The 72,089-nt window shown below is 27.8% G+C and overlaps 4 protein-coding genes across 4 annotated transcripts; 3 read left to right on the forward strand and 1 right to left on the reverse strand.

The window, feature by feature from the left end:
- Positions 1-13,911: 13,911 nt before the first annotated feature.
- Phum_PHUM206750 (transcriptional factor nfil3/e4bp4, putative) lies at positions 13,912-15,210 on the forward strand (the record flags this gene model as incomplete). Its single annotated transcript, XM_002425490.1, has 2 exons — positions 13,912-14,058; positions 14,146-15,210. 2 exons carry the CDS (start codon positions 13,912-13,914, stop codon positions 15,208-15,210), a joined length of 1,212 nt encoding a protein of 403 aa, XP_002425535.1.
- Positions 15,211-20,403: 5,193 nt separating this feature from the next.
- On the forward strand, positions 20,404-25,770 carry Phum_PHUM206760 (Contactin precursor, putative; the record flags this gene model as incomplete). Its single annotated transcript, XM_002425491.1, has 16 exons — positions 20,404-20,942; positions 21,031-21,273; positions 21,466-21,616; positions 21,756-21,933; positions 22,029-22,229; positions 22,316-22,418; positions 22,493-22,965; positions 23,043-23,321; positions 23,409-23,575; positions 23,670-23,949; positions 24,035-24,270; positions 24,357-24,719; positions 24,808-24,976; positions 25,080-25,213; positions 25,389-25,572; positions 25,670-25,770. The coding sequence occupies 16 exons, from the start codon at positions 20,404-20,406 to the stop codon at positions 25,768-25,770; spliced, it is 3,801 nt and encodes a 1,266-aa protein (XP_002425536.1).
- Positions 25,771-29,684: 3,914 nt separating this feature from the next.
- Phum_PHUM206770 (no-mechanoreceptor potential A, putative) lies at positions 29,685-37,451 on the forward strand (the record flags this gene model as incomplete). Its single annotated transcript, XM_002425492.1, has 15 exons — positions 29,685-29,760; positions 29,990-30,337; positions 30,407-30,688; positions 30,818-30,950; positions 31,666-31,808; positions 31,901-32,200; positions 32,278-33,526; positions 33,591-34,108; positions 34,189-34,480; positions 34,567-34,733; positions 34,814-35,132; positions 35,203-35,439; positions 35,526-36,111; positions 36,511-36,680; positions 36,803-37,451. The coding sequence occupies 15 exons, from the start codon at positions 29,685-29,687 to the stop codon at positions 37,449-37,451; spliced, it is 5,469 nt and encodes a 1,822-aa protein (XP_002425537.1).
- A 23,689-nt stretch (positions 37,452-61,140) lies between these two features.
- On the reverse strand, positions 61,141-62,436 carry Phum_PHUM206780 (uncharacterized protein; the record flags this gene model as incomplete). Its single annotated transcript, XM_002425493.1, has 2 exons — positions 61,141-62,340; positions 62,422-62,436. The coding sequence occupies 2 exons, from the start codon at positions 62,434-62,436 to the stop codon at positions 61,141-61,143; spliced, it is 1,215 nt and encodes a 404-aa protein (XP_002425538.1).
- Between the last annotated feature and the right edge of the window lie 9,653 nt (positions 62,437-72,089).

The raw sequence follows: 72,089 nt of genomic DNA on the forward strand, positions 1-72,089 counted from the left end.
CAACCGTCGCCGTTTGTTTGTTTGTTTGTTACGTTCACGTTTCGTTCGAATGTTTATAAAAAAAAAAATTTTACGTTTTTTTGTTTGTTTGCTTGTTTGTTTGTTTCGTGTAAGCAAGCTTTCTTTCCTATCGATAAATCTATATTTGATTTGTGAGTTTTATTTTATCAATAAATTTTCTTTCTTTTTTTGTTTTCTTGCGTCAATAATAATAATGATAATGATAATAATAATAAATCAAGATTTGAAACGTAAAAATAATTTGACGCAATTAAAAAAGAAAAAAAAAATTGTTAAATAATTATACAAACGGATAAAATGAACAAACAAACGAAATTCTGTAATTTTTTTTTTTTTTGCTCGCGTTTGCGTTTGCATGCGTTTGTAAATTTTTAATTAAATAGGACAAATTTTAAAAAAATTTCGCGGCGTTATTAGGATATAGCAAAAAAAATTACAATATTTTAAATTTGAATAAACGTCATTAAAAAAAAAAAAAAAAAAAAAAAAAAAACGCGCGTACTCGAAATGTTTCAATTTGTTCTAAAATAATGTTTTTATTGTTTTCCAATTTGTAATTAATTTAATATTAATGACATACCGGAAAAAAGTTTTTTTTTTTTTTTTTTTAAAAAACCCAAAAGAATCACGGAAATTGTATAAAGTAAAATATGACGACAAAGGATTAAAAAAAAAAAAAAATCCAACAAACAAACAAACAAACAAACAAACGTATGAAAAATCATTATTAAAAAAAAAAAAATTAACCGCGCGCGAATAATAAATAATTCGTGTTACTGACCTTTATCGATAAATTAAATTTTTGCTCCGGTTTAAAGAATTGCCATTTGCTTTTTTTTTTTTTTTGCATATTTTCACATAACCCAATCGCAATTTTTCGGACAAAGAAAAAGTTGTTTGTTTGTTTATTTTGTTAAAATGTTTGGCGTTGTCCGAATATAATTTTTTTTTCATATTTGCATAAGGAAATCACATCCGAATCTCTTTTCGTTTGTTCCCTCCTTTTTTTTTAACAATAAAAAACAATCGTTTGTTTTAAAATGATAATTTTTTATATATTTAATAAAAATTCTAGCAGAAAACTTTTTTGTTTGTTTGTTTGTTTGTTATCAATCCGAAAATATTAACAACTATCGACTTTTAGTAAAAAAAAAAAAATCTTTTTTTAAATTATTCGTTAATAACTGTAAATTAAAATATTTCAGGTTGTGATAATAATAATAATAATAACGACAACAACTACAACAACAACTCGATTCGTAGGTTTTTTTTTTAAAAAAAAAAAAAAACTTACATTTCTATTGCAATATTATTTTCTAAGTTTTTTTTTTTTTTGACAAAAAATTACACAATCAAAAATTTAAAAAAAAAAAAAAAAAAAATTTATGACCAGAAGAAAAAAAGAGAGAGAGAGGGGGGCCGAGGGGGGGGGGCAGAAAGAGAGAGAAAATTTAATATCATAACTAACACCTTTTAAAAAAATTTCTCCATCAATTTTTTTTTTTTTTTTTTAATGGATAAAGGTAAGAACTCAATTATAAAAAAAATTGAGATTAAATTAATGAAAACGTTGTTGTTTGTTGTTTGTTGCGTTGAGGATGTAGACCAACCAACGATTGGGGGCTATGAACTCTTGCGAAGATAATGGCCCTAAGGCAAAGGTGGAATCCGAGAATTGACCTTGTAACGTACTCTCAAACGCTCGCGAATAAGCAACAACAACAACAACCAAAGTTGCGCAACCATAATTAAGGCAGTATAGCCTCGGCAACGTGACTTCATCATGCGTTTATTGCACGTGACAAAATAATATTGCAATTATTATTATTATTATTATCATTATCATTATTATTATTAAATAAAAAAAAAAAAAGAAGTCAATCCGACGCGTTATGTAATCTTTATTTCAAGGATACCCAAACATTTATATATATTTTTATATATAAATATATAAAAACGTGCGTTCACGTTATAACTTAAACGCGTGTTTGTGTTAACAAACAACAACCACAACGACAACAACGACAACAACCGCGTGCGAAACAATCGAAGAATTTTTTTTTTTTTTTTGTTAAATAAAAACTAATGGCAATCAATGATTTAAAGAAAATTTTTAGTTAAAATATTGTAATAATAATGATGATTATTGCGGAATAAGGGGGTTGAAGGAATGCGGGTAAATTGAGGGGGGGGCGTGTGTAGGGGGGTAAATAAAAAAACAAACGCAATTTTCTTCCCAATTTTTCTCTCTCTTTTTCACGTTGATACTTTTTAATGACACCACAGAGTAAATAAATTTTTGCACGAGTTTTCCGGCTGACTTTTTTAAATAAAAAAAAAAAACGTTTGTTTCGTTTGTTGTCGGTTGTTCGGTTATTCGAAATCATTTTTTTTTTAACGCAATAATAATAATAATAATAATAATACGAAAATTGTGCAAGGACTATAGTCGATATAAATTTTTTTTTTTTTTTGAAGTTTTAATTTCGAAGGCAAACACGTATCATACGATATAAAACGATCATTTTGGGTGTTGGTTGTTGTTGTTGTTGTTGTGGTTGTTGTTCGTCCTAGGAAGTTAAAATAAGAGCTTCGTTAAAAATAAAAAAAAAAAATTTTCGTGTGAATTTATCGAACGAAAACGAACGAAAAAAAGAAACCTTGAAAAATAAAACGGCGTGATAGTTTTAATTTTACGTTTAGCCTAAAAATCAGGTACGACTAAAAAAAAAATGAATTGTTTGATTTATTATTATTATTATTATTATTACTATTATTATCATTATTATTATTATTATTTCTATTTGTGATTAATACGTACGTTCGAGATCATTTTAATTTGAGTAATAAATAAATGAATAGTATTAAGTATTATGAAATCGTGTTTATAAAATTAAAACAAACACAACCGATTGTTGTTTGTACGTTTGTCGTCGGTTCGAATTAAAAAAAAAAATTATATATAAAATAGTCGACGAACGTGCGTGCGTGCGTGTAAAAATAATAATAATAATAATTATTTAAGTTAAATGTTTTGATCTTTATAATACGTTTAAAATTTATTTTTAGTTTATTTTTTAAAAAAAAAATTATCTAAAAGGTTATTGATCGATAAAGGTGAGCAGAAAAAAAAAACTAATTACTAATAATAATAATAATGATAATAATAATAATTATAATTTTACCGTTTTTCTACGGGAAAAATTAATATTTTGTCACATTTTTCTAAATTGTTTGTTTGAAAAATCACGTTTTCCTTAAGAAAATTATTTTTATTTTTATTTTTTTTTACATCTAAATTTCGTTTTTCGTTTGTTTGTTTGTTTGTTGCGTATTTAATTAACGTGATTTGATCGAATGATATTTACCAAAAAATATATATATATTCGAAGGATTTGTTATTTCCTGTTGTTGTTGTTGTTTTTGTTGTTTTTGCGGTGTTGTTATTAATTAAATTTGATGATTGAAAATTACGATTTTTAACTATTTATCGATTTATCGATCGATCGATTCGATCAGTCAGGTAAAATAAATTCAATAACATTCGTACTGATATCAACAATAGATTTCGAGAGGGGTGTACTTTTAATAAAAACGACGAGCGAAATGAAAAAGAGGAAGGGGGAAGGTATAAGGGGAAAAGGTAAAAGGTCATCATGATACGTGGTGAGTAAAAATAGGAATAAAACGAATAGGAGGCGAATTTTCCAAATGATGATAACAACGATAACAACTTTCAGATTTTCAATTTGATTTTTTTTATTAATTAAATTTTTTTTATCTTTTGTCTTTATGAAATTATTATTATTATTATTATTATTATTATTATTACGCGCGTGTGACGTTAAAAATCATTATTATTATCATCAATCTCGTTGTAATTTGCGTTGCTTCTTTTAACGACGATGCTTGATTGAAAACTTTTTTTTTTTTTTTTTTTTGTTAAATGATAATTAAATTTAAATAAAAAAAAAGTTTCGGACGATGATGATGATAATGATGATGATGATAATGATGATGATGATGATGATAATTAGGGCGTAAAATTAAATACTACCTGTCAATAATAATTTTTTTTTAAAATGATTAAAATTAAAAAATTTCATCGATCGGTTTGCTTATAAATATATAAATACAAGGGGAGGGGAGAAATAAAATAATAATAATGATGATTATACGTGTTAAATAATAGAAATGGAAAATTCTAGAACGAGAGGAAAATTTGAAAAATAGAACCGTGGGTAGGTTTAGCTGAAAAGAGTATTCGAATTTCGATAGGGTAAAGGTAAATCAAAAGACAAAATGGTTGCCAGAAATTCTACGTAAAAAAAAAAAACAATTGGCATGTGTGACGTAATAGAGAGAGAGAGAGAGAGAGAGAGAGAGAAAGAGAGAAAACCACAGGATCCGATTAATAATTTAAAAATGTCGCGGTTGAAATTATCAGAATGCGTGACAAACAAAAGCAAAGCAAAAAAAAAAAAAAAAAAAAAGAAAAGAAAATTCTATATAAAGAATAAAAAAGGAACGTAAAACGTATAATACTATTATTAAACAAACAAACAAACAAACCAAACGAACGAACAAACAAGAAGGAAAATTCCGAATGAAAAATAAATCAACGATTAACAAAAATTATTTATTAAAATCTTATTTTTATCGAAAGAAACCAGACGACGACATTTTTTTTTTATTTTCGTAAATTAATATATAAAAAAAAAAATTGGAATGGGAAGGGAGTGAATGAATGATTGAATGAAAAAACGAATAATTACGAAAAAAAAATAATAATAATAATTTTCTTAGAAAATTATTAAAAAAAAAGAGGATGTTTGTTATAAAAGTAAAGAAAAAAAAGGAAAGTAAAAGGTAAAAAATAAAAAAAAAAAAAATGGGGGGTATTCAATGGAAAAATTTAATTACGGAACATTTTCCTTTTTTTCCTTTTTTATCTTGACGTAATCATTTTCCCCAATTATAATAATAATGATAAGAGTAGTAAAAATAAGACGTTTTTTAAAATAAAATGGCGGATACACAGGGGAGAAAAGTCTAAAAAAAAGAAAAAATTATTTTCGAATGACGTATGAAAATTAATAATAATAATAATAATCACATTTTACCGGAAAAAGGAATGAAAATTTTTTTTGCGTTTACATGCGGCAAAAGCATGTGACCTCTTACGTAAAGAAAAGATTTGCCAGGCACGTTGTCGCGGAGGTTCTTGCCTCTTATCACAAATGCCACGTGGATTATATCGTAATAATTTTAAAAGAGTTAAACAACCTCTGGAAAATCATATTCCAGTCCGCGTGTGTGTGCGTGTGCGCGTGCGTGTTACATTATTAGGATTTCAAATTAGATTCAATGCATATATATGATGATGATGATAATAATAATAATTTTATCATCGATTCGACATGTTTTTTTTTGTTTTTTTTTTTTCGTAAATTAATTTCCATTCGTGAAAAAGTGATTTTTAAACCGGAAATAAATTTATTTTTCGTTTGTTTTTCCCCTCCCCTCCCCCCTCAACCCCCTTTTTGATAATGTTATATTATATATTGTGTAAAATAATATTTTTGTGATAACGTTTTCACGTTGTTATCAAATAAAAATTAATTTTTTTTTTACGACATTATATAAACGGAATGTGCTTTATATATTATTATTATTATTATTTAGTTATCTTATTTTTTTATTATATAATTATCATTATTATTATTAAGGAGTGTTTTTTTATATATGTATTAATAATTCGGTTGGGGCCTTGCGTTGTTAAATTAATAAATAAAAAAAAATTTTTTTTAAAAGGTTATGAATAACGGTTTTTTTTGTGTTTTTGGTTAGTGGCAAGGTTGCATGATGAGATTTCCCGTTGTGCGTCATTTTTTCTTTTTTTTTGGGTTTTTCCAAATCGTCAGCAGCTGTCTCCCCCCCCCCCAAAAAAAAAACAAAGGAAATTTAAAAGATTTGCAAAGAAAAAATGACAAATAACCTTCAATTTTACCCTCATCCTTGTATAAATTTTCATCTTAGGAAATTTTATTTTTATTTTTATTTTTTTTTGTTTGTTTGTTTGTCGTCGTTTGTCTCGTTTGTCGTCGTCGTCGTCAGTTTTCTTTATAGTTAATAACGCATGTATATACGTATTTATTAACCGATAAAAAAAAAACCTAAAAAATTTATTGATAAATAAATAAATAAATAAAAATTTTTTAAAAACGGAAATAAGAGCAAACACTCCGCCCTCCTTTTCTCCTCCCCTCTGCCCTCCTCGCCGGATATACCAAATAAAATTTCAAATATTTTTTTTTATCGAATAAATATCGAGAACGAAAGAGAGAGAGAGAGAGAGAGAGAGAGGAAAAAACCGTTATTTCAACCGTTTTTTTTAAAATGGCGGCGTCAAACGTTTGAAATTTTTTTTCTTTTTTTTATATCAAATTTTCCACCCAATTTTTTTGTTTTTCCCCTTTCCACATTTTTTTCCCGGAGGAAGAGAGCATCGCGGACGAATTTCCTCATACCCCCCTTCCCCCCAATATCCTCTTTTTCTTAATAATAATACTTACACATCGTGACAAACCCGATGATTAAAATTTTAGTTGTTGTAGATTCCGTGAATGAACCCACTAACTGAGACCATCATCATCATCCGCGATCCGGTCATTGTCCCTGATTCTCTTTTTCATTACAATAAAAATTCTCATTATCAATATTTATCATTATCATTATTATTATTATTATTATTATTATTATTATTATTATTATTATTATTATTATTATTATTATCGGTCGCTCGTGATAGAAACTCGGTTAAACATTTAATTTAATTTTTTTTTTTTTTTTAAACAAATTTCGTCATATTCCTCCATATTGTTAAATAAATAAATTTTTTTTTTAAATTAATTGAAAATTAAAAATTGATTCGTTTTCTATTATCATCATTATCGGTATCAGGTTGGTAATTATTATTATAAAGGAAAAACGGGGGAAAAAAATGTTTGTTTGTGGCAGGTATCGGTTGGTATTAGATTGTTTTTTAAAGGTTAGTTGTAAACAAAGAGAGAAAGAGAGAGAGATGAAGGGTTAAAGGTGAAGTGGGGTGAGTAGGGGACTGGGGAGTAATGGGGGGGAGAGAGGGGAGAAGGAGGAGGAGAAAAGACGACGACGACCACGTCCTCGTTATTTTAATAAAAAACAATGTCCGAAATCTACTTATTTGTTGTAACTGGAACGGTATTTTGTACTCAAATGATTTGCAAAATGATTTTTTTCTTATGGAAAACCATTTTAAAAAAAAAGTGTGACGGTTTTGATTTTAAATGGAGGTTAATGGCACGCCGCTTTCACTCCGTTTGTTGACTTATAAGACTACTAAAAGGTTGTAGGACGATGTGAAAGAATAGAAACAACAACAACCGAATCCTCCCTTCGGTTGTTTTTTTTTTCCAAATTGCGATTAAACAAAAAAAAATATACACGTATTAATAGTCGATGATGATGATGATGATGATTATTGCCTTGGCATTGGCGAGTCACACACGAATATTGTGACTGACTCATTAAAAAAATCTTAAACGTTTGTTTGTTTGTTGCTTTGTGCTTAATCAAACGAAAGAAAGAAAGAAAGAAAATTTTTTTTATTATTGTTTGTTTTTTGTTGCGTGACTTTTGTGTTTTTACATCGGGGTGATTTTTTTTATTTTTACAACCCTCGTTCGATCACGTTTTTTTTTTTTTTTAAAACTTTATTATTATTATTATTATCGTTTCGATATAAATCGATAGAATATTAAGCTCGAATCGAAATAACGACAACTAATAAATTTTCTATGGAAAAATTTTTGTCGGTGAGAAGAAATTTTATCCATTTTTTTTTTATGCATTTCCGGTGTCGGTAAATAAAGTTTTTTAATTACGTTGTGATGATGACGTGAAAAAAAAAAATATTGTTTTACGATATTTCCGGAAAACCTCAAATTTATAAAAAAATTTCGTCTGCTTTTCATCGCGAGTGCGTGATTATTATTAAAAAAAAAAAAAATTTTTTTTTATTTTTATTTTTTTACCGTTTTGAATTTTTAAAATTATTTTTACGTGTCGTAATATTAAACAAACACAAACCGAAATAAATATGTGTGCGTGTTTGTATGTTTGTACGTTTGTTTGTCGAATTTTTAAAACAACACACATTCCGATTTGTTAAAACAAATTTTTTTTTTTTTGGTTGTTGTTTTATGTATCCCTGTATTACCTCCCTTTTTTTTATTGTTTTTTTTTTTCAAGTACACAAACACACAAAACAAACGGCGAATTTGATAATAAATAAAAAATAATAATAATAATAATAATAATAAGAAATATTTAACGAATATGTTTTTGTTATTTGTTTGTTCGGTTTGTATAAGAGTACGCGACACGTAATTAAGTTACTCGAAATTTTTAAGAGAGAGAGAGAGAGAGAAATTTATTAACGAATAAGATTTTTTTTTAAAATTAAACAGGGATGGAACGCATAGAAAAATCTAGAAGATAATAAAAAAAAAAGTAAAGAAGAATACAAAGTACGCGCGTGAATTCGTGCGTGAAAGAGTGAGTGACCGAATGAAGAAGAGAGAGAGAGAGAGAGAGATATGGTAAAAGAAAATAATACACGTCATCATTTGAAAAACGTATAAATGAAAAAAAAAAAAATTTTTTTATTTTATTATCCGATAAAATCGGTTTTTTACTGTTTTCAAATAATTTTTACTTGTTATGTTGGTAGTATTAAAAAATAGGAATGATGTCCCAATGTGGTTTATATTCGTTTTGAATAAGTACAAACGAGAGAAAGAGAGAGAGAGAGAGAGAGAGAGTAGAAAAATGTTCTTTATAAATTTCGATCGGTAAAAATAAAATGTGACCTCAAGGTGAGAATGACCGGTAAAGAACCAAACGTTAGAAAAAAAAAAATTGAGTCAATTTAATTTACGGTTGAGCAGAATTCGCATACCGGGGAGCACACCAGGTTAAAAAATTATCATCATCATTACTACTATTATTATTATTATTATTATGCCATATTTTTTTTAAAGGTTATTTAAAAGGCGAACACGTCACACACACTACTTTTAAATTGGTTGGCAGTGAGAGAGGGAGGGAGAAAGGAAGGGAGCGAGTAGGAGGTACACGAAATGGGGGGCAAAAAAAATGTCACGGAATGGCGTCGCGGTACGTCACGGCAAATGAAATGGGGGGAAAGAAAGCAACAAAAATTTATTGATACGATCGATGCCACATCTGCCACATCAATTCGATATATCGTTCGATACATCGATTGTTTCAATATACCGATTCAACGAGATATCGATCGATATATTGATTTATTATTTAAAAAATAACAAGAAAAACAATAACAAACGCGATTCGATCCATCGATCGAATTTTTCTAATAATAAATAAATAAATAATTTATTTTTTTTTGTTCACTCGTTTCCTATCGCGTTTGTTATTGTTAATAATAATAATAAGAAAAAGAAAAATTCGTCTGCTTTTAATTAATTAATAAATCGTCGACTTTAAAACGGCCATGTTTTTTTTTTTTTTTGTTTCGTAAAAACAATTTTTTCATTTTCATTTTGCTTGATAATAATAATAATTATTAAATTATGTTAATATTTAAGTAAGAAAAAAATTGCAAATAGTCACGATTTAAAAAAAAAAAAAAATCGATCGATATTTTCGATAGTTTTTTTTTCTTATCAGTGACTAAACCGCCATTTTTTTTTGTTTTCATTTCTCATGCTCGTGTTTTTTTTTTTTTTTTTTTTTTTTAATTTCCTAATATTTCTTTATTAATATTTGTTTTGTTTTGCGGTCGATAAAAATTTATACCGATTATTTAAACATAAATTAATTAAATATTTCTTTTTTTTTGACTTAATAATCTAATAATAATAATTTTTAAAAAGGATTATTTCAAAGGACGAAAAAGAAAATTGTTTTAATAACTTTTCATTCATTTTTTCTTTCTTGTTTATTACGTACAAAAAAAAAAAGAAAGTAATAAATAAATAATGTTTTTTTTTTTTTATTTTTGCGCTCGTTAACCGCAATTTTATTAAAAAAAAAAAAAATGAAATTTTCTATAATAATAATAATAATAACTTTTCCATGATTATTATTATTGTTATCATCATCATTAATTTTACCTTTTTTTTAAAAAGTTTTAATAATTTTTTTTTTATTTGTTTGTTTGTTTCCATCTCTCGGTTAGCCTCTTTTTGTTTCCTGTTGCGGTTAATAATCCGCCATTTTGTTTTTTTTTTTTTAAATAAGTAAAAGTTTTGTGCGAATTAAAAAAAAAATTTCGTTACGATAATTCGATAAATTCGTCGTCGTTTCGTGGATGATACCAATTTTTTTTGCTATAGTTTAACGCGCGTAAATACCCGCAAAAATGTTTTAAGTAATCGTTTTAATAATAAAATGTTAATAATAATGAAAAAATTGTCATTGAACTGACGGAATTTTTTTTTTTTCGTCGTGTACAACATGGACGTGTGAGTGATGACAATGGAACGTGTCAGGGACGTAGGAAGGAGGAGGATGAGTTTATTTTATTACGTAATTTCATCGTTTTTTACGAATATTAAATTAAGCACATGTTATTATTATTATTATTATTACTTTAGTTTTTGATTTTTTACTAGGGTAAAAAGAAAAACCGCACACACACACACACAAAACGATAATTTAATAGCTTTCTATTATTTTAATATTTGCCGTGGGTTGTACCACGTTAAAGACCACCCTGGTAATAATAATAATAATAATAATAATAATAATAATAAACTCGTTTTTTTATAAAAACTAACTTTTACATTTCACGGCCAAGGATCATTTTGCAATTTATGAAAAAAAAAATTTCATTAATGAATGATGCAAGTTTCGTTTTTTTAAAAAAAAAAAAAAAATGTCGAAGGGAAAACGATCCGTAAATCGATTAAAACGTTAAATAAAAACCGGAAATCTATTAATTAATTAATTAATTATTTAATTTTTTGATACATAAGTATTGAAATATGTTTTTTTTTAGTTTTTATTACTCTCTTTTTCCCGCTTATGCAACCTCTTATGACACCATTGAATAAAAACGTTAACATTTAACCGTTATTTATATTTGTTATTATTCCGACTTTTGTAATAATTAACTTTTTTTTTTTTTTTTTATGACTAAGAATTATATTATATCAATGATGACTAATGATAAAGGGGACAAATGTAAATTTACATTGTTTTATTTGTTTTTTCCACTTATTTTCTAAAAAATCTACAGTTAGTTTTTAGTTTTTTTTAAATGTAGATTTGAATCAAGTATAATAATAACCTAAATTAAATTATTATTAATTTTAAATAATTATCATTAAACGTATGTAATTTTACGTTAAAATGTTAAATAATTCAATTTTAATAAAATTTTTATTATTATTATTATTTTTCGATTGTTAAAAAGCATTTTTTTTGTATATTATGACATGGGGGGAAAAAACCGTTAAAAAAAAAAGAAACGATATCGCGTGAGTTCGTGTAGGGGTAAATAATGTATATTAGTTGAAATATTAGCCGCTTAATTTGTTTGGCGCTGTAGTCGGTAGTGTTGGCAACAATAAAAAAAATGTTGCGTTTCTTTTTTTCTACTTTAATTTAACCGCGTGTAAAAGCAATAAATAAATTAGAAAAAAAGGTAATATTAATTAATTTTTTTTTTATTTCCCACGTTTAAAATTATTTAAATCAATATTTAATTATCGATTTGATTTGATTTTTTTAAAATAATAACGTGTGAGGTTTAAAAAAACGACGACGACGATTCGAACGTGTCGCGTTTCTTTATTTTTGCTCTTTTCCTCATTAAAAAAAACGACGATTTCTGAACGTACCCGTAAAGACAATTAAAATGGTGAAGAATGGATGAAACGATTTAACGGTTTTTTTTAGATAAACGTAAGAACAAATTAAATTTTAATAATAAAAACGTTTTATAAAAATACGCGGTTTATTAATAATTTAAAATATTAAACAAAAAAAAAAGCTCTAGGAGGGGGGAAGGGGAAAGTTAAATACATTTTGTTTTTTTTTTTTGTGTAATATTGCGTAATAAAGTGCAATGCAATCATTTGTTACAAAATGACAGCTTTAAGGCCAAAGTCAAATAATTAATTTTTTTATTGCAGTTTTTATTTTTTTTAAGTGGAAGAATATTTATTATATAGAAAATTATTTACGGTTTATTTATATTTAAAAAAAACATTGTTTGTTATTTTTATTATTATTAAAAATAATAATAATAAAATGGGGGAATTTTTCTTTTACGCATTTAATAACCTTTGCCTAAACTTGACATGACATTATCCAAAAATAAAGATTTTTTTTTTTTTTTTCTCATGTTTTTACGAGATTTTTTATTTTTATTTTTTTTTATTCAAAAACATTTTTAAATTTTTTTTATTGCGTTGCATAATTTAAAATGATGTAATTGCCACGAGACAAGGTTTTTAATTCTTTCTTATAATTATTAACTATACTGAACGCGCTCTTCGTAAATTATTATTATAACGAAAATCTATGACGTCATATCGATTAATTTATTTTTACGTTAAACCTCTAAAAAATGACGTAAAATTAGAAAATTAGAGGGTAAAATAAAATTTTTTTTTGTAAATATTTAAAACGATCCGGAAATACTTTTAACTAAAAATAAATAGTAGTAGTAGATAATATGATGATGATGATAATAATAATAAATAAAGTTTTTTTTTTTTTTAATTAATTTGATTGGAAAACCTTGGGGAAAAAAAAGTCCTTTAAAAAAAAAAAAAAAAAAACACCAACGATATTTTATAAGAATCAAGGAAATTATTATTATTATCATTACGGTTACAAAATTTTTGTTTTTTTTTTTTTTTTTTTGGTATTCACTACCTGGTCCCAGTTTTTTTTTTTTTTTTGTTAACGATTTTTAAATATAACGTTTATGATAAAAAAAAAAAAAAAAAATGGCCAGTAGAAAGACATACGTGAAAGTTGATCTTATTGAAAAAAAAAAAAAAAAACTATTGGTATTATTATTATTATTGCTAAAGAGGTAAATTAAGGATATTGATCGACGACAACAACAACTTTCCCCAGAATAACAGGTGTTTAATTGATGTTTTTTTTTAATATTTTGATTAATTAAATTTATTATTAACTCGTTTAATAAATTTAATAAATAAGTTTTTCTTGATTATTTATTTATTTATTTTTTTCGTCAAATTTTGGCGGTCGTCCTACGAATTTTTTTTTATTTATTTCGCTTCCTGTTTTCAAAAAAATTTTTTTATTTAACTTCCTTTTCGTTACAGGGACAAAATGGCGGCCGCACGTTATTACCTCGTAAATATTAAATCATTATAGGAAAAAAAAAAGGATGAACCGCAGCAAATTTTTTTTTTTTTTTTTGCTGCTTTCGTTTCGAAAAACCATTATTCGAATTTTAAATGATGTTAATTAATTAATGGTTTTTTTTTTTTAAATGTGCGACAAAGTCGATACTTTAGCGAAAATAATTTATAATAATAATTTTATTATTATTATTAAAGACGAAGAAAAAAAAAAAAATTTTTAGTCGAGACGGAATTAATTACATGTTGCCTAATTTCATATAATAAGCAATCGATCGATCACATTAAAAAAAAATTTAATATTGAACTCGTTGGTAATTTTCCCCATTCGAAACCCAATAATTATCGATCGATCGATCGATTTATCGGTTTTATCGCCTTAAATGATTTGTCATAATGTTAATAATAATTTTTTTTTTTTTTAATAGGTGATTTATCACAAAATGGGGATAGAATAATGGTTGCAGAATTTGCCGTACGAGAAGTATGTTCGCCGGTGAACGGCGAAACAACCTGCATCACAATGCCTGGTAGCGAAGGACATAGTAACAGTAGCTTAGACAGTCATTATTCAAGAGAAGAATTTGCCCACAACGATCCGAGAGTTTCACCCTCGTCCGGAAACGCGGATTCATATGCCCAACAATGTGAAATATCAAATGGTATAAAACGAAAGGATTTTTTCTCGCAGAGAAAACAACGGGAATTCATACCCGATAATAAAAAAGATGACAGTTATTGGGATAGGAGACGTCGTAACAATGAAGCAGCGAAAAGATCTCGGGAAAAACGTCGGTTTAACGATATGATACTCGAAACTCGAGTCGTCGAACTATCGAAAGAAAATCACTTGTTGAAAGCTCAACTCGCTGCTATAAAAGAAAAATTTGGAATAAGCGGGGACAATATAATTAGTGTTGAGCAGGTAATGGCAGCTTTTCCGAGTAACGAACAAGTTATAAGTCAAACAAAACGAGTCAAATTAGTCGGATCATCCCCAATATATCCTCCTTCCTCTAGTACGAATCCATCTCCGTTGATGAGAGCTCCGCCTTCAAATCATCCGATTCATCTTTTCCCGATTCAACAGCCACCTGTCGTGAACGAAACAAACTATCCTCCAGCGGAACCGGAAACTTTCCCACAACCCTATTCGTATCCGCTACCATCACTTCTTCAACCCCAATTGGACGTCGCAAACAACAGCGTTTTGAATTTGAGCTGCGATAGATCGTCTCACAATCAGCCCTCGCCTCCTCCTTGTCCTTGCGACAACGGATGCGAAAGCGGCGATGAAAATTCTCAACCGTTGCCACTCACATTAACGAGTCCGGCACCGGGTCCGAGCAACAGCCTTCCACACAAACTCAGACACAAATCTCGAATCGGGGATAAAGATGTTGCATCGGCATTGCTTTCGTTGCAAACTATCAAACAAGAGCCCGGACCCTTGTCGAGTCCGCCATGGGATGGAGAAGGAAGCAGCGACGAACGCGATTCGGGAATATCTCTCGGAGCCGAATGGGCAGGACATCAAGAACCACCTCCGACGTCTCCGGATCGAGAACCGGAAAATGAATCCTCGAGCACGAACGGTGATGAACGCATGAAATCCGAACTGGCACGTCTCGCATCAGAGGTGGCTAATCTCAAAAGTTTTTTATCCATAAAAAAACCATTGCCGGGTTCCACGCTTTCCTCGATGGCCGTCTTATTGGGTCCATCGTGCACGCCACATCCTCACACGCCACAATGAGACCGTTAAATTTATCATCGATTTTTAATGTACAATTAAAAAAAAAAAATCAGAACAGAATCTCAAAAAAGAGAGTAAGTGATCAATGACGATGATAATGATAATAATTATGAAGAGAAAATTGTGACGTATGATTGATTAAGTGTTCTGTGTGTGAGAAAAACAAATCCAACAGACTTGAAATCCCGTCTTTGACGTTTTTTCTATTATTATTATTATTATTATTATTATTTTTTGTAATTTTAAAAAAAAATTTATTTATTTATTTATTCGAAATAGTCTATAACTGTAATTAAGTATTACTTAATAAACTTTTTTTTTAATATAAATAATAATTAATTAATAAGTAATTAAATGACAAACAAACAAACAAAAAAAAAATGGACCAAATATTTGCCTTCATTTGTGACTTTTATTTTTAAATAAGGTGTTTTGTATAAAAAAGTAATAATAATAATAATAAAAGGCTTTAAAAAATTTTCTATGATTGCTTTAAATATCGGTGCCAAACCATTATTAAAATTATTATTTTTTATATAGAAGAAAATAATAATAATGATAATAATAATAATAATGATTAATAAATAAATAAGAATGCACAGAGAGACTTTATTTATTTTTTTGTTGTTGTTGTGGCCAATTAAGCTATGTAAAACAATTAAATAAATATATATGTATGTATATTAATTATTATTATTATATTTTTATATATATATATATATGTATATATTTACATGAGTAATTTTTGGGGTCGGTGATTAAATAAATAAAAAAACCGGTTAAATTTTTTTTAAATAAATAAATAAAATTAATCATTTTGTTTTAAACGAATGCTTCGAAAAAAAAAAAAAAAGAAAATTTTCTCTTTCGTACAAACACACGTGCACGCACGTGCACGGATACACATGCAAAATGGTATTAAAAAAAAATTAATTTCAAAGTTCGTTCGAGACTCGAATAATTATTTATTTCGATATATTTCGATACGTTCGTTAATTAATTTGAATTTTATTTTCGTTATGGCGGTGCAAGGAAAAAAAAAATTTAGGGAATACGCGCGCGTACACGCACACGCACACGCGTAAATACGGGGCATACGCACACTCTCGAAAATATTTATTTATTTATTTTTTTTTACGATACTTGTTCGTCGTACTTAAATTAATTCTCAACGCACGCACGGACGCACACGCAATTCGATAATAATAATAATATTAATAATTATGAATAAATTACACGCGAATTTTTTAAATTTTAAGATCGATCGATCGATCAATCAATCAATCGATTTCCTAATAAATAACATAAAATACACACGCACACGCACGGCCATATTTAATTTTTTTTTATTTCCATTCACACGCATACGTACATAAGTAAATAAAAAAATTGTACAAATTATACATACATACATACATAGGACAAAAAAAAAAAAAAATTTATTTATGTGTAAATAATATCGAGTCACATATACAAAAAATAAACATAAAAAAAACATAATTTTTATAACATGAACAATGTTGTATAAAAACAAATAAAAAATTATGTTTTAATAAATATATATAAATATATATATTTATGTGTAAGTATCATATACTTAAAAATTATTTTTTTTATTATTATTAATTATTAATTAATTAATTATTTATTTGTTTAGATTAGATAAATTTAATCTTAATATTATTATTATTATTAATTTTATATATACAATATATATATATATATATATATATATATATATATATATATATATGAGTATACGTGTATAATATATAAATACCTGGTTAGGTTAATTATTATTATTATTATTAAATAAATAAATAAATGGGTTATTTTTTATATTTGAATGAATGAGCAAGAAATATACATATATATATAAATAAATTTTATTGAATAAAAAAAAATTATTATTATTATTGATAATTATAATTAAATTAATTATTGTTTTGTTATTATTATTATTATTATTATGACAATACATGAAGTGATATGGATAAAAAATTATTATTATTATTATTATGACATATTTTTTTTTTATAAAAAAATGATTTGATTCATATCAATGAATGTTATCATTTAATATTTTTTTTGTTGTTTAAATTTCAAAAAAATTCGTCTTTGATGATAATAATAATAATAAAAATAAATATGGCGGTCGTCGTTAAATTTAAAATTTGTTTTTTTTTCTCTCTCGTGTAAATTTATTTTAAATAATTATTATGATTATTATTATTTTTTTTTTTTTTTAAATAAAATAAAATAATTATAATGATGATGATTATTATTATTATCATAATGATGAGGTGGTCACGTGTTTTTATTATTATTATTATTATTATTAAATTAAAATGAATAAATGTTGTTATTGATTAATAAATGTTTTTTTTTTCATATTTATTTATTTATTTTTATTTTTTTGACTTCTTTAATTTATCACGATGACGTTTTCAATTTTTTTTTAATATGAAGTTTAAAAAAAAAGTTCGCGTACCTGAAACTCCCCAAATTAATAATAATAATAATAATTTTTTTTTTTTTAAGTCACGGGAAAAATATTTTAAGTGCTACGTCACACTTAGTTTAAAAACCAAACGTTAAATTAAAAGTAATTATTTTTTTTTATATTGTCCCGAAAAAACACAAAAAACAGGTACGGATGACGACGACGTACCTGGAATATTTTTATTACCAAAAAAAAAAAAAAATTAATAGTAAGTATTATTATCTCGAAATGAAGTTTATAAAAAAACGAAAAAAGAAAATTTTTTTTAAATCCAAATCTTTTTTTGTTTTATTTATCACGGATCGAAATTAAACATATTTCCTCCTCCCCCCTTCCACCTCCTCCTCCTTCTCCCACCATCACCTCCCCCTTTCCCCTCCCCCCACGAAAAGAAAAAAAAATCGTAATCCGTGCCAAATTTAATAAAAAAATAAAAAGTGTTAACGAGGTTTGAATAAAGTTAAGGTTATATAAACAAATTATTTTTTGGCTTTGAAACATTTTGAAAGGTTCAATGTTTTGCGAACTTCATTTTGACGTTTTCCCCTCCCTCCTGCTCCCCTCTCCCTCCCCACCCTCCGTTTCCCTCCCCTAGCGCTAATTATTATTATTATTATTATTTAAATCACAAAATAAATAAATAAATACAGATTTATCTACCGTATTTTTTCACATATGTACATTAAATCTTTTCTGTTTTTTTTTTTGGACATTATTTAATATTAATAATAATAATTATTATTATTAATTAAAATAAAAATGTCCGACATTATTTATTCATTTACACGAACCGACCTAAGTCAATGTGAAAGATGTGATATAAATAAATAAATAAATAATTTAAATGAATGTTCAACAAGGATGTGACCTGATTTTTTTTTTTTTTTTTAAATTTAAAACGTTTGCCTTTTTGATTGATTGATTGATTGATTTATCTTGTTGTTTATTTTGATGATATTTTCTTCAAATAAATCTACAACGGTTGTTTTATTTTAAATAATAAAAAAAAAACACAACCATTTTGTTTAAAATTAGAAAATTTTTTTAAAATTTTTTTTCTCAAAGGATTTTTGCATTTAAGAAAAAAAAATAATAATAATTTTTTATTTTATTTATTTATTTAACTACTTTCTCTTTATCTATGTTTTCATGTTAAATTTTTTATTTTACGATAATAATAATAATAATGATAAGTTTACGGTTTGTTTTATTATTAATAATATTTTAAATTAAAATAAATTGAGTTTAATGACTTATTTAGTTATGGATATTTAGAAAGTTTTTTAAATTTATTTATTTATATACACTTAAACTTTATGCACGTGTATAGTTTTTTTATTTTTTTCTTATTTGTGCATTTAAGTAATGACATAAAAACACAGTTTTTTCTTTTTTTTTTTTTTAAAGTTTGATAAAAAAAATGAAAAAACCATTTTGGGGAGAAAATTTATACTTGTAATTGGTGAAACTGTTTTTCTTTTTTTTAAATTATTATGTAAATTATTATTATTATTGATAAAAAAAAGGAAAATTTTATTGATTTTATTCATCAATTTCTTAAACTTTTATTAAAAAAAAAAATTCATACGTTGAAATATTTTATTTTTTAAAAAGTAAATCATGAATTTAATAAAAAACAAAATGGAAGTCGTTCGTTTATTTATTAAATATCACGGAGGAGTTTAGGAAAATATTTTAGAGTTTTAAATGTTTTATTTTCTATGAGAAAAAATTAAATTTTAATAATTTCTATCTTTTAAAAACAATTAAAAGTTAATTTATAAAATTTATAAAGTATTTGAAATTTCGTAACGGTCAAAAACCGTCGTATTTCTCTTCTTTTGTTTTATTATTCGATATATCGATGACGAATCGCGTTACTCATTCTATGAACCGTAGCAAAAACGTTTTGCGTTGAGTTAATTTCTTGGTAGTGTGCTATTTGTTTTATAATAATATTTGATTTTAATTTACAAATTTATAAATTTTACGGGTAAGTTATTAATTTTTGCATGGTTTATTATAAATATTATGTAAAATATTTATTTAAGACTCCGTGAGATATTAAATTTTTATTAAAACAAATTTTATTTTATTAATTTTAAAATTATTCATACATTTTTATTCGTCGGCCCATCCCATTTCAGTTAACGTGAACAATGTTTTACTATTTTTTTTTAAATAATAAAAATATTTATTTTATTTTTTTCAAGATATTCTATTCAAATTACTTTTAAATTCAATTACACGTTAATAATTTTACAAACGGCTTACATTTTTTTTGTCAATAAATTAGAAATTTGAGAGCCAAAATACGTTAGACGCCATCTTTTATTTTTTTTTTTTTATGTGGAATTCATTACTAATTTTAATTATGCTATCTTTATTAATTTCGTAATTAATTTATTGACGTGACAAAGTTCTAGATTTAAAGTTTAAATATATTTCTTTTTAACATGGGTATTTATACTATTTTATTATAACAAAACTTAGATGAAAACAGCTTTTCAAATTATTGTATTGCTAAATTCACAGTATTATTATTAATAATTACATAATAAGTCAAAGATAAATTGTAATTTATATAAAATTTATTTCTTTTCAGGTTAATATGCTATGATATAAAGAAAAAAATGATTAGAATTTTATTTAGTTTTTTATTTTTTCAATTAATAAGCTGCCAATTTAATATGAATGCATTTGGTCAGTTTTCGAACCAAGATGGAAACAATCCATTTGGTAAAAGTAGTCAAAACAATCCGTTTCAGCAGTATGGAAATCAGCAAAGCAGTTATATGAGAGGAAACACTTATGATTATCAAACCTCACCCCCACATAGAGGTTACAACAATGAGCTATCGGTTAATCCTTATATGTATAATTATCATAGTTCGGAATATGAATTGAAGTGTCCTCAACATTGGGAACAATATCAACAGTCCTGTTATAGATTTATTAAATCTCCTATGAGAGCAAGAGAGGATGCGAAAAAAAATTGTGAAGCATACCATAGTGATTTAGTCAGTGTCAATAGTTTGGAAGAACATGGATTTTTAATTTATCAATTACTGTGGAGGGATCCTCAGCACAGAAAATGGTATACTAGCATAAGGCAACACAACCCTGGAAATTGGGTAAATGATGGTGATGGCTCACCATTACTTAACATGGAAAATGCATTTTTACCGTCTCAAGATAACAATTATGGATCTGATTATTTAGTTTACAGGTAATTTCTTTATTAATATCTTAATTATATAAGTTTTTTTATATTAAATTTTAAATTGATTTTTAATTATATTTACAATGTATTCTAGTTATTCGCACAACTTAAAAAGATGGGGTTTCAAAGCTGTTAAAGGTGACGAGCAATTTTTATACATTTGTGAAGCTCATATTGGAAAACTTCATTACATGTCTGTCGATGAAAGAACACATGAATATGGTATTAATGTAAATGATCCGAATAAAATTCCAATGGGGCCTTATTTCATAATGCAACCTCAAGATGTTGTTTTCGATGTTTCAAATGTTAAAGTGACAAATGATGTCACATTAAGGTATGGTATTTTTTCTTTAAGGTTATATTAAATTTAGTAAACATTTTTTTAAATTTTAAAATGACATTTTAAAAGTTATTGAAAATGATGAAATTCTAAAATTTACATTTATTAACTTAATAAAACTTGAAAACGAATCATAACTTTTCAAAAATCTTGTTGATCAAATTTTAATAAATTTTTTAATTTTAGGTGTTTAGCTGGTGGTTACCCATCACCAACTTATGAATGGTTCAAGGAAGAATATGAAAATGATGTATTGACTTCGGTTTTAATTAATCCATTAGTCGATAAAAGATATACTATTAGTGGTGGTAATTTGATAATATATGATCCGAAACAAGTAAGAAATTTTTTGTTTACTCTCTTCCATTAATCTTTTTTTCATTAAAAATTATTATTACTGCTTTAAAATTTTCGTCTTGTAAATTCTTTTGTTTATATAAAAATTTCAATATAATTTTCTTATTATGTACTTTTAGATTGAAGACAGAGGGTCATATCATTGTAAAGCCACCAACAAATTCGGTTCCATATTATCAGAGAGTATTAAATTGTCGTTTGGTTATATTAATGAATTTAATTTACAAAGAGCTCCCGAATCCGGAAATCAAAATTGGGGTAAAACTATTTATTGCGATCCACCGCCTCATTTTCCAGGTATAAATAATATTAGTTTGATGATGTTTTCGAAAGGAAGTAAATTTAAACTTTTAAATAGTCGTTTATAACATTTTATGCAATTTTTTTTAAAGACATCAATTATAAATGGACTCGAGACTATTTCCCAAATTTCGTTGAAGAGGATAGAAGAGTTTTCGTATCATTTGATGGGGCTTTATATTTTTCTGCACTTCAGGAAATCGACAGAGGAAGTTATTCGTGCACTGCTCAAAGTAAAGTTTCGTCTATCGGTCGTACCGGTCCTTTCTTTCACTTGAACGTCGTAACTAATCGTAAGTATTTATTATTTGCTACGATTTTAAAAATATTAAAGCAATTTTTTCACGTGTAAATTTATTTTATTATATAATTTTTTTAGCGAATTATCAGCAATTGAAATTCCCAAATAATTTCCCGAAAGTATTTCCGGAAGCTCCTTTGGCTGGAAAAGATGTTCGCTTAGAGTGCATCGCCTTCGGATAGTAAGCGTTTTTTTTCACCCTATTATTTTCTTTTTGCCTTTATTCATTTTTAATAAAAAAAAAAAAAATTTTAGCCCGGTACCAACTTATAATTGGACAAGAAGAGGAGCTCCAATGCCTCGAGGATCAGTATTTACTAACTTTAACAGAGTTTTAATTTTACCTCAAGCTTCTGTCGAAGACCAGGGCGAATATGTTTGTCGTGCTTTTAATGATCGTGCCTCAATTGAAAACGGAGTATTTGTTTCCATTCAAGCAGAACCCAATTTCACGATTCCTTTGGCTGATAAACATTTAGACTATCAAGAAGATTTGACATGGACTTGCGAAGCTTTCGGAATACCCGATGTTAATTACACGTGGTTTCGCAACGGTTTACCTTTGAATCCTTTCAATTTACCACCTCAAGATAGAGATCGTTATTTTGTACAAGACAATATATTACAAATAAAAAGACTTAATCCATTGAGTGACGCTGGAATGTATCAGTGTAGAGCGAGTAATCAGTTGAAGACGAAATATTCTTCTGCTCAATTAAGAGTTCTTTGTACGTAAAACATTTTTATCGGTTTTAAAACTTGAAAGACATTTTTTTTTTTTAACGGGAAATTTTTTTTTTTGCAGCATTTAAACCTTCTTTTGAAAAGAAACCATTAGAAGCGGAAACTTATGCTGCCGAAGGAGGAAATGTAACAATCGTGTGCAATCCTGAAGCAGCTCCGAGACCGAAATTCGTATGGAAAAAAAATAATGATATTTTAGGTTCGGGTGGTCGAAGAAAAATATTAGAAAATGGAAATTTAATTATAAGTCCCGTGTCCAGGGATGACGAGGGACTTTACACGTGTACCGCGTCCAATAATTACGGAGTTGATGAAAGTCGTGGATTATTAATCGTGCTACGTATGTTATCATCATCGTAATGATGTAAAGTTATTTTTAAAGAAATTTATTAACGTGTTTGATTTTTTTTTTTTTTTTTCGCATCAGGTGCTCCGAAAATGACATCAACTTTTCCACCTCAAATCATAACTTCCGTTATGGAAAATTTTACGTTAAATTGCGAGGCGAATACGGACGAACTTTTAGATACGGCTTACATCTGGACACATAACGGTATAAGGATCAAAGAACGAGATTCTAGTAATTTGCGTTTAGTAAGTGAATTATATTAAACGAACGACAATTTTTAAAATTATTAAAAAAAAAAAAAAAAACGAAAAAAAGTTGAATAAATTAATTTTCTTGTAGATTCCCGACGGTGGCATTTTACACGTGATAAATACGACTTTGGCTGAAGCTGGGGAATACGAATGCATCGTGAAAAGTGCAGTCGGTAGAATTTCCACTAAAACCAATGTTATTGTTCATGGGCCTCCTGGACCACCGGGTGGAGTGCAGGTTGTCAGTATTAGCACCACATCGGCAACCATTCAATGGACTGACGGAGCTTCCAACGGGCGTCCGATTCTCTATTACAACGTGGCTGCTAGAACGAATTGGAATTCAACGTGGCAAAATGTCACTAAATGTTGGTTGATAAAAAAGCAAATACTTACTCGATACGTTAAATGTTTTTAATTCTACGTAATTTTTTTTTTTTTTGAAAATTTTAGTGATAACTGCGCGGGAAGTGGATCGTTATAATAACAGAAAAGAAGCCATTTTGGAAAATGTACTTTCTCCATGGTCTATTTATGAATTTAGAGTTTTGGCCGTCAATCAAATCGGACCCGGATATCCGTCGTTACCATCTCCGCAATACTCTACACCTCCCGACAGCCCGAATAAACCGCCATCTAATATTGGAGGAGGAGGTGGTAAAATTGGAGATTTGTCCATTACTTGGACGGTTGGTATTTTTTCTTCTTTTTTTTTTTGCACTGAAAGCCTATACCTGTAACAAAATAAATTACGTGTCTTTTTTTTCGTCTGCAGCCATTACCTCCTCAAGATCAAAACGGACCTGGAATTTATTATAAAATATTTTGGAGAAGAAACGGAACAAACAGAGAATTTGAATTTAAAGAACTCAAAGAATTCGGTAACGTCGGTGCCGCCGTGGTTAGAGTTAACAGCGAATATTATTTTACAGAATACGAAGTCAAAGTTCAAGCCATCAACGATATCGGAAAGGGACCGGAAAGTGCGGTTCACGTTATCTACAGCGCAGAGGAAATGCCTTTGGCTGCACCGCAACAAGTCTCGGCGAGGTCATTTAACTCGACTTCGTTAAACGTAACATGGACTCCGATTCCGATGCGTCGGGACATTGTCAGAGGAAAACTCATAGGTCACAGGGTAAAATTATTTTCCGAAACTTAAACTTTTCCCTCGATCGTATTTCAAATAATATACTTTATTTTACTATTATTTTTTTCTTCAAAAGCTTAAATATTGGAAAACGTCGCAACAAGAATTCGAAGCCGTTTACTACTTAAGTAGAACTCTTCGTCCTTGGGCTTTAATTGTTGGATTGCAGCCAGACACTTATTACAATGTTAAAGTTATGGCATATAATAACGCCGGAGAAGGTCCAGAAAGTGAAAAATTCATAGGTTAATAATATTATTATTATTATAATTTACAGTAATAAAAGAAGAAGAGGAAAAATCTTCGTTTTTTTCAAATAACAAAAATACAAATTATTGATAATTTCAGAGAGAACGTTCAGAAAGGCTCCTCAGAAACCGCCCTCCTCTGTTCACGTCATGGGTATTAATCCGTCAACGATTAAAGTCGTTTGGAGATACGTGTCACCGAGCCACGACGAAGAACCACTTATAGGATATAAGGTTGCCATTAACGTTTATACAATAATATTTTAAAAAAAAAAAAACGGTTAAACGAAAGAATAATAATAATGATTTATAAACCGGAAGCGTAAAAGAGTCGCGTGCGTTTGTCGCGCTTTCGAAATTGTCGTTATTTAAAATCAATATAATTTAATTACATTGTTTTTGTTGAAAGGTTCGAATATGGGAAGTCGATCAGGACATGGCGAGTGCAAACGATACGATAGTTCCGGTCGGTTCAACACTCGAAGCATACATAAACACTTTGACGCCGGGAAAACAATATCATTTGAGAGTTTTGGCTTTTTCAAACGGTGGCGACGGAAGAATGTCTTCTCCCGCTCACACTTTTCAAATGGGTGAGTAGTTACTAGGGGTGAAGCTCACCCGCGACCACCCCCACCTCGCGCTCCTCGAATCGCGAATTTATTTTTTTAATTTTTTTTCCCGTTTCAGGACCGACTCTAGCTCAGACGAGTAGTCAAACGAAAGCGATTTACAGTTCCGTCACCGTTTTCGTATTGACTTTTATTATGATTTATTTAAGCACGGCGTGATCGATTGGAATTCCCTCCCCCCCACCACCATCAATCTGCTTTTGAATTTCGCGATAAATCAACGAAGAAAAAAAAGAAATTTTTTTATATGCCTTCCGACAATACTTTTAGTACAAATGTTTTTTTTTTTTTTTCTAATTTTATTTCATCGAAAAATAATTCGAAACGAAACAAAAATTATTAATAATATTAACAGTATTAAAATTTTCCGCCCAAGCGAGAAAATTCGTAGAAAAAAAAAATTTTTTCCGAAGGAAAAGAAAAAGGAGGAGAAGAAAAAAAGCCAAACAAGTGTCCTTAACATAAAAATAAAAGCAAAAATTTTTTATATTTATATCCGTCCACGTTATGTAGTTAATGTAAATACAAAATTTTTTAAAAAAATAATATTTATATATATATATATATATAGGAAAAATCATTTTAAAAAAAAATGTATGACGTTGTTATTGTTAATGATGATAATGATGACAAATATGATTTTTTTACAACGTAAAACGTTTACGCTAATGATTTTATCATTATTATTATTATTGGTACTACATCGACAATTTTTTATTTATTTAAAAATTAATTTTTTTTTTTTTTTTTTGTATGTCCGACGGTTGATGACGATAATAATATTAATTTTAATACATACATATATATTTTTTAAAATTGTTTATTATTATCATTATTATCATTATTATTATTAACGATAAGTTTTTTAATTTAATTTAATTTAATTTAATTTTTATTATATGTATTTCGTCATTTTTTTTTTATTTGCTGTCGTGAATTTTTCCATTAACATATCGCTCAAAATTTTTTTTATAATCTAAAGTGCTCTATTATTATTATTATTATTATATTTAAAACGGGAGAGATTTCGATGAGGATAATAATAATAATAATAATGAAATGTTTACACATTAATAAATTTTATGTATATTTTAAGTTTTTTTTTTTTTTTTTGTATTAATAATAATAATGAAATTTTTTTTCTATACGCAGGCATTTATTATTATTATTATTATTAAATATTATTATTATTATTGATAAAAAAAATAAATCGGAAAATTTTTTTTTTACGAATTAAAATAGTAGAGAGAGAGAGAGAGAGAGAGGTAATGTTAACGATAATAATAATAGTAAAACTAATCTTGGTTTTCACATGTGATAGATAACAAGATAAGAAAGAAAAACGAAGACGTTTCTGACCGCCCCGCCCCCCACCCCCAGATAAGAGATTTTCCTGATTTTTTGGTACATCGGACAAAGATGCTGTCGTCACCACGGCCACCACCATTGAAGTGAAAGATAAACTTGGGAGGATAAGAAATTATTCCTGTGGGATGATGGTGATCAGGTGGGAAAAACTAAATATTGGAAACTTGACGAGGTTTGAAATTTAATCATAATAATAATAATTGTTATACGTTAAACAACAATAATAATGATGATGATGAAAAGAATGAAAAAAGGCCTTCAAATTTCATTTTATTATTTTAAACAATAAAAAAAAAAATTATTATTATTATTAGTAAAAAAAATTCCAAAGTCGTAACGAACCGTGACGTCATTTTTTTAAATTTACGTCGTAATAATGAGCAGACGAATTTTTTGTGTACCTTTAAAAAAATTAAAATTTTCGAATCGCGTCATCATCATCATCATCATTATTTATTTATTATTTATTTTTTATTTAAAAAAAAAAAATTTATCGGAAAAAATTTTCGCGATAAAATGTCGTCGGTCATTAACTTTCGGGATATTGAAATAAATAAAAATTTTTTTTTTTTTATTTTTTTTTACACACGAATAAATTTTAAGGTTTTTTAATTAAAAATGGCGTAATTAAAAAAAAAACTCACGGACGAAATTTTTTTTTTTTTTTTCACAAAGGAAACGGTTTTTTTTTTCCGACCTTATTTTTATGATCTCGATGAACTTAATTAGGGTTTTTTAACAATTGTTTTGGAGAAAAAAGAGATTTAATGTGATTTTTTTTTTGAAAAATTATCCAGGAAAATTTCCAGTCGATTCGTACCAATCATTTAATATTATTATTATTATTTTGTTCATCTTTAAAAAAATTTTTTTTTTTTTATTTATATCTAACGAAAACGAAAAAATCAAATTTTTTTCCAGAAAAACTGGAAAGAAAGAAGAAAAAATATTTTTTAAATTTAACTTGTACCCTTTTTCCACTCACTCGTTTCGTATTTTTTTTTTGTTTATTAGACGACCGGAAACGGAAGTTGTCGTTGTTTTTTTTGTTTTTGTTTTTTCAGAAGAATTTCAGGAAGTTAAATATAAAAATTAAAAAGCGAAATTGTAAATTGAAAAAAAAAAAAAAATGGCGGAAAAAGAGGTGGAAATTCGGGTTCTTGCACTCTTTCTCTATCTCCTTCCCCCTCTCTCTCTCTCTCTCTCTCTCAAACGTGTCATTTACCTCCTCTCTTCCTCCTCCTCCTTCCTCCTTTTTTTTTTAAATTAAAATTTTTTTTTTTTTTTTTTTGGAACGAAAACTAGACTAATAAGTTACGATTATATTAACGCGATAATAATATTAATAATGATTTATTTAGTAAATTTGTCATCATCTGGAATTTACGTCCGTCGATTAACAAAAAAAAAAATTCTGGAATTTTTACGTCCAGGTGTTTAAATAATAATCGACGGATGTTAAACAATCGGGGACAAAAAACTCACGGTCGACATTTTATTATTATTATTATTATTATTATTATTATTAGGTATAATTGTATGAAATGATTAACGTCTGGTAATACCGGAATAAAAAAAAATAATAATAATAATCATTCATTTGTTTTGTTAACAATCAACGGTCGATTTGTGAATTTCGGGTATGAAGATTAAAAAAAATTTGGGAAATTCATCCTGGAAATATTCTGGAATTATTTTTATGTTATGACGAAACAAACAACGTAGCGCTGGAGAAAATTTCGTTTGTTGATTATTTAATTTGTTGTGAATGAATAAAGAAAAAAAAATGAAAACAAACGACAAACGAAACGTTCATTGCCTAATTTTTAATCGTCTTTAAAAATCGACGCGATTCGAATGGTCCATTGGGATGCTGGGGGCGACTTTTGATCTTAATCTTTTAAAATTAATCTCAATATTTTTTTATTATGATATTAAATAATGACTTTCGTTCAATTTAAAAACGTTTGTTACGTTTGTTTTGTTATTCGCATAAAAACAAATTTCCAAATTTTTTTTTTTGTTTGTTTCAAACATGATGATGATGATGAGAAGAGATTTCATCACGAAACAAAACCAGTAAAAAAAAAAAATATAACAGGAAGAAGAATAATAAACATCACGAACCGATAATGTATCATTGTTTAAATGGAAAAAACAAAACAAAAAAAAAACTGCAAAAAAAAGATAATAATAATAATAATGAAAACAGGACGTCGGAGATAGAAGTTAAAAAAATGATGATCAAATTTAGATAAAATCGTGTAAAGTCACGTGTGAGTGATCATCATCATCATCATCATCCACGTACCTTCCTTCCTGACATAAACCGACAGGAGTAGAATAGAAAAGGGGTTTAGAGTTTGTATTTTGTTGTCGACCGTGTCGGTGTTTGTTGTTGTGTCGAAATCAAAAACAAATTTTCGCGATTAATTATTATTATTTTTTTTTTTTACTGGAGAAAATTTTTTTTTTTTTTACATCCGAGTAAGATTTTATTTATTTATTTATTAATAATAATAATTTATATAAATTTTTAAAAAGATTTTGTTTTAAAAAAAAAAAAAATTTTCGAATCGAATTTTTTTTTCCAGGAGACTGTGATAAAAGAAATTAAAAATCTCTTTGCTGGAGAAATAATTGGTTATCTTAAAAAACAAAAAGATAACATGACAATTTGATTATCATATATAGCAGAAACAAAAATGATAACACAATATATATTATCAACAATGGTTCAGGCAATAACCGTTCTCACCGTATTAAAAATGTTAACGAATGGTAAGTGCATTTTTTTTTCTCCATTTTTCTTCTCCAGAAATCGTATAAATAAATTTTTATTCTCCAGTTCCAAAAAAAAATTTGTCATTAATTCAAACGGCGGGCGGCGTACGACGATTTTTTAATTATGAGGGGAGACCGCATTTAAAAAATTTATTGTATTTCCGGTTTATTGTTTCGCGACAAGAGATTTTTCAACGATTTAAAATTTTTTTTTTTTGTTTAACAGCGCAAACAACTTGCAATCATGGCATGGGTAGAGTCGCTTACGAACGTATACCAGATCACCAATTGCAAGGTTTTGATGATGACGTAGTAAGGGATACCATACCACCTTTTAGAATGTTGGAAAAATGTCAGGATTTATGTTTGAGAGATCGCACGGCCGTTAATAATCTCGTTAGAACGTGTACCTCCTTCAATTTTCAACCTGGTATGAGAATAGGAGGTTTCGGTGGAAATCCAGAATATGAAGAATCCATTTGTTACCTGACGAGGGAACAAGCGCATCCCGAAGGAATAGGAAATTTGGTTTTGGTACCCAACAGCGTTCATTACACCGAAGTTTGCCTTTCATGTGAGTCATTCATTCATTCATTCATGAAAGGAGAAAGTTAATAATTAATCGATTTATTTTAAAACACAGCGAATCGACTCGAACGAGAATGTCCGAATCGTCGATACGTTTACGAAAGACATCCGAGAAAAAAATTAAAATTATTAGCGTCGGATCATAAAGAAGTACAAACGGCAAATCGTACGGAATGCGAAGAAAGATGTCTGAACGAATTTTCATTCGTTTGTCGTTCGGCAACGTATAACACGGTGGAAAGAAGTTGTTCGATGAGTAGATTTACCAGAAGATCACATCCGGAACTATTACAAGATGATCCGAATGCAGATTATTTAGAAAACACGTGTTTAAGCCGTAAGGGAAACATTTTTTTCTTTTTACCCGACACCACTACCACCAGCACCACCTCCGCCACCACTACCAGATACACCATCACATTGATACCGCTGAATGTATAATTAAAATTTAAATTAAATTTTCCAGCCGAACGTAGGTGCGATGGCCTCGCTGTTTTTGTTAAAGAGGAAAATAAAAAATTAGGGGGACCATTTGAAGTTGATATGTATGTCAATATAACCCTGGAAGAATGCCAAAATTTATGCTTAAGGGCCGAAAAGTGAGTAGTTACCATTTTTTTTTTTTTTTTTCTAATTGGCTACTTCTTAAATTTTTTTTTTTTTTTTACAAATATAATTATTATATAAATCTGTGGAAAATTATTATTCGTTTCTTCAAAACTGGATAATTATATATTAAATCTCTCAAGGGGATTTTATTTTAATGAAAAACATGCGTTACGCACACACACACACACACATGCGTAAATATAAAAAAAAAAAAATTCTAAGGAGTTTTGTAAAAAAAAAAAAAAAATTTTTTTGTAGAAAAATTTAAATTTTGTTTACGAAAAGATTTATTTATAGATTAATCCGCCATTTTTTTTCTTAAACCATAAAATCTATAAAATATTATTTATAGTCTATAAATTTATAGACGACGAAGACGCTCATCACGTACGATTGAGACTAAAAAAAACAAAAAAAAAAACGCGGGGGAAAATTTTTTTAAAATATACTATGACGTCACTAAGGGTTAATTTCCAATTTTTAGAAAACTAAATGGCGGACATGTTTTTTTTTTTTTTTTAAATGTCATAATACATTTTAAATATTTAATTTTTTAAAATTAAAAAACCGCCATTTTGTTTTTTTTTAAAAAAAAAAAGGAAAAATTAAATTATGCCGAAAGGTAAAAAAAAAAAAAAAGTTTCGTGATCGAAACAAAACAAAACAAACGGGAAATTTTGTTTGTTCGTTTGTTTTGTTTTTTAGGTATTTTTGTCGGTCTATTGAATATGACGACAGAAGAAGAGAATGTATCATATCCGAAGAAGATTCTGTTTCACAAAGAGATGATTTAAGGTCAAGCAGTTCACCATCAAGACATCTTTTCGATCTTGTTTGTTTGGATAATCGTACGTTGTTGTTGTTGTTGTTGTTGTTGTCATTGTCATACCTTGTTTGTATCATTGTTTGTTTAATTTTTGTTTGTACTTGTTTGATTTAGCAAGAGGAGGTGATTTTTCCGACAATTCGGCAACATCTCATCTATTTGCCGACGGTCGTCGTCCGGACACAGCTTTTCAACGTTTTAGAAATTCAAGATTGGGCGGGGAATTTCATTCGGAAATAACAAGTAGAACGTTAAGCGAATGTTTAGACGAATGTTTAAGACAGGCTAGTTTTCAGTGTCGTTCCGCCGTTTATAGCGAACGTTTGAGGGTATGCAGATTAAGTAGATTTAATCAGAGAGATGGTCATAGAATAATATACGATCCTGAATTTGATTATTATGAAAATTTAATGGGTAATAAATTATTATTTTTTTTTTTAATGATTATGTTTACATGGAAATGGTCATTTATAAAATTATTTCATTTTTAGCTTATGAAGGTGATAATTTTAATCAAAATTTTAGACCGGATCCATTAGGACAAGATACTAATTATCATTCTCATGGTAGACCACCTTTTGGTAACGGTTATCAAAGTTTCGGAGGGGGAAATGGAGGTGGTGGTGGTAATGGTGGCGGAGGAGGTTTTTCGAACGGTGGTGGAAATTACGGGGGCGGTAGTGGCGGCGGAGGAAATTATGGGGGTGGTTACTATGGGGGAGGAGGAGGAGGAGGAAACTACGGAGGCGGGTCACATTATGGAGGAAATCATTTTTACGGAGGGGAATACGTAAGCGGAGGATATAGTAACGGACCAGGAGGTGGCGGTGGATACAGTAGTCGACCTAGCGGATACGGAAGCGGTCCTGGTGGAAGTTTTGGCAGTGGACCGAGCGGCGGCTACGAGGGGCCTAGTGGTGGTGGTGGAATCATATATATATCTAGGCCGGGACCTATTAGCAGTTATGGAAGTAGCGGAAATGGTTATGGAAGCGGAGGCGGTTTTAGTAGTAGTGGAAGCGGTTATGGAAGTGGAGGAACTTATGGTAGTTACGGGAGTGGAGGCGGTTATGGAAGTAGCGGGAGTGGATATTTTTCTGGGCCGGGGAGTTCTGGCTTTAGTGGACCCATAATTGGAATCACGTTTAGTGGTGGCCCAGGAGATCATCCAAGCAGCTCGGGCAGTTATTACGGTAGTAGCGGACACGGGGGTGGCATTTATAGTGGAAGCCACTACGGTAGTAGTAGCAGCTTCGGTAGTTATGGAGGAAGTAGTGGAAGTTATAGTCACGGAGGAAGCAGCGGAAGTATTTACGGAAGCGGTCACAGAGTTTACGGTTCTGGAGGAGGCTACGGTGGAGGAAGTTCTCATCCCAGTGGAAATGATTATGGGAGTGGTTATCCGATCAGTTTTTCGGGAAGGCCTATTTCGGAGAGCGGAGGCGGTTACCCCGTCGGATTTTCTGGAAGGCCTGGTCCGGATAATGGAGGCGGATATGGAAGTGGCTATCCGTTTGGTTTTTCGGGAAGGCCTGTTTCAGATAACGGAGGATATTCCGGAGGAAGTCATTCTTCAAATGGAGGATATTCTGGAAGTTCTTCTGGAGGAAGCCATTCTTCAAGCAGTGGATATTCTGGAAGTTCGTCTAGTAGTCATCGTGGCGGACAGTCGAGCACTCATTCTGGGCATGGAAGTCATTCTGTTGGGTATTCTTCCGGAGGAAGCGGCGGAAGTTCCACGTACGTATCTTATTAAATTTATTCATTTTTAATTTCATTAAGTTAAATTTATTAATTTGTTCAGAAGATACGGCGGTGGAACTATTAGTGGAGGAAGTTCAAGTAACACTAATTCATTCAGTATTGCGTATGGAGGAGAAAAATTTGGTGGAAGTTCATCTTACGGCTCAGGGGGGTCAAATGGATACTTTGGGCCAGGAGGACCGGGTGGACCCTATGGTTCAGGAGGACCGGGAGGATCCTACGGATCAGGAGGACCGGGTGGATCTTACGGCCCGGGTGGTCCAGGTGGATCCTATGGATCGGGTGGTCCAGGTGGACCCTATGGTTCGGGTGGTCCAGGTGGATCCTATGGTTCGGGTGGCCCCGGTGGATCCTATGGATCGGGTGGGCCTTTTGGCCCAGGAGGACCTAATGGACCTTATGGCCCTGGAGGTCCTGGTGGATCATTTGGACCTGGTGGACCAGGAGGAGGATCTTACGGCCCCGGAGGATCGAGTGGTTCTTTTGGTCCGGGTGGACCTGGAGGTCCTTACGGCCCTAGCGGATCATTTGGACCAGGAGGTCCCGGTGGTCCTGGAGGTTGTTTTTATTGTTTAAAGTATAATTTAAAAGACTTAGCCTCAAAATATTTCTATAACACAAAATATTGCAATTCTTAGGATTCTTCGGAGGCAGTAGCAGCGGCGGAGGATTTTCCGGTGTTGGTTTTCCCCAAGGCTACCCTGGCTTCTCAGGAAGCGGTTACGGAGGCTTCGGAGGAAATCCAGAAAGTTTTTTCGGAAATAAATTTTCGTCTCGATGCGACGAAGGAGATAGCTTTAGACAAGTGGGCGTTCGTTTAAGAATTCGTAAACCTTACATCAGAAAGTTTATGTCCGCTCCATCCGTATCCATTTGCGAACGTGAATGCGCCGATGTTAGAGATTTTGTTTGCAGATCTTTCAATTACAGGTAAAAATTTTTAAGTCAAAACCTTTGAAGTAAAAATTTTTAAACGAATTTTTTTCAAGTGTATGTACGCTTCTGTAAAATTTTAGATCATACAGTCCTCAGTACAGTCCTCCGAGTCCAGAAAATTGCGAATTGAGTGACAAGGATTCAAGAGAATTAGAAATTAACAGTCCAGCTAACTTTGAAACTAGCGGTGAATACGATTATTTTGAAAGATCTCCAGGAAAGCAGAGACAAGGAGATTGTCTCGAAGGTATTTGAAACTATAAAAAACTTTTTTTACTTCCTTCTTACAAGAAACAAAAGAACTTAACAATGATTCCTTCCACATAGTGAGCCAACAGTGCAATGAAGACGGAATGGAATTCGCATTGAGAACGCCTGAAGGATTTTACGGTAGGATATACACTTACGGATACTACGATCGTTGCTTCTTCAGGGGAAACGGAGGAACCATAAACGTTTTAAGAATAAGCGGAGCTCAAGGTTATCCTGATTGCGGTACAGAAAGATACGGAGACACCATGACCAACATAGTTGTAGTACAATTTTCAGATTTTGTACAAACCGGCAGAGACAAAAGATATAATTTAACTTGTCTTTTTCGAGGGCCAGGGGAAGCAGTTGTAACTTCCGGTTACATAGGAGCAGGGTGAGTTTGTTTAATTAATTTTTGGCTCGAGACTCAAAAATTCTTTTTAAAATGAAAATTTTACGGTCAGATCCGGAAGTCCGATCCCAATAGAATATTTACCGGCGGAAAATTCATTGAGTTCAAGAGTTCGTCTCATGATATTGTACCAAAATCGTCCGACCACTACCATAGCAGTCGGGGATCCACTAACGTTCCGTTTGGAAGCTCAAGATAGTCACAATTACGCCACTGATATTTTCGCCACAAACGTCATTGCAAGAGATCCTTATTCCGGAAGATCCGTTCAATTAATCGATAGATTCGGGTAAAAAACTAAAAATTTAAAAACCTTCGTAAAAAATCTTGAGCGCCATTTTGAAAAAAAATTTTTTTCTTTTGTGTTTTCTTCAGGTGTCCAGTCGATAATTACGTTTTCCCAGGTTTGGATCGTTCGAGAGACGGCGACGGTTTAGAAGCACGTTTTAACGCATTTAAAATTCCGGAATCTAATTTCTTAGTTTTCGAAGCAACCGTGAGAACGTGCAGAGACGGTTGTCAACCAGCATATTGCACGGGACAAACAGGAAGAAGCGAACCGTCTTTCGGAAGGCGTAAAAGAGAAATAAACGAAACGGGAGAAGTTATTGAAACAATCGTCGTGTCATCGACGGATCCCCCGCAATCCCTCCCGTTGAACACGTCATCGACAAAATCCCCAACGACGGAAGTAAAATCTCATTCGATTCCGTCGAAATCAAAAAGGGAAAAATCAATGGCGTCGACAACGATACGAGTACCCATCGGAGAAGTTGTCACAATGAAACATCCAATAAAATTAAATAACACTGCCAAATCTATAAACAGCATTCCTGTCGAAATAAAAGATGTTAAAAATAAAAAAGACAAAGATGGAAAAGATAAAGATGGGGAAAAAGGAGAAGAAGCAGGAGGAGGAGAAGAAGAAGGAGAAGAAGAATTCGTGAGGGAAATGATTAAGGTAATTATTTAATTATGCAAATATCATCATCATCATCATCATTATCATTATTATTATTTAATTATAATTATTTTAATTTTTTTGCCCTCGAGTCTCGAAACCGGAAACCAAAAAAAAAAATTTTTTTTTAAATTAAAAATTCAAAAGATTCTCTTTAAGTAAAATTCATTAATCAATTTTATACTTTTTTTATTTATATTATCGATTAATTGATCATTAATTATCGATTGATTTATTTTTTAATTATATATGTACCGTTCGCGACGCGTTTTCTTTTATTTTCCGCAGTTATCAGTGACTTAACAGTGAAATAAAAGAAGTTTTTAAGGTCATTGAACCTCCCTATTTATTTCTCCCCAGTATTGTTTTATTAAGATGGCGACAAAAATTTTTCTCCAGGTTTTAGATTCCCGTTACGACATAAGTAACGAACCCGCTCCTGAAGTTATGGCGACAAAATCTCACACGATATGCATGGCTAACGAAGAATATTACGGTTTGATATCCGCACTTGTCGTCATTCTGTCAGCACTTTTGGTATTTGCCGTTTTATTAGGACTAGCGTACAGGTAAGTTTTTTTTCTATTTACACGACAAATTTTAACAAAGAAAAAAAAAAAAAAAAGAAAATGAGAAGAAGAAAAGAATTTTTTTTTGTTTTTTTATTTTTTTAAACCGGAAATAATAAAAGGAAATATTGGGCGTTGGGTACGAAAAATGCGGAAGCGAACGCATCGAACGGACAACAACAACAGCAAAGAAAAGGAACGGGTTTAGATCGTCGGCCATTTTCATTTTTAATGAACGCATCGCAAAATTTTAGAAATAAAAATCCGTCGTCCCATTGTATATCACCCGGCGAACTCATACCTGATTATCACAGTTCATTTTCCGGTTTTCCAAATTCCGATGGAAAATTATCGTACAGTCTTTTCGGTTTGAAAAATCGCGCGGATTCGGATTTTAAAAAAGGTTGGAACGATTCCGGTTTTAAACTATCTAGAAAATTAAAAGATGGCACCACGTTTGGCAAAACCGCCGCGGGAACTCTAACGAAAAAAATGTTCGATACGATATTCGCACAGGAAACGAACAACCGGAAGTCGCCGGTTTTCAAAAAAAATCCTCTTAATTGCGATGATAATTTTGCTATGGTCACCCCTCCGGACGTACGATTAGACGATCCGAGCGAACCTATTTACACGGATCCATCATTTTTCGATTTGGAAAGATCTAGAAGTCTTAGAAGCATAGCCGTATCAACCGGAAATAACAACAACAACACCGGACAAAACCAATCGTCAAAATCAAACAATGATGATCATGATGATGACGTTTAAATGAATAGTACCAACAATCCCTCCTTCTTTTTACCTCCTTTTATCTTTCGCTTTTCTTTTCTTTTCAATATAATAATAATAATAATAACTTTTCCGCATTTATTAACAATTATCATTATTATCATTATCATTATCAAAGCTTTTAAATTTGTAAATTATTATTATTATTATTTTGTTTCGTATTCGAAAAAAAACGCTTTTTATCGCCATTAAAAACTCATAAATATTTTTTTCCATCGTGATTTATCACGTTGGCAAACCTGTGGGAATGAATGAATGTATTATATTTTTACCTTATTATTATTATTATTATTTTCAATAAATTATTAATGAAAATCAATTAATGAAAAATAAAAAATTTCATTTCCTATATTTAAAATAATCGGAAAAATCGTTAAACGCGCGACTAATATTAATTTTTTTTTTTTTTAAATTCAAAAGTTGGCAATCCTACTTTTCATTTTTTTTATTTAATGAGTTTTCGTTGGAATTTTTACAGACGCAAAATTTAAATATTTTATTTAATTTAAAAAAAAAAAAGAGTAATTTACGTCGTGGCGCCTGTTTATATACATATATTTGTCGCAAATATGTTGTTTATATTTTTTTTTTTCTACGGTTAATTTTTTCTCATTAATTTAGCGCAAAAATTTCATTTTTTTTAATGCTAGTAGTCTAAGGTTAAGTCTCTTATAATATAGACAAACAACAATTATTTAATAATTATAATTAAAACAACATTTTTACCTTTTTTTTTTTTTTTAGCAAAGTAATAAAATGGCGAATTATTATTATTATTATTATTTACTTACTTACATACGTGAAACGTAATCTCTTTTAAATCGTTATTATTATTATTATTATTATTATTATTACGATTTTTAAAATTGATTTAAGTAAATAACTTTAAAAAAAAAAGTATGATTTAAAAATTATTGATAATTTTTCCCTCGGGATGTAATTGATTGATTTTTATCTTTATCTTTTTCTCTCTGTCTCTCTCCCCTTCTCTCCCCCTCTTCCCCCCCCTCTCTCTCTCTTCAAAGTCCTTCGCCATTTTCAGTTATTTTTATAATTACAACTTGTAAGTAAAAAAAAAAGTAAAAGAAAATAATAATTTACAATTGTAGCTAGTTAGTTGTTTGTTTGTTTGTTTTTTAACGATACAACAAACAATATCCAGTTATTTTCCCCTTATATATGTGTTGTTGTTTGTTTTGGGTTGTTTTTCATATTTTTAATTCCATGTTGTTTCGATTAAAAAAAATTTTTTTTCATTTCTTGCCATGTAAACTTATTATTATTATAATCATTATCGTTCTTATCATCATCATCATCATCATCGTCATCATCTCCATATTCGCTATTATTATTATTATTAATAATTTTAAATTGGATTCGATTTATCGTTTATAATCGTTTTATTATATTGTTTACACTTCTCGGTAATAAAATAATTTTCTCTCTCTCTCTCTGTCTCTCTCTCTCGAACGTCACAGGGTACCACGTGATGTAAATTTTTTTTATTACCGAGTAATTAATTACGTTTAAAAAAAAAATTTTTTTTCTAGAATATTCTTTTTTTTTATTAACAAAAAAAAAAATTAATTTTTTATTTGTTTACGTATGAAAAATTTAATTATCATCATCATCGCCATCGTCGTCTTCTGCTTCTTCATCCTTATCATTACCATCATCATCATCATCATCATTATCATTAAACCAACTGGTTATTTCGTGGTATGAATTTTTTTTTTTTTTTTTAATTTACAAACGTATTATATGGTTGAGGGTTCTTCTCTATGATTATATTATGAAGTAGAAAACGTTAATAAAATAATTTGGAATTTTAAAAGTATATATAAATATGGATTCATGAGAAATTTCTAGAAGTAATTATGTTTCTAATGATAAATTATATTTTTTCACTCTTTCATGATTGATTTCCCCCCCCCCCTCTTCCCTCTTCCCTCGCCCCCACTCTCCCTTTTTCTTCTTCTTCTTTTTCTCCTCTTTTAAAATCAGGTTTGTCGTCGTCGTTTTTTTTTATATATCGTAACGCACGTTGTTTTTTATATAAAAAATGCACGAAATAACAAACGATTGATTGATTGAATGAATGAATGAATGAAAATTTAAAAAAATCGATACCGTGTAAGAGAGAGAGAGAGAGAGAGAGAAATTAAAAATAATTTTTTTAGTGTTGGCGTGTATAAAAAAAATTTTCGAGTTCAAATTTTTTTTTTTTTTTTATGGTTTTTGTAATGACTAAAAGTTTTTTTTTTTGTTTTTTACGAGTTTATCCTCGTGTTCGTGTCTATCATGCGATTATCCAGAATTTATCTCCTTTTTTTATACTCTTCCTCTTCCTCCTCCTCCTCCTACTCTTTCATCTGTTTCTGTCAGGAATTGAGGGGTCGTGAATCCATTAGTAAAATGAATTTTTTTTTTCTTTTACTTCTTCCCTCTTTCCTAACCAAATAATAATTTTCTTTCAGTTCATATTTCGAAACTGTAAATGACCCATACGACGTTTACGTCAACAACAACAACCAAACAAAACGGGAATAAACAATTTCTCCCCGGGGAGGAGTGTGGGATAAGGATGGGGATAAAAGATTTTCGTGTTATCATCACATAAATACAAGAAAAAATTTACGAACGGATTTAAAAGATGTTAAAAAAGGATACTAAACCTTTTTTTCACTTTCTTTCTCTCTCTAAAAACCATTTAGAGAGAGAGAGAGAAAGAGAGAGAGAGAGAGAGAGTAAATATGTAAAAGATTTAAATGTGCCCTCGAGTGATGAATTTGACCAAATGGTTAGACTAGGGTATCAAACACCTGCCGTCGGCCTAATAACAAACCTAAAACAAGAGTTCTTATTGTTAAATTAAAGATTTAAACATAATGAAAAAACATAATCGACAATCGACACCCGTGTTTCGATATCGAACCTTAACAAACGATTATTTAATCGAGTTGTTTAATTTTACGACAACCACAACGACAACCACGACGATGATGACGATGATGATGACGACACCATAATCAAATTTTAAAGCCGTTTTTTTTTTTATATAAATAAAATAATAATAATAATTGAATCGATTATAAAAAAAATTTCTTTTTTTTTTTGACTCCCCGTGTTGTTTGTTTGTTGTTTGTTATTGAAACAAATTTAAAAAATTTAATTTATGTTTATGGTTTTCTTATTTAATAATTTTTAACCGTAAAAATCAAACGCACGCGCGTACCTGAAAATTTTTTTTTTTTTTTTTTGCTTTCGGTGGCAATTATGACGAATTAATAATAATAATAATAATTTTTTTTTTATAGCTCGATAGAAAATTCTAGAAAGAAAATTTTATTTTTATTTTGTTTGTTTATCCTTTAGGTTTGTTTTTATTTTTGTTTGTTTGGTGTCTGCCATTTTGGTTATTGTTAATCGAAATCGTAAATTTTTTTTTTTTTTTAATCTGTTTCAGACTTTTAAATTATTATTATTTGACGAAAAATGGTTTCGTTTGTTACATCCGTTTGTACGTCTCTATGTGTGTTTGTCTGCATTCACCTTAACGCCCTTAACCTTCTTTATTATTATTATTATTATGACTTTAAGACACGATAACTTTTTTATACAAAAAATTTTCTGTAAAGTTTTTGTTGCGATCATTTCTATTCACACTTTTTACGTTTCAAAAATTATTTTTGATCGTCCTCCCACACTTTTCCCGATTTTTCCATTCTTTTCACTTGTCCAAAATCTTCTTCTTCTTATATTTTGAATTACCCTTGAGCCATACATAATATCTTTGTGCGGTTTTTTCTTTTCAATTCAATACTCCCACGATGACGATCGCTATCATTTTTGTTTTTACATCCCACATTTAAAAAAAAAAATATTTAATCATTATAAAAGTTCCGCATTTCATTGCTCGTTTCTTTTATTACTAATATTATCATTATCATCACTTAAACATCATTTAAAAAAAAAAAATTAAATTCCGATGATATTCAAAAAAAAAAAAAAAAAAATTCTTCGCTTTTCACGCCTACGTGACATTCGCGCAAAAAATAAAATAAAATTTTTTGTTATTATCATTATCATTATCATTATTAATTTACTTTTGGTTTTTTAAATGATGACGTCAGACTCTTGTTAGTCGTTTAATATCGTGAAATATCATATAGTGTCGACAACATACTACGTATTACACGTTTAAATCCTTGATAAAATCCCTTATGATAATTATTAACGAACCCACACCGCGACATTATCATTATTATTATCATTATTATCATCATCATCATCATCACCATCATCACCATTATTATCATTATGGTTATGAAAATTTTAGACCGCGTGAAAGTGGAATTTTCATTTTTTCATTTTTTTTTTTAGCTGATCTGAATTGTTTTGAAAAAATCTTCTTATAATATTTACAGTAAATATTTCATCCCCTTTCCACCCCCTTTGCTACCCTTAACCGCCGCCATTAAACACCGATTCCCTTTAAAACGGCACATAATTAATTTCCACGTTTGAATATCTCCTTCGAATTTTTTTTATTGATTTCCTTCCCGCCCCATCGTTCGATTAATCGATTTTTTTTTTTACGACCGTGTTTAAATTATTATTATTATTATTATAACTCGTCGCGATGAAAATTTCAACCGGATCCCCAGTGCAAAAAAATTGTTTTTTCCAGAATGTTCATCATTAAAACAAAAAAAACATCTGGAATGTTTTTTAGTAGCATTAAAAGATAGCATGATAAGAAAAGATAATATCGAAGGTGAATAATAATAATAATATGTATAAAACTAGTAATTTTAAAGACAATATGCGAACCTGGATAAAATAATAATAATAATAATAATATAAATGAATTTTCGAATGGGATGAGCGATGTTGTGTGTGCGTGCGGGTACACGTGTCGACTTACGATTATTCCCCCATCTCCCCATCTCAGGTAAAAATTAATAAATAAATTCCACCAGGTGTGAGCACCACACACGCACACGCACACTCAATCACTTAACCGTTAACACATCCTTCGTGGGGGTAGAGCGGGGGGAGGGTGGGAGGGTGTTTAAAAAAAAAGCATGTGTGATGATAGTAATAATGAATGATTTAAAATGGCAAAAAACGAAAGAAAATCGTTGATGCATAAAAAAAAAATGATTTCAGGTAATACACTTTCAAATAAACCTTTACAGGTATGGGCGGAATATTATTATCATCATACCTGAATATTATCAATCGTTATCATTCCGATAAAAAAAAGAAAACAATGGACGACGCGATCGATATAATTACACGTAGAAAAAAAATATTGTATAATTTTTATGTGCGCGAAAGTTTTTCTTATTTTTTTTTTAACCTTTCGCGACCTTTTTCGTTACGTTTTCCATTGTTTTAACCAGAAGGCGTTTTTTCTATTTTTTATGAAAGGCTAACAAACAACAAAAACAACAACAACAATCATCGATATCAAATATTTTTCACCTACACGAGTGATAATTCCAAACACACACGGTTGCCCCCCCCCCCTTTATTTATTAATCGAATTAAAAAGGGAAAAGGTTAAAAGGTCGCGTCATCGTTCATCATTTAATTTAATTAAATATATATATGAGAAATCATTATCATCATTATCGGATTCATCGCCATTTTGAATTTTTTTTTTTTTAATTTCCGTGATGTATATTAAAAGTTAAGGAAGGTGCAAAGTTGACTTTGCGTGTTGATCCTCCTAAACGTTGTGTGTTTAACTAACAACACATGCGGTCACGTCGATGATCGAATCATCCCTTGGGTCATATCAACCCCCCCCCCCATTTATTCATTTTTCTTCCCTTTTTTTCATTAAACTTAATCATAACATCACGAAATGTTATTTAATTTATTTCCCTTTCCACCCCCTCATTATTATTTGACTTTAAAAAAAAAAACGACGTGTTATTATCATTATTACTACGTATGAGTTCGAAAAAAAGGGGAAAATTTTTTACTTTTTTTGACGTGTCATCAGATCGTAATAAAAACATTTTATACCCGACATTGTTGTCGTCGGCATAATTCGAATTTTTTTACGCACGCACGCACATACGCATTTTCTCTCTCTCTCTCTCTCTCTCTGTCTTATTAGTAACGTGTCCCTAATTTTTTGTCTGGTGCCACTTTTTAACCGCGTGATATTTACATCACACATTATCTCCTCAAACTATTATTGACCTTGAAAAAAAAATTGTTTTTATAAATTAAATAGAGTAATAAATGAAAAAAAAAAAATTTTTTTTTTTAATTTCCTTTATGAATTCTTTAACGCTCTCCCGACCTTCGATCGCCATTTTTAATTTTTCCTTTTCTATCTCTCTCTCTCTTTATTTTTTATTTTTTCCTCCTCCGTTTCTTATTATTCCTGTCGGGGGAAAAAAACAAAACTTCTGAAAGTTCGAACGATATTCTGTTGAAAACAAAAATTCTTACGACCCCCTTTTCCCCTCCCCCTCTCCTCCCATCACCCTCACGCCTCCCCCCCTTTTACTTCAGGCCTGCCAAAAAAAAAACCAGGTACGTTTAAAAAAAAGTCGCAATTAATTTATAATTAAAAAAAAAAATGAATATTTATAAACTTAAAAATCGATTTGTTTTTTTTTTTTTTTGATATAAAACCGGCGCCATTTTGAAGCGTGAATAAAATTTGTTTTACCTTTGAGGTAAATTTATGACAAAATAAATTTAACCGGAAATGGATAGTTTATAATTTTTATTATGTCTTTTCAGGTGATTACGTAACACGATCGATTTCATCACATCCTGATCATTCAACGGATGTCGTCGTCTCGGGTGAGTTCAATTCAGAAATAAAATCAGGATTCGGGAAATGTGACGCTACTTCCGCTACAATACAGGTAGGAAACATAAATTTCTTTATAAAGTTAGGGATTTGGGAATTTGAAAAAAAAAAAAAAACGACAAAAACTTGTCGTAATTGAAAGTGAAATAATAATAATAATAATAAAAAGTCGTTATGACGTCACGCCGCGTTTTATTTTTTATTTTTATTCTTTCCAATTAATATTATTATTATTAAAGTTGTCACGTGCGCGAATACATTTTTGTTAATTTTTTTTTTTTTTTTAAAAACTCGAATTTTATTTAATTTTGAATTGATAATAATAATAATTACAATAAAGTTTTAATTAAATTTAAATTTATTAAAATTACAGAAAAAAAAAAATGAAAAAAACTCGTTTTCCGGCTTACGAATTTTATTTCGTCGTCGTCATCGTCGTCGTCCGATTTTTTTCATTTTATCCAATCATTATTATCATTATCATTATTATTATTCAAAAACGATAAATTAATTAAATTGCAATTCATTTCCAAAAAAAAAAAGGGGGAAAAAAATTACAAGGAAATATTTTTTTTTTTTTTTTTTACTGGAATCAATTTATTAATTTTTTTTTGTAATGTAAAAAAAAATGGCAGCCGATTGCTATTTACACGTCAATTTTTTTTGCCACCGTCGTCGTCGTCGTCGACGTCGTTTTAGTTGTCGTCGTATATTAAGAATACATAATTTTTTTTTTTAATATTATTACCTTTTTTTTTTTTTTTTTAATTCGAATCAAGGAAAATTACTAATCAGTATCGAACGAACGACGACAAAAACAACAACAAACAACAACAACAACCGTTGTCGCCATATTGCCAAACAAGGCCGTTTTGACCATAATCATTTGACGTACAGATAACGATTTAAAAAAAACAATAATTTATTCAAAGCATTTAATAAAAATAATAATAATAATAATAATAAATAGTAATAAAAATAATAATAATGATAATAACGGGTATAATAATAATAATATTATTAATTATTTTAATGTGGAAAAAAAATTCTTTCTTTTCTTTTTTTTTACGGGGAGGAGGAGACAAAAAAAAAGTAGGCGGAGCCGTTGAACGGTAACCACAGCGACGACAGCGCAAAATCTTTTTTTTAACGGAAGCCATTTTGATTTTTGAAAAAAAAAAAGGAAATTTTTTTACTTTGTTCGAAATGTATTATTTCTACGGTTTAGGTAAAACAAAAAAAAATTATTCTTCTGCCACTTAAATCTAATTTTAAAAAAATGATGATGATGATGATGATGATTTATTTAAATGGATCCGTTTCAATATTATTATCATCGTATATGGTTTTCAAAAAAAATTTTTTCTTTCCCTCCCCCCTCCCCCCGTTGAATTTTTAATTATATAAAGTGTACATAAGCGATTAATCACGTTTTCGATTTGATTAATGGCAAACAAATAAAAAAAAAAAAAACCTGCTGACACTTTATGCACGCACTTACGCATTATTCCGTTTCTTTCTTTTTATTCTTACGCCATTCTTAATATATGAAATGATTTTTTTTTTTTAATATAAATGCGACAAAAAATGAATAAATAATTGTGAAATTGTCGAGTCAATTCAACGATGCATAAAAATAATATTATTAATATTATTATTATTATTTATCTGATTTTACGGGTTTCCGACGAAGGAAACACGTTCGAACACGTTTAATTAACAACAACAACAAAAAAAAAAATTTTTTTTTTAAATTTAACGTCGGTATTTATATGACATCGTCGTGTCTTTAGAACACACAATTGTATAATTACAAATCGTTACGTTTAAATTATATTACATTATAATTATCGTTAAGATAATTATTACCAAAAAAAAAAAAACAAAATTGAAACCTTGGGAAAATGAAACAAACCTTTATCAAGGTCGATCGACATTTGTTTCTTTTTTTTTCAATTGTTTTCATAAAATGATAATAAAAATCCATGTGAAAAAAAAGGAAAAATTCGCGAGTTGTTCAAATAACGTGAAACGTGAAGGAAACGGAAAATTTGAAAAGTTTCAAAGAAAAAAAATTTCGGGTTGTTCAATTCGCGTGAAACCTAAAAAAAGCGATTTGAAAATTTTCAAAAGAAAAAAATCCGAGTTGTTCAAATAACGTGAAACGTGAAAGATACGGAAAATTTGAAAAGTTGCGAAAGAAAAAAATTTCGGGTTGTTCAAATAACGTGAAACGGTATGAAAATTTTCAAAAAAAAAAAATTCACGAGTTGTTAGAATCGTGTGAAACGTGAAAAAAATGAACGATTTGAAAATTTAAAGAAAGAAAAAATTTGCAAGTTGCTCAGATCACGTGAAACGTGAAGGAAACGGAAAATTTTCAAGAGGAAAAATTCGCGAGTTGTTCAAATCGTGTGAAAAATGAAATAAACGGAAAATTTTCATGAGAAAAAATTCGCGAATTGTTCAAATGATGTGAAACCTGAAAAATGCGATTTGAAAATTTAAAAAAAAAATTCGCGAGTTGTTCAAATCGTGTGAAACGTAAAACAAACAAACGATTTGAAAATTTTCAAAAAAGACCGTTAAAAAGACCGTTGGAACCTTTCAACTACTTTGTCCTGGTTTCAAAGTAATTGTAGTGGTGGTTGTTGTCGTTGTCGTTGTTACTCGTTTACGAGACATCAAATTAATTTAATTTCTTTTAATGATTATTATTTAATTAAAAAATCAATTGATTTTAAACGTAAAAGTAGTTTTTATTATTATTATTATTAATCGAAAGTTGTCGCATTTAAAATAAAAAAAAAAAATAATAATAAACAAATTAAAATAATTTTTTTCGTACCCCTGAAGAAACAACCGTTTTATAGCGCAAATAATAATAATAATAATAATTTTTTTTTCATTTACTATCGTTTAATGATAAAAAACGAGTATCACGTGATAATAATAATTATTATTATCCTACTCCTGTTGACAAGGTTAAAATAATATATAAATAATCAAATCGATAATATTTATATTAATAATAATAATAATCGAAAAGTAATCGTGGAAGTAATTAAAATTAGTCGTCGCCAAATAATAATAATAATAATAATAATAATAATAATAATAATAATAATAATAATAATAATAATAATAATAATAAGTTTTTTTCCTTATACTCTAATGAAAAAAAAAAAAAAAAAAATTGATTGATTTTAATCGATTATGGTTATTGGCAATAAATTTTAATTTAAAAAAAAAAAACAAATTAATATTTATTGTTATTGTTTTTAAAAAAATAATTTGTTGTTAAATTTCGACAACTTTTTTTTTTTTTTTTCTATATACACGTCGACAAATAAAATGAATGTTTTATTATTTAAAAAAAAAAAAAAAATCGATAATCGTTCGAGTATTTCAATTGATTCGATTCGCCATAGTTGTATCTCCCTTCCCTCCCATTATTATTATTATTTTACGTGGGATTAAAAAATATTTATGTTTAATAAATAAATTTTATCGCCATTATTTATTTAACGGTTTTTTTTTTTAAACATATGCTAAGTTAATAATAATAATAATGATAATGAAGTATAATAAAAAAAAAAAATTCGTCGACGTTATTAATTTAATTATAAAAACGAATATTTTTTTTTTCACGGTTTTCATAATAATAATAATAATAAATTATTAATTAATTTTTTTTTATTAATATAACAAAATAAAAATTTGAATTAATTAAATCGAAAAAAAAAGAAAAAGGCGGGAAAATTGTCGCCAATTATTTAAACGTGACTCACACTCGTCATTCTTATTACAACGCGTGGGTGTTGTTGTTGTTGTTTAAATTTTTTTTGTTTATTTTTCTTTCTGATTTGAGTGATGATTTACGATTTTTTTTTTTTATTGGCGAGTTACAAGCTTTAATAATAATAATAATAATAATAATAATAGTAATACACCTGGACAAGGTAGGAAGGAATTTGAAAACGAAAGAGTTTTTTTTATATATGCAACATTTTTCAACCGTTTTTTTTTTAATTTCAATGACGTCATAATAATTCCGGTTGGATTTTTTTTAAACGTTGAAGAAACGAAGAATTTTTTTTCACTTTTTAAAAAAAAAATATTCTCGCTTGTTGTTGTTGGTATTATTATTATTATTAATATTCGTTTAACCTCGCTCTCGTTTTTTATTTATTTATTTATTATTATTATTATTATTATTATTATTATTATTATTATTATTTTCTTGACGCAAAACTTGCACATCCGCTTTTAGCATGGCCACCCACTCCGATTGCAAATTTTTTTTTTTTTATTTAAAAAATTTTCACCGCCTACTATATAATTTTACGATTCTTTATTTATTTATTTATTTATTTTAACTTGTCAAAATTTTTTAAATTATATTTCATGTTTTCTACTTTTTTTCTTTTTTTTCTCTTCGTTTATTTATGTATTTTTTTATTCGTGTGCTTATTTACATGTAAAAGAGCAAATAACAACTGGTAGCAAACAGAAAAGAAAATTATGCATTCGGCAATCCGCCATTTTTTTTTTTTATATGACATGAAAACTCTCGAAAGAGATTTCACGTCGTTCGATTGACATTTAAAAGAAAATAATAATAATAATAATTATTATTATTATTATTATAATTTTTTCATGGCTACTTGAAAAAAAAAACCTTTTAAATCTTTTTTTTTTTTTTTAATAATTTTCAATGATCAACCTATCAATGTCAATTACGTTATCTATATATTTAATCTAGTTACACGTCGAATGTAATTTATATAACGGAAATTAAAATAAAATAAATATTTAAACCTCCCCCCCTCTTCCCGATTGCGCGTTTTTGTTTTCAGCTCGAATCATCTTTTTGACGCCATTTTTTTTTTTAAATTAAAAACTCGAAAATGTAATTAATTCCAAAAAAAGAAAAAATTCTTTTCCTTCCGTTTCCGTTATTTTTCTTACGATTAGACATTTTTAATTGAAAAAACTAATAATAATAATTTTATATTTTTTTTGTTTTCGTCGGGAAATAAATATTAAACGAATCGATGACGTCATTTTCCTTAAGAAATTTTTAAGAAAATTCTTTAAAGCGATTGATTGATTGATCGATATATCGAAATATCGATCGATCGATCGATTACGCTTCAAATGTATAAAAAGTAAATTAATTAAATAATTTTTATTTATGACGTGATAAAAATTTTAATATTCGAAAAAAAAAAAACAACAATCCGCCATTTTTAATATTTTTAATTAACGATATCTGTTTGTTTGTATTATTATTCGTTATTGTTTGTTGTTGTTGTTATTGTTTCTTCTCGTCGTCTGCTATCTTGTTAAATAATAATTTATATTTTACATAACAAAAAAATTTTTTATTAATTTTTAATAATAATTCCATTAACGTTTGTATATTCTCTCTCTCTCTCTCTCCATCCGAATCAATACAATATATTACAATAATAATAATAATAATAATAATAATAATAATAATAATAATAATAATTTATTTCATAATAAAAATTAAGTTCGAGGCGATTAATTAATAAATAAACAATATAAACAAACAAACAAACAAACGAATAAAAATTTTTTCATCGAGTTAATAAATTAAAAAAAAAATTCAATTAAAATTTTATTAATTTATTTATTTACATACATATACATAATATACATAAATTCAAATTTTTAATAGTTAAAATGAATAATTTATAGCGCTATAAAAAAAAATAAAAATTATTTACATATAAACGAAACGATTATTATTATTATTAAATATTATTTCAAATTTTTAAGTATAATTATAATAAATAATTTTGTTTTGGGAGAGAGAGAGAGAGAAGAAGAATAAGAAGGCATTTTTAATTCGTAACACGAATTTATATAAATAATTATACGGGGGGGAGGAGGAGGAAGGGGATTAAGATTAACGAATTATATCTTATTAAAATGGATTAACGGAGAATTTTGCGAAATAAATTTACCTTTGAGCTATTTATTTATTTATATAATAGAAAATAATTATCTTGTGAGAAGCGTGGAGGGGGAGGAGAGGAAGGGAAGAAGGGAGGGAGGATGGTAATAGAAAATTATCATTTTTTTTTTTTTTTGGCAATTTTTATAATTATTTAAAAATCATCATCATCAGCAACAACAACAACAACAACATTAACAACAACAAAAAAAAACAAGTACGACGACAACAAAATATTAATAATAATAATAATAATAATAATAATAGTAATAATAATAATAATTATAATTAACGAAAAAAAAGAAAAAAAAAATATGTCGAAAAATTAGAATTTAATTATTTAATAATAATAGTAATATTAAATTACTCCTCGATACGTCACTGACGATAATGTAATAATAATAATAGTAATAATAATAATAATAATAATAATAATAATAATAATAGTATTTGATTTTGTGTTTTATTTAATAATCGAATGTTTTTATATATATATAAAAAAATTTTTTTTTTTTTTGTTACGATTAAATGCCAAGGCGCCGCCGATTCGGCCTTCCAAACAATTTTTTCCCTTTAGCTTATTTTCCTATAATAAACGTGTGGAAAATTCAGGTTTTTTTTGCGCGCGCGAGAGAGAGAGAGAGAAAGATAGAATTCTTGCCAAAAAATAATAATAACGATAATGATAACGATTCCAAAGAAGGAATCGATGTAAATTTATCCTAAAAATATTTAAAAAAATTTTTTTTCTAAATATGTCAAAACGTCAGTTTTGCAAAGAGCAGAAGAAAAAATAGTTTATTGTATATTAGAATGAAATGATTTGGTATGTTATTATTATTATTATTATTATTATTATTATTATTATTATTATTATTATTATTATTATTATTATTATTATTAATAAAACTTGATTCTGGAAAGAGAAAAAAAAGACTCGAGGGAGTTTTTAAACATGTTATGTTTGTATATTTATTTATAATGTAATTGTGTCTGGACAAAAACTTATTAAATCGAACGCGAAACGAACGCACCGTTTTATTATTATTATTATTATTATTATTATTATTATTATTATTATTATTATTATTATTTTCAATCGTAATCACGACGACAATTTTCTTCTTAATGTTTGTCGAAGCTTCTTCAACATTTATATTCCAGGTTTCTTATCCTTAAAAGAATAAAAACCTCAATATCAGTGATGCTCGAATAGGTTTTGTCTTGTTATGAACTATGACGTCACAACAATTCTTGTAATTCTTCCTGAGATCATTTTATTCGATGAAAACGAGTTATTTCCTGTACTCCTGGGCTCCAGTGATGATTGACATCTGTGGAGTGGCCAGGAACGGGAGAAGTGAGATTTACAACCTTGTAAAGAACTGACTCAGGTCGAAAATAGTACAAGAATTGTTTTGGTTTTGTCTTTGCTCTATTATTATTATTATTATGAATCAGTCATCATTATTATTTTTAGGCGTGAATTTTTTAAGTATACAAGAATATACTTTTTCCTTAAAACTATTTCAATATTTAATTTTCCTACTATTTCCATCCCCTTTTCGTAATTTTCCCTCATGCATTCCATCCTTCATGTAGGCACAGTATACAGATTTGTATCTATAAACTTAAGTAATCTAAAGGCATAACTTAATAAAAGGGTTAAAGTTCAATCGATAGATTTAAACTTAATAACAGTAGTACAAAGTAAAAATAAAATTTAAAAAAAAAAAGGGGGGAAGGAAATTTTTCCGGAGCGAATAATAATTTTTCATTTCTCGTTTTTTTTTTTTTTTTTAAATGAATGAAAAAATGATAAACGTTAATTCCCGAGGCGACATTTTTATTTTTATTTTTATTTTTCTATCCTTAAGGAATGGATGGATATTATTATTAAAATTAGTATTAATTATTATTATTATTATTATTATTATTATTATTATTATTATTATTATTATTATTATTATTATTATTATTATTATTATTATTATTATTATTATTATTATTATTATTATTATTATTATTATTATTATTATTATTATTATTATTATTATTATTATTTAATTTTATAATGAAAAATTTAAAATTTTGCAAAAAAAAAAATTATTTTGCTGGCATTTAATGACACGACTACGCAAATTCATATCAAACTCATTAATTTTGAAATGCAAAGGCAAAAAAAAAAATAATTAAAAAAATTTTTTTTTACCGCAAAATCAACTCGTATTATTATTCGCAGCAAAAATTTCTTATTTTTTTCGATAGCAAAATCACATTTAATTATTTATTTTTTTTCTATTGCATCAAGAAACTGGATTCCGGTAAAAAAAAAAAAATCCACTTAATTATTATTTTAATTTTTTTTTTTTTCTCGTACGATTCATCGATAGATTGATCGATTAATCAATCAATCGTTCGATCGATCTACCGTAACATAAAATTTTTTTTTTAAATTGAATAAATTAGATAATAATAAAAAAACAACATGGCGGCACTTTGAGAGGAAAATAATTTTACATTTTTTTTATGCTATAAATTTTTTTTTTTTTTTTGCTATTAACAAACTTTTGCTTTCGCGATTGAAATTTTTAGTTTTTTTTTAGTTTTCGTTTTTTATTTATCATCATCATCATCATTATTATTATTACTATATTTTTTTGCCAATGCCTCAAGGTATAAAAAAAAAAAAAAAATATTGACCGTCGCAAATCCAAGGCGGATTTTTAAATAACGTCACGTGATAAAAAAGGGAAAAAACACCTGCTTTCTATTTTTATATTTAACAACAACAACAACAAAAAAATTGCAAGGCTGTCAATAGTTGTAAAAAAAAATATGGCTCCACGATTATAATAATAATAATAATAATGGTAATTATTAATACGACAAAGTAAATGGATGATGCGGTTTTGTTTCTTTTTTTTCGGGGAGATAAGAGGGTGGAAGGGTGGAGGGGGGTAGTAAAATAGTATCATTTTTTTTCCTTCTTACTCTTCCTCGTATTCCCCTCCCCTTGACTTTAATTTACGAACAGGAAAACTAATAAAAATCATTCGAATTAAAAAAAAAAAAAAGAAAAAAAAAATTTAAAATTTACGAGCAAATTTTTAATTGTCGCAAAAACAATTTGTCACGAACATAAAAAAAAAAAAAAACATTTTAAGTGTTGTTCATTTTATAATAATTTAATATTTATCAAAAAAAAAAAAAATTTAAATTTTTTTTAAATTTTTTTATAATTAAAATGGCTCAAAGGTACCAACAACGAAAAAAAAAAAAAAACTTGATTTATATTTTTATAAAAACTTGATTGACTGAAAATGAAAACAAGAAATTTTTTTTTTTTTTACCCCCGTTTAAATCCAAAAAAAAAAAGGACGAATGCCAGCAAAAAAAACGATGATGATGATGATGATGATGATGATAATAATAATAACGCATTTTTTTTTAAAGTATAAGAAAAAAAAAAAAACGGTTAAGTGTACGGTTAAATAAAAATTCCGTTGTTAAAGTAAGTAAGAAAATTAATTTTTCCGGTTTAAAAATCACAACTTCCGGTTTTTATTATTTTTTATTGTAGAATTTTATCGAAATTTATTATATTTACTGTAAAAATACTTAAAAAAAAAAAGGAAAAAACAATCGATATTAAGGGATAAAGGAAAATTTTTTACGTTATTTTTTTTTTAAATTCATTTAAATTGCAGGTTCCAGTTTTTTTTTTTTTTTTTGGAACGCGATTTGTAATTTTTTTTAGGTTCTTAAATTTCGTACGGTAATTAAACGGTTAGTTTAAAAAAAAAAAATTTTTCTCCAGATATAGGCAAAAAAAAAAAAAAAACAATTTTTTTTTATCGTTCGAAATTAATAATTTCGTATGGAATAAAAAAAAAAATTTTCCAGTTGGTATAAATAATAAATTCCTACAATTAAATTAATAATAATTATCTTTATGATTTACAAAAAAAATTTTCCCGCGTTTTTTTTTTTCAAAAAAAATTACTTCGATGTTCCGGAACGATTTTAATCTATGACAAATCCACATGAAATTTTTTTTTTTGGAGGACGAAAACCTGAATGTAAAATTATACGTTACTGTTTATTTTTTTTTACGAAACAAGAAATGAAAAAAAAAAATGATTTGTTAAACGTTTTTCTCGACAACAATATGATTTAATGACAGTTTTGAAGTGGCAGAAGAATTACTGTTAACCTCGTAAATTAGCATCGAAGCAAGGACGCGAATTTAAACATTCTAATCGCGCCTACGTATATAATTATCCATTTTTTTAACGATTAAAAAATAAATTCCAGATTTTTAAAACCTGGAATTTTTTTTTTTTCATTTTTTCTTTTTTTCCATCTCGACTTGTTTTTTTTAAAAAATTTTTTCGTTGTTGTTTGTTGTTTGTTGTTGTTGTTCTTGTTGTTCGTCCCGTCTTCTTGTTTTCCGTGCGAAAATATTTTTCAATGTTGTTTTTCACATTTTTTTCTTTTTATTAAATAAATTTTCCAGGAAATTTTTTTAATCGGAGGTTATGATAAAACGATTTGCTCGCTTTTTTTTGCTTATAAGATGAGATTTAATTTTTAATCTTAATCCCTTCCTCTCTCTCCTTTTATCCTCATAATCCTTAATCCTAATCTTGTTAATTTTTGTGATGTTTCCGAAAGGGAATTTTTTCGCCGATTAACTTTTTACGACGACGGTGTTTGTACGCGTGTTTATTTCTTATATAAATTTTCTTCTGCTTTAAACGTTATTTTAAAGAGTAGCGACAAACAAACAAACAAACAAATAATAACTTTTTCGATTAAAAATAATTTTTATTTGAAAATATTTTAATAAAAAAAATTTGTTATACTTTTTTTTTTGTTTAGAATATAAAAATGTCTGATAATGAATATCATTGATGTTATCAGTTGTTTCAGGTAGTGGTTCACCCTACAAGGTTACCAATTTAACAAAAATAAATAACAAAAAAAAAAAAAAAATCAAACGGCGGTCACGATGTTAACATTTAAAAAAAAAAAAATCTTCGGAGCAAAAAAATTTTGATTCGAGAGAGTGAGAGAGAGAGAGAGAGAGAGAGAGGAAAACTGCCAAATGTTTATTTTCTCTATGAAATCAACAACAACCGGTTTAAAAAAAAAAAATTTTATTCTCCCATTTTTGCTTTTATCACTGATTATTATTATTATCATCATTACGATTGTTGATATATACCGTAATAATATAAATATCGTGTATCGTTATTATATATATTACGGTGTGTTTGTTTGTTTGTTTGTTTTTCTTTTATACATATTAGTAAATAATATATAAACATAAGCTTTAAAAACTGGAATCCGAAATTATCGCGTGGCATTAGACATACAAACCACCAATAATTTATTGAAAATAAAAAAAAAACCTACGATTAGGCGTGGTCTATCAAATACAATTATTAACTTTTTTTTTTTCTCTTTACGCGTGTGCGTATGTGTTCAGACGCACACGAATGCATTTTTTTTTTCGTATGAAATTATAAATAATGATGATGATGATGATAAAAAAGAAAAATCGATGGAAATTTTCCGACGGAAACAAATAGAAAAAAAAGATGAAAATTTAAAATCGGACTTTTATTTATTTTTTATCAGGGGTAGTGATAAGAAATCGTTTGTTATGATTATTGTTACAAAACGATTTTGTTAATTATTTTGAGATTGTTAGATTTTTGTTTGTTGCAATTGATTAATTACAATCAATTGTTTGTTTGTTTGTTTGTATTTGCAACGAGAAAATTCTCGAGTGGAAAACAAACAAAAAGAAAAAAGGCGAATCGTTTACTCTTCGTGTTGTTAAACAAAAATTATTTAAGAGAAAAAAACTAACGATTGTTTGTTTGTTTGTTTGTTTCCGAGGAGAAGGGAGGGAAGGTGGGGGAGGTAAAAGAACGTGGCCGTCTTAAAAGATTTTAAAAAAAATTTTTTAAATTTAAATGATCACAACCCGGGAGTCAAATAAAAAAATTTTTTTTTTTTTTGCAAATTTTCCTTTTCCCCTAATAATTTTCCCTGTCTCTCTCTCTCTCTCTGTCTCTCTCTCTCTGTCTCTCTCTACGAATTAATTATACTTATTCGTTTTATATATATACATTCACATTTTTTTACGCAAGAAAAAAAAAAAAGGGTTTTTATCGATTTCTTGTCAAAATGTTTTTGTGAAAGGTCACTCTTTAATTAGATGATAGCGTGCAAGTAGAGACGTATAAGAAAAAAAAAATTTATATATATATATGTATAAAAATAATTTTGCGGTTAAATTATTTTACGTCGCCATCGGGTGAATTTATTGCCAGAAGCTTGTCTTGTTTATCATAACAACAACAACAACAACCGAGCGAAGCAAAAAAAAGAAAAAAAAAACCTTTTTATGTGCGTTTTTTTTTTTTTACCCTACATACATGTCACATTTAAAAAGTTTTGACTCGTCGTTTGAATCCAATTTAAATTACAAAACCCTTCCCCTTCCCCCCTTTCCCTCACCTCTTCCTCTCCCATTCCCTTCCATCACTCCCTCCTCTCCCCTTATTCCCCCGATTCTGTTTCCAAATAATAATAATAATAACGATTGCAACGGATATTATTGAAATTTACTTTTTGCTTCATCGCGTGTGTGATTATTATTTTATATATATATTCTCGTTACACCCGCCTCCTTTCTCTCTCTCTCTCACTCTCTCACTATCTCTTTCTATCTCTCTCTCTCTCTCTCTCTTAATCTCCTATCGATACGTAATTATTATAATTAATAATAAATTTTATTTTAATTTAAATTAATGTGACACAACAACGCGCACGCCAACGTTCGAAAGAAAAAAAAAAACGTAATTAAAAAAGAGAGAGAGACGGAGAGAGAAGGGGGGAAGAGAGAGAGAGAGAGAGACGGAGAGAGAGAGAGAGAGAGAGAGAGAGACGGAGAGAGAGAGAGAGAGAGAGACGGAGAGAGAGGAACGTATTTAAATATTATGGAATTTTAATTTAAATGAGGCGGCACTATTCGTTGAGACTACGCAATGTCGTGGCAGCATGTGGCGAAGAGTTTTCCTACCTTGAATTTACGTACAGGAACGCTACCGGATTTTCTTTTTCTTATCGTTATCAATAAAAATTATTATTATTATTATCACTATCATTATTCGATCGATTTTATATAATTTCTAAATTACCCATAATAATGATAATAACTACTAAATATTTCGATGGAATTTCGATCGAAGGGGGAAAAAAAAAATTTTTGTTTCGAGAAAGTTGACAAAATGTTTAACCCACACACGTAAGATCCGCCATTTTAATTCTTATCGATAATGATTTTAAACGTATGAAATATTTTAATTGTAGTCATTATTATTATTATTATTATTATTATTATTATTATTATTATTATTATTATTATTATTATTATTATTATTATTATTATTATTATTAAAACGATTAAATCGAACGTTTTTAACACATTTGCGGTTATTTTTTAGTTTTTTAGTTCGTGAAAGTATTTTTCGTGTGACGTAATTTTTTTTTTTTAAAAAGTTTTTGGGACGTTTAAAAATTTAATTATCGTAATTATGATGATTGTCGTGTCACAAGAGAGAAAAAAATAGGTTTATTTAAAAAATAATAATGATAATATATATTTATATATATTAAATTATTCCATACAAGCAAAAATAATATACTTAAAACAAAAAATTTTGTTTTTTTTTTCCAAATAAAAATTTTTAATTAACATTTATTTATTTATTTAATTAATAATTATACATACATAATTTTTTATTTTACGTTGTTATTACTATTATTATCATTATTAATAATAATTTTTTTTTTCCAAAGAAAAGCAGTCGAAATTTTTTTTTTTTCATTTTTAAATTTTAAAAATTTATGTCGTTGCAATTATTATTATTATTATTATTTTTTTTTTAATTTTTCGTTCGTTATACAATTTATTATTATTATTATTATTATTATTATTATTATTATTATTATTAATGAAAATTTAAAAAAAAAAAAAAAAATTTTTTTAGTAAAAGAAAGAAATTTTTATTTTTATTTTTTTTTCATTAAGCCTCGAGCAAAGCTTCCAATTATTATTATTATTATTATTATTATTATTATTATTATTATTATGGGCGTGGGTAGTGGTAACTTATTAATATTGTTGATGTGAGAAACCTACTGCGGTAGCAAACGCACACGCACACACACACGTACGCACACGCATTCACACGTTACACACACGCACACACAAATAATCCTTTTACGCTTACGATTCATATATTAATAATAATAATAATAATAATAATAATAATAATAATAATGAAAATAATTGTTGATGTTTAATTTTTAAACATTGATTAATTACACAGTTCTTTGGTTAACGGTAACGCCTCTTGTTTTCCCGCCAATTCTCCTTTCTTTTATACACACACACACGCACACGCACGCATATTTGTATATATATACATTACATGAATTTTATTCGATGAAAAAAAAAACAAAGGGCAAAGGTCAAAGATATAAATTTAATTTTTTTTATTTTTTCTCTTTTTACACCTAATTGACTAAATATAAAGGGGGGAAAAAGGATAGAGTTAGTGAGTGAGTGAGTGAGGCAGAAGAAAATTTGTTAAAGAGAGAGAGTGAAAACAAAAAGAGAGATAAAAAAATTGGAGAGAAAACATAGAGAGAGAGAAAGAATAAGAAGGAAAATATCGGGAAAACAGAGAGAGTCAGAAAGAGAGGGAAATTAGACGGAAAAATTTGAGAGGAATGAGAAAAGAGAGAGAGAGACAATTAGAGAAAAAAGAGAGGGGGGAGAGAGAGAGAGGGGGGGAATAACAAAAAATTTAAAAATTAAAAATAAATTTCGTTTTTGCAATGCGACATTTAAAAAAAAAAATTTATAAAAATTATTATTTTTTTTTTTTTTACAAAATCGAAATAATCGAATATTCGAGTAATCGATAATCGTTTTATTTTTTTCATTTCATTATTTTATAACTTGTGATAATTATAATAGAAAATTTCTTTCGGTATAATTAACAATTTTATTTACTCTAAGAGATTTAAAAAAAAATTAATTAATTAATTAAAATAATATTATTTATTAAAACGCGCTAAATGGCTTTTTTTTTCAATATTGGTAACTACTACTATTCGAATTTTTTTTTTTTTATCGAACGTTTACAAAAAAAATTTATTATCATATTTTATGTACATAATTCAAATTTTATTATTATCATTATTATCATTAAAAAAAAATCAAATCATTGACGACAATAATAATAATAATATTTAACATTGACTCGATCGTTTTTTTTTTCTTTTTTTCTTTCTTACTTAATTTTAATTTTTAATTTATTACTATTATTATTATTATTATAATTATTTAATTAATTAATATATGTATATATATATTTATGTATTTTTAGAGCATTGAATTGCGCCATTTTACAATTTTTTTTTGTTATTAACCAATAAAAAATTGTCAAAAAATTTGTTATGCCGCTCAAAAAGACTCGTAAATATTATTTTAAACGATGGTAAATTTTAATTAATTAATTTTATTTAATTTAATTAATTTTTATTTTTAATTAAAAAAAAAAAATACGCACGAATTATTATTATTATCATTCATAAAAGAGAGAGAGAGAGAGAGAAAAAAAAGTTGCCATAATTACTACTAGCGTACACGCTATAAAAATAATAATAATAATAATAATAATAATAATAAATATAAAATAAATAAATTATTATTATTACGAATTCGTGTCGTTTTACCTACCACCATTTTTATCAATGAATGACGTAATTCAAGCAGACGATTTTTTTTCAAATTTTTTCTACTTACTAAAATCTATTATTTTCATTTCGTAATAATAATAATAATAATAATAATAATACGTGATTGTTTACATACTTTTGTGCATATTTTCTATTATTAACTTTACAAAAAAATAATACTAACTATATATATTATTTACCTAACTCGTCAATAATAATAATAATAATAATAATAGTGATAACGGTAATAATAATAATAATAATAATAATCGTGGACGAGTATTCGAATAACGACTGGAAGTATCAAAAAAAATTAAAATGTCTTTTCTGAATTTTTTTTTTTTTTTGGGGGGGAGGTCATTATAAATTGTTTAAAAAATTTATAGAAATATTAAGAGAGAAGGGGGAGGGGGTAAGGGGGTAAATTAATTAAATAATTAAGCAGCGTTCGACGAATGATATACACACACAATTAAAATTCGAAGCCATTTTGCTTTCTAAACACTAAAAAAAAAAAAAAAAATTCGAGGCTTAAAATTAATCAAGTTTTAATATTAAAAAAAAAAAAAACTACGCTACAATGGTGATGATAATAATAATAATAATAATAACGAGGGAATCCATTTTTTTTTTTTTTAATCGACTACCGATTATAAAATAGTAAAAATGGCGTATTAACGTTTTTTTTTTTTTTTATTATTCTCGTACCACCACGCACAGTCACGGACGTGTGGCAAAGGTCAATCTCATCAATATCTTTGCCATAAATTTAAAAATTGGCCGTAAAAAAAAAAAATTTATTAGAAAAATAAAAAAACGACTTTATAAATCAAAAAAAGAAAAACTTATTATTATTATTTTGTTATTAATGAGAAAATCGGTTCGGCGGTGAACGGCGACGGCTGCCGCCGCCACCGTCGTCTTAATTTATTTTTCCGTTATTCTGAACGGATCGAATTTCCACGTGGCGGGTCTTTTAATATTCTTCAACGTTCTACCAATAAAAACATTTAAACGCTTATGTGACGTTTCATGTGAAGTGATAAATGATCTGAACGTGAAAATGCTCTTTCGCATAGTCGACACTGGAAAGGTCTGTCGCCGGTATGTTTTCTATAATGTCGGGTCAATTCGTCGGATCTAGCAAATTTCCAACTGCAACCTTTCCATCCGCACTGATAAGGTTTTTCTCCAGTGTGAGTTCTCAAATGCGCTTTGAGATGAGATGATTTCGTGTAGGTTTTCCTACAACCTGGATTCGAACAAGTGTGAGTCGTTAATTTTTTACGTCCGCAACTCCTTCTCCCTCTTTTCGTTTTATGTTCTATAACTTGATTGTTAACGACGGGTAACGACGATAGGTATTCGGTTAAATTCGGCGACGATGGTGGCGTCATTATTTTTAGCGACGGTAAATTTTCCGACGGTAATATTTTTTGCTGATTAAAATGAGGGGCGGTGAATAGATCGTGCGGCGTCGTGCCTTGTATTTCCGGACTTGCCGGCGGTGACAGAGTTCCAGAACCGTTAACGTAACCCGATACCGGTGTCATGTAATTAGTAGGATCACGCTGTTGAACGTTGTACGATTCGGGCAATGGCATTTCTGACACGTTTTGATCTTGCGGTATGTAAACATCCTCTCGCAACAGTCTTTGCTGTGTAAGATTATGATCGTTTTCTAAAAATCTGTATGATCTTTGGTCGAGAGATGATGGAGATGACGAAGACGATGACGTCGGCGACGACGACGACGACGTCGTTGACGACGATGTTGACGAAGACGACGACGATTCCGTTTCCGTTTCGGGAAATTTAAATAATCTCTGACTATGATTCTGTGTTTTCGTGCTAAAATATGCGTTCACGTTTAAATCAACGTTAACGTTTATGTTTATGTTTTGCGATCTTTGTTCTCCGCAATAAAAATTATGTTGTTCTGCCGCGCAATTAATAAGCATGTCCAAATCGACAAATTCTTCATTTGAAGTACCCGAATTTTCATCATCCGTCGTCACGACGTATTGTTGTTGATGATGATGATGATGTTGTTGATCCTGATGGGTTTGATTTTGTTCGTTTGTAGCATAAGGAGGGATATCGATAGAGGGTTGACGAGTAGGTGATTGTGTCGTACCGCATAATCGTACAGGTGAAGCTTGTGGCGGTGTAGGTTGACCCAGCAACACACTTTCAATATCTTGCCACATCTGAAACAAAATTTTTTATATAACTCAAATATAATTTTTTTTTTTTTGTCATAACCGCACACACGAAATCGTCGTAAATACCCCCCCCCCCCGCATAATTGATGGCGGATAAAATTTTTTTTTACTATCAATTTTCAGACTTTTTTGTTTTTTTTAGGGTTTTATAGATTTAAAGACATTACGGAATTATGTGAATCGGTTAATATTCAATTAAAAGGCCCCCGTTTTGTATGTTAATCAGGCTAATTGTTATTATCGTATCTCCATAGTCTTGAGGCGATACAACTTTATGCTTTATAATTAAGTTCGTAGCATACGAAGATTTAGTACAACTTTTTTTTTTTTTTTTTTAACACGAAACTCAACCTCCTCTCCCCGATTTAAAATTACGTTCACGAATATGAAATAATAATCACAAATTATTACACCATTATAATGATAGTCTACCCTCCTCCCCTCCCCCCCCAAAAAAAAAATATCAACGAAACAAAAAAATTTTTTATAACAACAGGTTGAAACTTGTAAAGACAAAACAAAACGTTTTAATCGCCATTTTTTGTCGTAAATCTAATTTAAATTTAAAAAGGTTCATAGAGTAATAAACAGGTTTATATAATAAAAAAATTTTGATGCAAATGTTGTTGTTGTTGTTAAACGTTTTGTTAAATTTTTTTTTTTTTTTCAATGAACTATAAATTTTTTTTTTGTGACGATAATAAAGAACAAGTCGTTCTATTGTTTACGTGAAAATAATAATTTTTACAAAATTTTATCGATTTGAACAGAAAAAAATGTTGTTCGACGAGAAAGAACGAGATTTTTTTTTTTTTTTAAGGAATAATATTACAGACGATTTATCATTTAAAAAAAAAAAAAAAATCACAATTTCGGTTCTTAATAATAATGATACCACCGAGTTTTTACCTCACAAGAAGTAAAAAAAGTAGCTCCGAAAAAAAAAAGAATTTTCTTATTACTTGTTAAATTCTTTTAATAAAAGTAACGCTATGAAAAATATTACAAAACGTTTGATATATCGAATCGTGACGTCATTATAACTACGTCATAAACTAAAAATCGTTGAGAAAGTGAGAAGAAAAAGAAAAAAAGAGAGCGAAATGTGACCAAATCGCCGCCATATTTACAAAGGAATTAATATTAACACCATCGCGAACCCATTTTCGTGTCTTATCACATCGCTTATCATTTTTTAAAAATGGCCGACGGATGAATGAAGAAAAAAACGATGTGACGGCGTCAAAAATTTTTTTTTTTTAGTTTAAAAAAAAAGATTCTTTGTATATTGAATGATTATCTTAAGACAGAAAAATTTTAAGGCACGAGTTCGTGTGTGCGCGCGTACGAGTTTTATAAAATACAATCGAAGGTTCCCCCCCCTCACTTTCCTCCTCTGCCCCCCGTGAAATTCTTCGTTCCGACCCTGAAAATCCACCAAGTCTGTAAATTGTAATTGAATAAAGAAAAAAAAAAAGGAAAACCTGTGATTAGATCACGACTTAGTTCTAATTAGCAAATAACCGGTTCGGTGAAAAGAAAGAGATATGCGTTTTTTACCGTAGTGATGTATTTATCATTATTATTATTATTATTATTAATTATTTAAATGGTCGTCCGTAGATTGAATATATATATATTTTATGACACGAAACGACAAAAATTAGATTTTTGAATTAAATTAATGATTTCCGCAATTTTTTACGAATGAACGGGCGGTAAGAAAAAGGAATCAACGAACGAAGGTCTCAGGTACAATTAAAATCCAGGTATGGAGGTTTTTATATGTTCCCCTCCCCCTTGTTGTTGTTGTCATTTTTCTCCTTCATCAATAAAAAAAAAAAAAAAAATTTGAACTGGTTTACCAGGAAATTATTTTATAAAAAAAAAGCAGACGCCTAATTTAAAGTTTTTTTTTTTTTAAATTTTCTCATATTAAATCGATCAAGTTTTCTTTTGTTTTTTTTTTTTTTTTAAATAATTGTAACTGTGGACGATATAAGTTTGTTAAAAGAGAGAGAGAGAGAGAGAGAGAGAGAGAGAGAGAGAGAGAGAAACGGGAAGAATTATTTATTATGAAAAAAAAAAATTTTCCTCCGAGGCAAAAAACGGATCTTTTAAATATGATATCATAAATTATTAAAAATAAATCATTTTTCCTTCTCCTCTCCTCTATCTTCTCTTCCCTCCCCTCCCACCTCCCCGCACACGCCCGCCCCCCCACGTCACATTTCGAGTACGTGATGAATACATAAAAAAAATAAAATGAATTCGTTTTTTTTTGTTGCCCTTTTCAAGTTTTTTACAAAAAAAAAAAAAAAAATAAAAACAACAAAAAATATAAATATAAACAAAAAAAATGGCTGCCAAAAATTTGTTTTTAAACGAAATTTAATGAGAGATGTTAAGCCCGGAAGGGAAAACTGGAGAAAAATAAAATAAAAATAAAAACTGGAAGAAATAAACGTATCATGACTCCTATTTATTTATTTATTTATATAAAAAAAAATATTAAAAACGCGCCATATTAATTAAAGTTATAAATTTAAAAATGAAGAATGAGACGAAAATGAAAAATTTATTATTATTATTATTATTTGTCGTCGACGCCATTTTTTTTCTTTTTTGTAAATAAAGAATTTAAATTAATTTTTTAAAATATATAAATATAAATAACGGTTTTAATATGTATATGTAAACAATTAAAATTGATATTAAATGAATCGACCAATGAGAAAAAAGTTATCGAATTTAACTGAATCTGATTGGTCGATAATTATTACGTACATAACGATTATTCCAATGTTGCACAACCTGCTCGATGACGTCATGATAATCGTCTGTCTGTGTTACGGTTACAAGCAGAGAGTACGTGACCTACGGTATTTTATATATATTAATTTATTTTATGGTTTTTTTTTTTTTTTTTTGAGGGGGGGGGAAGTGTTTATTATTTTCGAAAGTGACGGACGAACAAACGGAAACGGTTATTTTTTTTTTTAACCGACATATTTAAAAGAAAAACACGTATTAAAATTGAAAATCGACAATTTTTTTTTTTTTCAAAATGGCGTCGCACGCGTTTGAAATGTGACAAAACGTTACGGGTATATAAATAAATTGTAATAATTATTCAGTTAATTGACATAAATTAAAAAAATTTTTTTTTTTTTTTTTGTAAAAATTGAAATAATAATTAATATGAAAAAAAAAAAAAAAAAAAAAACTTGTTACACTTGGTCTACACAAGTCGTTTGTTTGTTCGTTTGTTACACAATTTTTTTTTTTTTAATTTATTACTCCTTCGATATTATTTTATAGTTTTTTTTTAAAATAAAATGGCGTCGATTCCAAAAAAAAAATTATTTTATGGGGTTTAAAACAAACAAACGAAAAAAAATTAAATTTTTTTAATGTTTGTTCGAATATTTCAAGTCGAGAAATAAAATAAAAAAAACGAAACGTGTTTCGCGGTTGTTATTACCTAAATAAATAAAAATTTAAAAAAAAATTCGTGCTTTTTATTACTCTATGGATTTAACGGAAAAAATCTGTTCTTCAAGATTATTTCGGCTTACCACGTAATTAGGTAATAAAAACAATAAAAAAAAAAAATGAGAAAAACAAGTGTAATAAAAAAAGTGATAGTAAATATGGATGGAGTAAACCCGAGACGAAACAAACGTTCACTTGTTATTATCATTATTATTATCATTATTATCATTACGTAATAACGATGTTAACGGTGGTTTTATATGGCGGACTAATGCGAAATCCGAATGCAAAAAAAAAAAAAAAATGGGGAAAAAAATTGAAATCGTGCACGCGTACGAACGATTTGACTATCACATTGATTATCATTATTATTATTTTATCATGAATTGATAAGAAAGAAAAAAAAAGTAAACAAACAAACAAACAAAATTATGAAATTTCCATAATAATAATAATAATGGATGAAAACGTTTTTTTTTTCTTGTAAAAACGACGTAACGGAATTTTGGTGAGGAAAAAAAATGAAATTTTTTTGTAAAACGAGATATCGATTACGATCGTCTTGTTGCCCACCCTTGACGTGCACGTGTGATACCACGTATCACGATATTTTTAAAAAGCTCCCGACGTGATAACGTTTTTTTTTTTTTTTTGATATATCCAATTAATGAATCTTGTTAGAATGAAAAAAAAAAATGGTTCGTGACTAAATTAATCGACAAAAATTATTCTTGTTTGGGTATTTCATGTTTTTTTTTTTCCCCCGGTTAAAAAATAGTCGAAATTAGAAAGAAAAAAGTGGGGGGGGTCACGTGGTGTAAACAAGACATTGTGAAATTTTTCTTTTTTTTTAAAATTAAATTTATAAACAACGGAAGGAAAATTATTAACGAAAAAATTCGCGTTTTCATTTTGTTAACAAATTTTTTTTTTTATTTAAATTAATCTCGTTGATTAATAATAATAATAATAATAATGATGATAATGATGATGATGATAAACAACAAAAGCAACAAAAACATGGAGAATAATTATCTATTTAATTTATCCAATCACGGAAACTGTTTTCTTTTTTGTTTAAAAATATTTTTTTTTTTATCTGACATATTAGACAGATAATAAAAAAATCCTTCAGGACTTTTTGCAATTAAAACGTTAAAATTTTAGTTTTAATTAAAAAAAAAAAATGGAAAAAAATGAAAAATTATATTCGAATAAATTTTTTTCCATTTTTGTTGTCTCCTTGTTTTGTTGTTCATTTGCATATAAAACTTTATAGGACTCGATTATTTTCTCTCTCTCTCTCTCTCTTTCTCTCTTTTTCTCTACAAATTGTAGAGGCGTCACAATATATATATATATATATATATATATTTAAAATAATTTTTCACGCTATAAAATGCCTTAAATGCTCGACGTGAGATTTTTTTTTTCATTGTTTGTTAAAATTAATTAATTTTTTTTTTTGATTTGAGTCCTTGTTTTGTGAATGTGTGTAAACACACGACATTTTTTTTTTTTTATTTAATAATAATTTAAATTTATTTTTTTAAAATTTAATTATTAGTACATACATTCATACATAAAATAAGAAAAACAGCAGAAGAAAAGCAAGAAGTAGAAAAAAAAACAAAGAGATCGATGCGAATTAAAATTTTTTTTATTTATTTTTTAAATTGGTCGAGTGGAAAAGTGAGAGAGAAAGAGAGACAAAGATTAGAGAGAGAGAGAGAGAGAGAGAATTGTTAAAGGTTTCACGTTGATTTCCCCACTTAGGTTATTCATAAATAAATAAATAAATAAAATAACTTTATAAATATTATTAAACAAAATCATTTGTTAAAAAAATAAACTTTATACAATAATAATAATAATAATAATAACAATAACAATAATGATGATGATGATGGGTATTTTTTTTCCATTGAATTCTAATAAAAACGTTTTTTTCTTACAAAAAAATAAAACTTATTTATTTATTTAACTATAATAAATTCATTAAATAATTACGTAATACCTTATTATTATTTAAAGGGATAAATAAACAATTCAGGTACACAAATGAAAACGACCGATCGTAAGGTATTACAACCAACCGACACAAAAAAAATTCCATAATTAAAATCATAATCAATCACCTAATAAATAATTAAGACTTTTTAATTCAATCCCAATAATAATAATATTAATGAGAATTTAAAAAAAGGCGGATAAGCCTTTAATAATAATAATAATAATAAAAACCGTAACAATCAAACTAATGATTATAAATCGACCGCGTTATAATCCATTCAATCCAAACCATTTGTGATTTAGAATAAAAATTTTCTTTTTACCTGTCAAATTTCTCACACCTACGTAAAATAAAAAAAAAAAAATTAATTTTTTTTTACGTCTTAATATATCCGTGACGTCACCATTCATTCAAATCATCTTTCCGGCGACAATTTTATATATTTTATATTTTTAATAATAATAATAATATTAACTTTGTTTCAGGTGATAATTAATCATTAAACGCCGTCTTGTATATCGACCGACTGAGCGACCGATCGATCGATCCATCGATCGATTACTTTGTTAACTTCGGGTAATAATTCCTTATAAGGTAAATACAATTTATTTATTTATTTATGTATTACTTTTATGAACCCTGACAATAATAATAATAATACCTATTATTATTATTATTACGTTTTAAATTGGTTTATTTTTGCTTCTGTATAATCACGAGAAATTTTTTTTATTTCCCTATCTCTGTGTCGAAATTAATTTGATATAATACGTGGCAGAAGACGGGTTTTTAAAACGTTTAAAAAACACCTGGTTAATTTAAATAATAATAATAATAATTTTTAATTTTTATTTAAATAAAAATAACGGATGCGTAAAAAAAAATGAAAAAAAAAAAAAAAAAAAATTCACGTCGTTAATATTTAAATTATTATATTTATTGACACGTTAATATTTTTTTTTTATAAATCCATTTACACGACGACGACGACTTCGTTAACCGACAAAAAATTTATATATACATAGTATTACATTTATTTAAATTTTCTTTAATAAATCCATAAATTTATTAATAATATTTTTTATGTGTCGAATTAATAAATAAAAAAAAAAAAATGTTTTCTAATCGGATTAAAAACGTTTATAATCTCTCTCTCTCTCTCTTTAATTTCGTTGGAATTGATTAATAAAAAAAAAAATTATTATCATTATTAATTAATAATAAATTATTATTAATATGTATATAAGTTTAGTTAGATTAGGGATCGGCGATAATCTCATCATTGGCAGGGCCGCCAACATGAGATTAAAAAAAAATTTTTTTAAAAATCATTTATCAATCTCATTGTGTGTTTTAATGATTTATTTATTTAAATTTTCATTGATTTAAACGTGAACGTTTTGATTATCATTATTATTATTATTATTATAATTTTTCACGTTGAATAAAATAATAATAATAAATATAAATAAATAATCGTTGCCAGGTAGTTCGGTTGAGATTCAGGTATATATGAAATTATTTAAAACTACTTTAAACGCTGACAGTTTGAAAGAGAAAAACGTGCTTGATTTTACACTTTATGCCAAAACAATGTAATTAATTTTTTTTTTTTTTTTTTATTTCTCACCTGCCAACTCGAATTCATATTTTTCTTTTCGCTTCTACCCCCCTACTCCTCCCCCACACCACACCCCATCTACTCGTTCTCTTCTTACCTATCGTAAATATTTAATCATTTTTATAAGTTTTTAATCAGTGGAAAAAGGGAGAGAGGGAAAGAGAAAGAGAAGGGCGAAATAGAAAGTGGATTAACGATGAAAAAGAATGAGAAAGAGAACAAAGAGAGAAAGAGAGAGGGAAAGACAGAGGGAAATAGAGATATGAAAGAGCGAATGACAAAAGGTTGATTGGGAAAAAGAGAGAAAACAACAGAAATAGAAAAAAAATAGAAAAAAATCAAAGGACAAATGATTAAAGGTAGATCGAAAGAGAGAGAGAGAGAGAAAAAAAGAGAACATAGAGAGAAAGAAAAGGAAAGAAAGAGAGACAGACAGAGAGAATGAAAAAAAAGAGAAACAGGGAGAGGTAGAACGAAATAAAAAACCTAAATTACGAACAATTATACGAATGGTAAAAGGTAGATAATTAAAAAGATAGATTGAGAAAGAGAGAGAGAGATAGACAGAGACATATAGAGAAAGAGAGTGAGAGAGAAAGAGAGAAAGAGGTAATGAAAAAGAAAGAGAAACAGGGAGAGATAGAAAGGCAGAAAAGAACGAAATTACGAACGGTAGTTACGAATGATAAAAGGTAGATCAAGAAAGAGAGAGAGAGATAGACAGAGACATGGGGAGAGAGTGTGAGAGAGAGAGACTCGATTTAAAAAAGGTGTAAAAAAATTAAAATTAAAAGCTGTCAGTATTTTTTCATTAGCGGATAACAAAAATTCCATTTACGTACGCGTAAACATTTTTTTTTCTTTTTTTCTACTGCTTTTTTGTTGTTTATAATTAATAATTAAAAAAAAAATCTCGTTTACATATATATAATAAAAATTTTATTAAAAATTTATTTTTTTATAAAAAAAAAAAGAAAAAATGTGTACGGGCAGACATGAAATTTTTTTAATTTAAAAAAATAAAATAAAATAAAAAATTAATTAAATTAAATCACACGCATACGCGCGTATCTATACCCCCCGCGCACGCTCGCACATACATACATATACATATTATTTTTAAATCGACCTTGACGTCGACGTAAAAATAAAAAAAAATTCGTAAATTTTTATTATATACATATATATATTTAAAAGGTAATCTATTCCCACGACTTTTAAAAAAAAAAAAATTAAAAGATTAATAATAATAATAATAATAATTTTTAATTCGGGTTGAATTTCCGGCTTTCCTTAATAATCTAAGATCGATTTTTTTTCGGTTTTAACATTTAAAATTATTATTATTATTATTATTATCAATTTTTATTAAAAAAAAATTTTTTCAATAATATCGATTTTTAATTATCGATTTTCTACGTATCGATAATAATAATAATAATTATAATTCGAGAAAAAAAAAAGTTATTATAACTTATAAAAAAAAAAAAATTTTTTTATTTATTTTTCTTTTTCTTCTTCATGTCAAATTTATCTACTGCCACGATTAAATTTTTATATTAAAAAAAAAAAAAAATTTCGATAAAGTCATTTTAACAAAAATGCGCGCGCGTTGTTTCAATAAATAAATTATTATTAATAATAATAATAAACTCGTTAAATAAAATATGTATACATAAATCAATATGGCGGATGATTTGTTCTAGAATTTTTTTTTTTTATATTGTCTGCGAGGAACATCGTGTCAGAATATATATAAATCATTATAAATTTATTTGTTTGTTTTTTTTTAAACAAAACTGGACGAAATAATAATAATAATAATGATAATAATAATAACCGGAAGTTTTAAGGTATTGATTTCAAACGTCGTTTTTACAAACTGTTTCCGGGATTTGTGATAATTTTTTTAAAACCTTTTTTTCGTGTGCAAACCAACAAAAATGCGGTTAATACCACGACACGTTCGCTCTCATTTGTACAGGCACGCACACACGCACGCATGCACACGAAAAATTAAAAAAAAAAAAAAATTGGGAGTATAAAAGAGGCCGGAAGGTAACAACAACAACAACCACATTGCGCGAATATTTTTTTTTTTTTTTTAAATGTCAATTTTTAATAAATTATTAGGTTGTTGTTGTTGTTGTTGTTGTTGCAAATGTTTAAAAAAAAAAAAAAAGTAAAATTGAGAAGGTGAAGAAACCTGAAGGTATATTTTCATTTTTTTGAAATCGAACGTTCGATAATCGATAATGACACCACCCGGGATTGAAAATCACGTACGGATTTAAAATATATTTTTGTTAATTTTTCGTTTGTTATTGTTTGTCGTTGTTCAAGAAAAGAAATTTACGTTTGTTTTTGGGGGGACTTAAATAAAATATACCGTGATAAATTTTATTTGTTGTTAATTTTTATACAAATTATGACGTCATTAAATTTATTGTCTTACTCATCTCTCTCTCTTTCTGTTTTTTTTCTCTCTCTCTATATTTCTTTCATTCTTTCTTCTTAGGGATTTACTCTCTTTATTTCTTTCTATTTGTTTTTTTCCGTCTCTTCCTCTCTCTCTCTCTCTTTCTTTCTTCTTAGAGATTTTCT

The sequence above is a fragment of the Pediculus humanus genome, genomic scaffold (assembly GCF_000006295.1).
Source record: "Pediculus humanus corporis 1103172107559 genomic scaffold, whole genome shotgun sequence".
In the NCBI taxonomy this organism is placed as follows: domain Eukaryota; kingdom Metazoa; phylum Arthropoda; class Insecta; order Psocodea; family Pediculidae; genus Pediculus; species Pediculus humanus.